Genomic DNA, 72089 nt, shown 5'->3' on the forward strand with positions numbered 1-72089 from the left:
TCATACCCCACAGACCAATTATTTATTTTACTATTTTCTTCATATATTTATCCATTGTTTTTAATTCTTGTTTTTTAATACCTTGATGTTAATTGTTGAATTTTTATTTTAATCACTTTCACCATGCTTAGAAATTAAAAATACATTTAATTGTTAGTTTAATTTTTCATGTTGATTAGATTAGACTTAAAATTTGATTAGATTTAGTCCTTTAGATTTTAACATGATTAAATATTAATTTGTTTTTGCTAATTATCATTAAAATGCCTAGAAAGTAAAATACAATTAAGCATGGGATTCTTGATTGTTTTGATCCATAATTCTACATTTTAATTCAATTAACATGCTAGTTTAGGTCAAAATGATTGTTTTTCTAATTTGAGTCCATATACCATGTTAAGTCCATTCTAATTCCATTAGCCATAAAATCCATTTCATTTCCATTTTTTATTGAGGTTATTGATTTAAATTGAAAATGTCATTTCAATTTAATGTGATATATGCTTGTATGTCCATATTGTTCACCATGATCTTATTATCATCTTGTCATCATTTCATGATCCATGCTTTGACTTAGTATCTTACCATTTAATTCCATTTTAATTCATTCGTTAATCCATACTAACTCCATGTTTGTGTGTTCACATGTCCATTGGGATCTAAGTTATCAATGCTTCTAAACCATTTCATTTGCCTTATATTGTGTGAGGATACCATGTCACTTGATTGTTTTAGGCATGGTACTTAGTTTGTAACTTGTCTAATATCTTTTCATTGTCCATTTGTATTGTATGGTTCCATCCCCCATTGTGGGTCATATGTCCCCCCATCCCATGCAAGTGTAATAACTTATATTTATTTCTTTTATAGCTTATCATGCATGCTAACTAAAAAAGATAAAAACAAACGATAAAATAAAAATTTTCAAAAGACAAAGGCATACTTGATCCAACGTCAAGTGTTTTCCAAATCAAAATCACTTCTTAGCAACACGAGTACTTGATGCAACGTCAAGTATCTCTCATCCATTTCATTCTCCATTCTATTATCCATTCTCTTCTCAATCTATCTCATTATCTCTCTACCTCCATTCTTCACACACACTTTCACAATAAATTAAAACACTTGATCCAACGCCAAGTGCCTTTTTCAAATAATTTCTCAACAAACCGAAATGCAAAAATAGGGTGTACATGCTTGTACACAACATTCAAGTACTTTGGTTGTCGGCCGTACCTAGCTTGAGGACCCGACACTTGACTTCCCCCTTAAAACATCTAATGATTCAAACATGTTCAACCTAGGTGCTAAGAGGGAGAAAAAGGGTAGCTAGGATATCATTTTCCTCTCGACTCCTAAGTATTCTGATTGTTGGCCGTATAGTCAAGGGTCAGATATTTGTCTCCCTTTAAGTTCCAATGATTAGACTTGCCAAACTCTTTCATAATTCAAATTCTTTTTGGATGAAAAAGAGTGGTTAGGATACCATTGTCCTCTCAACTCCCGAGTGTTTGGACTGTTGATTGTATCTAGCCAAGGGCACGATGCTTGTCTATGTACTAAAATCAACCCCGACCAATCAAATCAATTATCTTCCTTAGGGCATCTTTCAAACCTTTTCAGAAAGGACATGTTACTTTCGTTCTACCGTGAATGACGCTTAAGCCTTCATGCGTGAGCAAGTAATGTTTAACTGCTAAAGTATGATCCAAGTGCATCCATTCTATCGCAAACAAACAAACATTTAACGCTCTCATGCCCGAGCATACAAGCAAGTTGATTGTAGAACGCGAACGTCAACACTATTCATAAAAACAACCAAACAAATACTCCATTTGTAAGCAAAACTACAGAGCTCTGACATTGTACATATGAGGATACGTAGGAATAAGGGCCCAAATCCTTGGTGAGCATACTAACTTAAAACTTATTTTCTCTTCCCATCTAATTCTTATTCATCACATTTCCCGATAGCAAACAACTTTCAGATAAACAACACATATATGGATTGATACAAGCAGGTGGTTCCCATCGAGTACGATGGATGTGAGGGGTGTTAATACCTTCCCCTTACATAACCGACTTCCGAATTCACTTTTGGTTACGAAGCCATTATCATTTAAGGTTTTATCGCTATTTTCCCTTTCTTTTGGAATAAACAAAATCTGGTGGAGACTCTGTATTTTTAGCGACGCAACAAGTATTGCAAAAGTATAAGAGTAATTCCTAAGTTACGAAGGCAACATACAACACACACACGCATACGCGCGCACACACACACACACAACACGCATACACACACACGTTCACACATACACAGACACATACAAAACCTTTTTTAATCCTAAAAATGTTTTTAATGCTAAGCTAATGGATTAAGGAAGTATTTTAAGCAATTAGATGCCTCTTTTATAAAGTATAATTGATTAGGCCTATTAGATAATCAATGATTTCAGTTTGTAACTCCTAAAATCGATTAGAACAACTTATAATTGATTAGTAATGGCTAGAAACCAAAACTTTTCATTTTGGGGTGCCATAATCGATTATGCAGTGAAATATTTGATTATTTTATTCAATTTGGCCCATGGATAATTTCTTTTTTTAGTCAAATCTTTTCCTATATATAAGATGCTTCTTCACATTCCAAAACAAACCATAATTCAAAATTCTCTCATTTTTTTATTCTTCTTTACTATCTTCAACTATTTTATATTTTTTCTTTTCGCTAAAAGTCACCTTAATGTCCTATAAGTGAAAACTACTTCTGAGGAAGTTTTTGTACTGGTGTCGTGCCTTGTTTAATTGATTCAAGAGTGTGATTCTCTTAAAGGTTCTTGTGTTTGATTCTTGAAATAAACCTGTGAAAATATATGTTTGGTTATATAGCTTAACCTGGTAAAAGTTCTATTTGGTTCTTGAGATTAACCGGTAAAATCTCTATTCGGTTCGTGAGCTCAGCCTGGTAATAGCTCATGTTTGGTTATGTGAATCTTCCTGTGTAAAATCTCTCATCTCGCTTGTAACAAAGGTTTGTGGAGATAACCTATAAAAGCTTAAGTTATTATTAAAACTCTAAAGGAGCAATTCTTGGAAAGAGGATTAGGCCAAGATTCATTTGAACCTCTATAAATCCTTGTGTCATCTCTCTCAACTCTCTCTATTTACTTTTAGTCATTTACTTTCTTTTATATTTCTTTCCTTCTGTTTTTAGTTGCTTTAATCTTTGTTTTTAACTATACTAACATAATATGTTGTTTAAATAATTGACTCTTTAAATTAATCACAATTTTTGAATTCCACAATTCACTCACCCTTTTTTTTCTTGGAGCCATTTGTCCAACAATAGGTTATTTGTATTGACCACTTATTTTGTATCTCATGTAACAAATATATGTCTTCTATCAGAACCAAAATATGACTTCTCAATAACATTGATAAACCCTAATTTTGAAGCCTCCATGGAGACCCAATGAAGCATATGTTCACATATAGTAAAATATTGTTTATTTGTAAATAATGTTTTGACATCAATTTGTGTAACACTCAGTATATCATCCTTAGATGTATCTCTTTGTTGAGAGCATTAGGGTGCACCATACCTACAACAAATACAAAATATAAGATAATTTCAATCACCATTCAACGAATCCCGATTTCAATATTCGGACAAACTCTTATAAAATTTGAATTTCAATTTTCAGACTCTAAGTTCATGTTGCAAAAAAATGAACCAAATTATCTATATGGTGATCAATGATATAAATCTATATTGTCTATAATTCCAGATGATTTGGTACCTTTTCATGTCAAAATACAACATAGTTTTGTTTACAAGTGAAAATCTTGATTAAGAATGAATGAAGATTTTGAAAGGGTTTAAGGTTTTTTATGTTATGACCATGAAAAGTATTGCCCATGTAAGGTATTCAAAATTTATTTTTCTGTTTGATGTTTCCGGATTCCATAAATTAAAAGGTGTATTAGATTCCAAAATTAAAACTTCTTTTACGTGGATGCGGTTCTATTTGTGATTAAGAGATTTGTTAATTTATTTTATTGTAATGTGTTCGAATTTCAATCTCCGAACGATAAACAAAGACCATTTTCAAAACCTGTTTTTAGTATATATATGAATAAATAACTAAATTACTCTCTAACTCTATTATTTTTAATTATAGACATTTTAAAAAATATCTTCAAAGTGTTAAGTTGGTCAATATATATATCACTATTGACTATAATTAAGTTATTATATTTTAATCACTTATTATTAATTTAATCACTTATTGTTAATTTAGTTTCTAACATTATTATTATAGAAGGATAAATATGAATAGAAACCTTTTTAAAAATATGTACTATATCATAGATGTATTTGAAGACTAATTTCCCACAGTACCCTAAAGTTGAATTTTTTTCCCATAATGCCCCATTCTGAAAAAAAAAATTCCCAGAATGTCCCACTTTCCTTTTGGGCCTCGTCAATGAATGGGCGAGAGGATGAAGCGCTGAAAAGCCTATGTAGGCTCGGCCAACCAATGGGCGAGCTCATGAAGGAGAATTTTTATTTATTTTTTATTTATTTTAAATACAATTATATAATTAAATAACCTTATTAAAATTATTATTAAATAGTTTTCTAATTAATTCTATATTTAAATAATAAAAATGATTTTTTTAAATAATAATAATATTTTTGTAAAATACTAATAATAGTTTTCTAATATTGTTTTTTTAAAATATTAATAATAAAAATGATTATTTTTTAAAATATTAATAATAAAAATGATAATTTTTTTAAATATTAATAATAGAAATGATTTTTTTTAAAATATTAATAATAAAAATGATATGTTTCCCTCCAAAATTTCAATAATTTCTTGGAATGATATGTTTCCCTCCAAAATTTCAATGACCGAGCAATTGCTTTGTGTTTGTACTGTCTCGGCCAATGATTGGCCGAGTATTCAAGTATTAATTTTCTATAAATAACAGGACTTGTAGAAAATTAACTCAGAGCACAAAATCCTTTATTTTGGTAAAAATGTCTGTTTGGGATCTTGTATTTTATGGACATGGTGAAAAAATCAGTGTTTGCCTCGATCCGTAATGGAATTTCAGAATACTAATTTCAGCCATCCACACTGGCTTCCGACAGTTGCGCGGGCGTTGTATGAAGGTGAAAGTAGAGTATCGTTGTCCATACATAACGTTGACTGATGCAAGCCCCGATGGTACGTACATGTATTACCAGGATCGTATAGAAAATGATGAAGATGTTCAATGTATGTTTTCGGCACATACTGGTGAAGTTAATAGAGGCGTTGAAGGTCCACTTGTGTTGGTTGTTGTTGTTGATTAGTTTTTTAATTACCACTTGTGTTGGTTGTTATTGTTGTTTAGTTGATGTGGTCGTACTTTGTAACCAGAAGCCTTTGATTATCAAATGTATTTCATAATTGTTTGTTTCCAAAAGACATTAGAAATACACAACGGTTTATATATAGTACGTGCATAGTAGTTAATAATTAAAAAAATAACACAATCATTTGGACGGATAATTAAAATAACAACATAATCATCTGGATGGTCGATGGGACGGTCCTGCAACATTAGGATATTTCCTACGCATGTGTCCTATTTCACGGAAAATTCCACACCTTCTCTTTTCCTTCTCAACGTCGTCCGTCTCGGTTCTAATCCTGGTGTTGTTTGGGCGCCCTTTCTTCCTCCTTCTCATAGAGTCGTCGTGGCAAAGAGTAAATCCTTCATATTATGGTCAATTCTCCTCATGGGGAAGTCCTAGGAAACTCTCCTTATAGACCTTGAACACGTTAAGAACTTTGAAGACGTCTGGAATGTGAATGGAGTAGTCCTGGCGTATGCTTGAACATGCTGCGATTACATGGGAGCAAGGTAAGTGAAATGCCTGAAATTTCCCACAATCACAGTGTTGTTTCCTCAGATCAACGCTAAATGTTCCGGTTGGTCGACCGTTGATCGCGACTTTATGAGTCTATTGGGGTATTAACTGCAAGTGCACAGTCTAATCGCGTAGTTTTAAAAGATATCGATCCCACAGGGACTTAATGAATCGATATACCGTTTTTCTAAGGTTACTTCGTAAAGCTAAGGCGGATGATACTTTGTTGATTAGGGGGAAAAGTAAAACTAAAATCGGATCTAGATTAAATATCAAATACGCGGATATCGGTATGTAGTTCGTCGTAATTAGGGAATCAAATCTTCGTTGGTTTCTTAGTCTTAAAATAAGTCTTTTCAGTAGACACTATTGATTAAAAATCTTTTCTCAAACTCTCGCTCTGTTAAATCAGACTATGACTTTATATTAACGTACGCTCTCACTATTTAGTTAAGTCTAAAATCACTTTTTGAAAACAATAGAATCTATAGAAACTCTTTTTATTAAAATACTAACCGTTTAAACACCCTCGTCTCAAACTCTCGCTCTGTTGACTTAGATTATATGATTAAACTTAAATGCTTAACTCTCGTCCTCACATTTAACCTTTAAAAATACTTTTTGAAAATGATTAGAATTTAATTAACTCTAAAAATTTATTTCGCCCTGATTTAAAGTTAATGTCCAATTTACACTGTCCAGTTAAAAGCTCAAACCGTCGTTCTATTGATTTTAACTTCTTTATGTTTTTTACTCTCGTACAAAAACTTTGGTATTAACTCTGTAAATTGAGACCATAAAAAGAGTGACTATATTTTTTTTACATAAATTTAAACCAACTTAGTTTTAATTCCTCTATTCCGCTTACTTTACATACCGATATCTAAGTTTATTTAGCCGGACATGCTAAACAAGCCTAAACAATAATTATGCTTAAATACAGCCATATCAGACAAACAGTATAGATAAACAGTAGTACAGAGCATATATAAATTAAAACAATAAATTAGTGAACCTGTAAAATTAATAGAAATCTTGGTTGTTCCCTAGCTTCGATGCTTGAACACTCCACCACAAACCGGTTGGATTTGTTCTTCACAATCTTCGTTCGGACAGGAAAATAAAGGCGAAGGAATAAAATACTATGACCTAACGTAAGGTTAGATCCAGTAAAAACTACACAATAGTTTCCGGTGTAGAAACTAGTGTGAAAGAAAATAAATTCAATGCTTTGGAAATTAACTAGAAAAGAAAAGGAAATAAAAATGCTAAGAAAGTAGAATGCTGTAAAATATATTGCTGTAAAAGCTTGCACGGCGGAAAAAGGGAGAAGAAAAGACAGGGCACCACTTAAGATCTATTTATATTCATCCATCATGTAACCGTTTCCCAAAAGTTCCTTCAGTAGGTTTCCTAGTGTGTCAACGAGTCAAGCGAAGAAAAAGGGCGAACGTGCTTCTGTTACGCGCGTCAAAGCGGAAAAATAGGAGTGGGGGTGTGACGTTCGTCACACCATGTGTTATGCTCGTAACACTGAGCAGAGGGGCGTGACGCTCGTCACGCCTTGTGTGGCGGTCGTCACAGCATCACAACGCTTCTCCTTTGTAGTTGTGGGTTGGGCTTTAGTGGAATGCTTCTTTTTGCACCCCTTTTCTTTCTTTTTCACGTATGCTTCAAATAATGTTACCTGAAATAAATAGAAGGAAAATACCAAGTAATATCAAATAATATAAAATAAATCGGATCAAATAATAATATAATTTAATTAAATCAAGTCCAAAAATGTGATATTATTTCATGTTATCAAACTCCCCCACACTTAGACTTTTGCTTGTCCTCAAGCAAGATACAATGTAGAAATCGGTTTAAAATATTAGCCAGATAAAATTTCCAAACACACATCAATTCGTAGTAGGTTGCAAGTAAATCTCGTTTAAAAATAACTTGAGCTTAATCTTAACATCACAAATTACTGTAACAACACTAGATAACCCCACCTTATGCAAACCAGTTCGAGTCATGCTATTATAGCTAGCCTAGTTCTTTTACTCTTATTTCACCCGTTTTCGTTCTAGCGAAATCACATTAAGCCCTTTATCTTTTCGCGCACATAGTGGAGTAACCGGTTAGCGATTCTGATCCCCTTTTAGCTAGAAGTTCTGGTGCATAAGTTGGATAACTTCGTTATTTAGTCCATTGCAAATTGCGGGGGATCGGATCGTAGTCCGCCCTACCAAGTTCAGCACCAGAAACCGCTGAACCAACTCACAATGGATCGTTCATACAATGTTTTTGTAGGGTCCGCAACCTTTGGATTAAATGATCGGGTAAGGATCACCTAACTTAATTAGTGCATTACCTGATTTTTAATATATTGTTTTTGGGAATCATTCACTTATATTCATCGGCTCTCCACGTAGTTTGCTATTAAGATGGTGCCGACTTCTCGTATAAACTACCCGGGGTTACTATAAAACTAAAAGTTCAAGGAATTGGTATAATAGGTACTTAGCCCGATTTAACATGTTGAGGTTTTTAGAGTGTTGAGGCGGTAATAATTTTTGTCTTAATTTTACTCAAGTTTGATAAAATAAGCAACCTTTATACTTATTGAGTGTGTTGAATTTTTGTTATGGCTCGAGAAAATTGAGGGGAATAGATAATAAAAATTTTCACACTAGGGACTCGACTTGAAATAAATATATTATATATATTTTTTTTAATTTTATAAAAGGGAAATAACAATGAAAGGGAAAATAACATACTTGGAAAAGGAATGTTGAAAGAGAAGTAATCATAACTGAAACAAAGTTTTTCCCCCACACTTAAATGAAACATTGTCCCCAATAGTTCAAAGAAAACAAAAGAAAAGGAAAAGAAAAGGGAACCCAAACTCAATTCTGCCTTCCGCCTCTTGTTCTCGGACCCGGTGATCGTTGACGAACTTCCAAGTCATCAAACCTGTTGAGCAAGTCAGTGAACCGCTGGTCGGTTATTGCATTCCTCGCTTCCTGTTGTTGTTGCATCTGGCGCATCAGTTGCATCACTTCGTTATTCTGCACATGCATAGCATCAATAGCATCCATGATGTCTTCGATTGTTGCTGGCCTTCGTCTTCGACGACGTCGGGAGGATGGACCAGTTGCATTATCGGAAGGGTTAAGCGGGGCTGACTGTTATTCAAGACCTTGATCACCTTGCTCCATTTCCTCAAACTCGTCCGGGGGCGGGTTTGCTTGTGTAGGCTCGGTAGCTTCGGGAGCATTCAGATCGTAGATGAATCGGTCGGGGTTGGTGACATCTGTGAGGGTAATGTTGGGCAAAACAACGCTTGGGACTTCTTGGTTATTCACCATAAGATAACACCTTCCGCCTACCCTATTTTTGATTAAGCGGCTGGAGCGACAATAGCTTATATCCATAAATAGGGGTGGCAGAGATTGTAAATTTTGAAGTCGGTTCCCTAGATTCAAACCAAGTGCTATGGTGGTTATTAATCCTCCAATCATAAAAGGTTGGCGGCCTCTAGCACATAGGATGCAGATATGGTGAAATAAGAAAGAGGCGGCGTTTACCTTTGTATCCATTTCAAAGACGCGGTGGAGGAAGAATAATTCCTTCGCGTTGACTTTGCTGTTGTTGGGTCTACCAAAAATAGTGCTTTGCAGAATGCGGATAAAATACCGGATAGTGGGGTTATGTATGTGCGAAGCAAGTAGTGCATCCCAGTTATTGGTTTCCACACCAGATATTTTTCTAAAGAGGTCGAAGGCGTTTATGTGCCACTGTGAGTTCGGAGGGATTCTTGGGTGGACTTGGCCTCCTACAGGAAAGTGTAGCATGACACTCAACTGGTCCTGGGATAGTGAGTACTCGGTGTTGAACATGCAAAAATTTGCGGTACCGGTTAAGCACTCGTCTTCACCGGTTGGAGTGATGTATGAATAAGAACTTAAAAATTCTAAGGTGAGTGATGGGTAGGTAGGGTGATTTTGTGTGCAAAGAAAGGTTAAATCAGAAAGGTTAAATCAGAAAGCCTAAGTAGCCATTGCACACCTTGAAGTAATCCTAATTCTTGTAAACAATTTAAATCAGGATACCTGGTAGAGACGACACCTCGTTGTTGGAACCGATCGAACTACTCTCGTTGATAGTTATCATCTTCAGATCGGAAGATGATATTTCCGAATTGTTGGTTCTCTGCCATAGTGATAGGTAGGTTGAAAGAAGGAAAGGGGATGAAAATGTATTTGTATAGAGTGGTTTGTTGGAATGATGTGGTGTAGGAAGAAAGGTGTTGTAGGTATTTATAGGGAAAGTTTTGGAATTGGGAAGGTGAGCGGGTGAGAGAAAAATAAATGTGGATGAATGTGAGTGGGATGGAGTAAAGGTGAGTTGAATGGAAAAATGAAAAGATGGGGAGCAACGGTCATGTCCCCAACTGTCACCTATTCTGAAGCTGTCACGCTCATGACAGAAGGTGTTACGGGCGTCATGTGCATTTGCATGACGACCGTGATGGCTTGTGTGACGCTCGTCACACCAGTTAGCTTGCAACGGTCACTGGCGCTCGTGACTGCTGACGTGGGTGCTTCATAAATTATTTTTATTAATAATTTTTTTTTGTTTTGTTTTGTTTATTATATTTGCTATTGTTATATTTTTAAATTGCCATGTATGCTATTCTACTACACACCATAGTGTATATATATATTTTTCTCTAATAGGCTATGTAAGTAGTAGCATATAGTGAATATAATTACTGGTAATTGTAGATATTGCATAAATCAAAATAAAATAAAATAAACCAATAATGCCAATAGCTTCAATAAATATAATGTAACATTTGAAGACAAAAGAAAACATGGAAAAGCAAATACTAAGATTAAAAGCAATGTTAAACGAAACTATAAATTGCCTAAAACTAAAACTAATCAACTAAAAACTTCTAGCCACTTGTAGGATCTCTGGCCGGAGGAGCAAAGGAATTGACACGGTTTAGCAACTCGTGGAATTGATTTGTCATACTACTCATGTATCCCAGAAATTCATGTCCCATATTAGTTAACTCTTCTCTAATGGCATCTTGTTCTGACATCAAGGCTTGAATGATGGTGTTATAATCAGTTCCGGGCATATGATGTCTATGATCAGGTATTGCCGATTCTGCGGGCGGGATAGGATGAGGTGGAGAGGCAACATCATGGTAACCAGTCGGTGTCTGTGGATCAGACTCAGCATAAGGAATCTGGTCGTCACAAATCTCATAGTCTTGGATGGATTCAACAGATCTAACAGGAGAAGGTATTCCATTCAGGTTGTAGAGCCAATTATTTCGGTTATGGACACTAGTCATCGGACTAGGCATGGTGAATAGGTAAAAAGCTTGGTTATTAATTATTAGTTCAAACTCTTCAGGTCGAAGGTTTCCTATAAACATAGTGTTGAAGAGGAAAGGTATATTCATAGGCTCAATGCCACAAAAAGGGTTCAAGTCAAGCATGGGTTGGCGCAATCCAATAGCATTAGCAATCATAGTTATCAATCCTCCTATTAGGATCGGTGCACGATCATCTTGAATAAGGCGGTCAAAACTCGCCAACATATAAGTGGCACCATTCACTGGACGGTTCTGGGAAGCACAAAATATTATGAAGAGTTCATCACGTGATACTGTGGTAATGTTTGATTTCTTCCCAAAAAGAGTGTGTGCTAGGATCTTGTGGAAATAACGAAAAGCCGGGTTATGTATGTTTCCAGAGAGAAACTCATGTTCCTCGGGGTCGTCATTACCCGTCAAACTTCCCCAAAAATGCTCAAGCTCTCTATATTCAAAAAGGTCTTCTTGGCTCATGGTGAATGTATCAAAAGAAGTAGGGAACCCTAAAAGGTTAGTAAATTCTTGAATGTTATATTGATACTCCATGTTGAACATCCTGAACTGAATGAAACCTCGGCTTATTCCTTTTCCATGGTTTGGTAGATACATTAGGGAGCTAAGGAATTCTAGAGTAAGCCTCCGGTAAGTGACAAATTGTCTTCGAATAGGAGTGGTTTCCCATCCTATTTGACTCAGCAGATACATGACACTCTCTCTTAGTCCAAGGGCAGTCATTGCCCAATCATCAGCATATAAACTTGGGTGCATCTCTCTCTCTGCTAGTTCTTCAAATTTTTGTCTCTGAGCTCTCCCTCTGAATTTGATACCCATACGATCAATATGTCCCATCAGGTTAATGTTAACTAAAGAAAAGAAAAACAAGAATTTAGTCAGGATTTGGCCAGATGCCGAAAGAAGAAAAGAAGAAAAGTTTTATAAAATAAAATAAATGAAGAATAGATACTGAATAAAATCAAAAAGACTAATCAAAGAAAAAATAAAAATAGAAAGTAAAATAGAAAGTTGTGGGTTGTCTCCCACGAAGCGCTTTGTTTAATGTCGCAAGCTTGACATAAAAGTATTAAATGTTAATCTATAAATTTTGGAGACAATACGTCTAAGTGCAGGACTTGCGAGTCTTCATTGTTTTCATCATAGTGATAATGTTTCAAACGCTGCCCGTTTACGATAAATGCTTCAATAGATTTTCCTTTAATTTCCACAGCCCCACTAGGAAAGACATTAGTGACTTGGAAAGGGCCTGACCATCTAGAGTGTAGTTTTCCTGGGAATAACTTAAGTCTAGAGTTGAACAAAAGGACTACATCGCCTTGTTTGAAAGTTTTTCTTAATATGCGTTTATCATGCCATTTTTTCGTTCTTTCCTTGTAGATTCTGGCATTTTCGTATGCGTCTTGTCTAAGTTGCTCTAATTCGTTTATATCAAGAATTCGCTTTTCACCGGCGGCCTTATAGTTCAAGTTTAACTTTTTAATAGCCCAATAGGCCTTATGTTCTAACTCTACTAGGAGGTGGCAAGATTTACCATAAATAAGCCTAAATGGGCTTGTTCCTATGGGAGTTTTGTAAGCGGTTCGATATGCCCATAAAGCTTCGGGTAATTTTGATGACCAGTCTTTCCTTGATGTAGCGACTGTTTTTTCCAATATCTGTTTAATTTCTCTGTTAGATACTTCCACTTGTCCACTAGTTTGAGGATGGTAAGGTGTTGCTACTCGATGTTTTACGCCATACTTAAACAATAATTTTTCGAGTATCTTAGATATGAAATGTGATCCACCATCACTGACGACTATTCTTGGGACACTAAATCTTGGAAAGATTATATTCTTAAAGAGTCTAGTTACTACTCGTGTGTCGTTTGTTGGAGAAGCTATAGCCTCAATCCATTTTGATACGTAGTCAACCGCTACGAGTATGTACTTGTTACCGAAAGAAAGTGGAAAAGGTCCCATGAAATCTATTCCCCACATGTCGAAAATTTCTACTTCCAATATGCCCTTTTGTGGCATCTCGTCACGTCTAGATATGTTTCCTGTGCGTTGACACCTATCACATTTCTTGACAGCAGCATGCACATCCTTCCATATGTTTGGCCAATAAAGACCGGCTTGTAGGATTTTAGAGCAGGTCTTGGATGTACTTGCGTGTCCACCATAAGGAGCGGAATGACAATGTTGGATTATACTTTCTACCTCTTCTTCAGGTATACACCGACGGAAAATACCATCGGGGCCTCTTTTGAAAAGTAAAGGGTCGTCCCAGTAATAATATTTTATGTCATGGAAGAATCGTTTCTTTTGTTGGTAGGATAAATCAAGTGGAACCACTCCGGCGGCTAAATAATTGACAAAATCAGCGTACCATGGTGTAACTCATATAGCCAAGGTGGTCTCTACCTGTTCATCAGCTCTATTTTCTTCCAAATTAGCTATAAGTTTATCGTACGAGAAATCATCATTGATCGATGTTCTTTCCGGTTCCAGGTTTTCAAGTCTAGAGAGGTGATCTGCTACTACGTTTTCAGTTCCTTTTTTATCTTTGATTTCCAAATCAAATTCTTGTAACAACAAGATCCACCTTAGGAGTCTAGGTTTAGCGTCCTTTTTTGTTAAGAGGTACCTAATGGCAGCGTGGTCAGTGTAAACGATTATTTTAGCTCCGACCAAGTAAGAACGAAATTTATCTAGTGCAAATACTACTGCTAAAAGTTCTTTCTCAGTCGTGGCGTAATTCATTTGTGCTTCATCTAGAGTTCTACTCGCATAATATATGACGTGAAGTTTTTTATCCTTTCGTTGTCCTAAAACAGCGCCTACGGCGTAGTCACTTGCATCACACATTATTTCAAATGGTTCATTCCAATCCGGAGTCTGCATTATGGGCGTGAAGATCAATGCTTGTTTAAGTGTTTGAAATGCTTCTAAACATTTATTGTCGAAGATGAATTCAACATCTTTCATTAATAATCCGGTTAAAGGTTTAGTTATTTTAGAGAAATCTTTAATGAATCGTCGGTAGAAACCGGCATGTCCTAAGAAGCTTCGTACTTCTCTCACAGTTTTCGGAGGTTGAAGGTTTTCGATTACTTCTATTTTGGCTTTGTCTACTTCAATTCCTTTATTTGATATGATGTGTCCTAAAACAATCCCTTCTTGTACCATAAAGTGACATTTTTCCCAATTAAGTACTAGGTTTACTTTTACACATCGTTCTAGAACTCTTTCTAGGTTTTCAAGACATTCTTCGAAACTTTGCCCGCATATGGAAAAGTCATCCATAAAGACTTCCATGATGTTTTCGAGAAAATCGGCGAATATGGCCATCATGCACCTTTGGAAGGTCGCAGGAGCATTGCATAAGCCAAACGACATTCGTTGATAAGCGAAGGTACCAAAAGGACATGTGAACGTTGTCTTTTCTTGGTCATCAGGATGAATTGGTATTTGAAAGAAGCCTGAGTAACCGTCTAGATAGCAGAAATGAGAATGCTTGGCTAGTCGTTCTAACATCTGGTCTATGAATGGTAAAGGAAAATGATCTTTTCGGGTTGCTTTGTTTAGCTTCCTATAGTCAATGCACATTCTCCATCCCGATTCGATTCGTTTGGTTATAGTTTCTCCTTTTTCATTTTCGATCACGGTTATACCCCCTTTCTTTGGTACTACGTGTACGGGGCTAACCCATTTGCTATCGGATATAGGATATATAATACCTGCCTCTAATAACTTCGTTACTTCCTTCTTCACTACCTCACTCAGGATCGGGTTTAGTCTCCTCTGATGTTCCCTAGAAGTTTTACAGTCTTCTTCTAGCATGATGCGGTGCATACAAATAGAAGGACTTATCCCTTTAAGATCGGTGATGTTGTATCCTAGTGCGGTTGGATATTTTCTTAAGATATGTAGGAGTTTTTCGGTTTCGAGTTTTCCTAGGTATGCATTGACTATCACTGGTCGTTCAAGTTCTGAGTCTAGGAATTCATATCTCAGATTTTTGGGAAGTGTTTTCAGGTCGAGGGTTGGTTTCTTAAGGCATTGCGTAGGATCTGATGTTATTGCTAAACATTGGTTCAGTCTGTCTTCTACACGACAGTCAGACAATTCGTCATTTTCTAATTCTGTTTCTTTTATGCATTCATCGATGATATCCATGAAGTAACATGTGTCTTCTATTGCAGGTGCTTTCAAAAATTTGGAAAGAATGAACTCAATTTTCTCTTCTCCTACTTCGAAAGTGAGTCGTCCTCGTTTTACGTCTATGATGGCACCGGCGGTTACTAAGAATGGTCTTCCCAATATAATGGGGGTAACTTCATCTTCTCTTATGTCCATAATTATAAAATCGGTTGGGATGTAGAATTGACCTATGCGCACAGGAACGTTTTCAAGAATTCCTACGAGATATCTAACGGAACGATCTGCTAATTGCACAGACATTTTAGTTGGTCTTAATTCTCCCATTTCAAGTCTCTTGCATATGGACAAGGGCATAACACTGATACCGGCTCCTAAATCGCATAGAGCTTTGTCTATGACAAATTTTCCGATGTGACAGGGTATAGAGAAACTACCAGGATCTTTAAGTTTAGGAGGCATATTTTGGATTATCGCGCTGCACTCAGCAGTGAGTCTAACGATTTCGCTATCTTCAAGTTTCATTTTATTAGAAAGAATTTCTTTTAAGAACTTAGCATATGAGGGCATCTGTGTAATAGCTTCTGTAAAAGGAATGGTGACGTTTAATTGTTTCAGTAGGTCAACAAATTTTTTAAATTGGGCCGCGTCTTTGGTTTTAATTTGCCTTTGAGGATAAGGGATAGGTGGTTTGTAAGGCGGTGGAGGTACATAAGGTTCTTTCTTTTCTATGGTTTCCTTGTTACACTCTTCCTTTTCCTTAGGTTTACTTTCTTCCTCAGTTGACTTTTTAGAGTTTTGGTTCTCAATCCTTGGGTCAGACGGTCCTTCTACCTCTGTTCCACTTCTTAATATAATTGCATGAGCGTGGCTTTTCGGGTTAGGTTGGGGCTGTCCAGGAAATGTACCAGTTGGGGCAGCAGTAGGCGCTTGTTGTTGAGTTACTTGTGAGATTTGTGTTTCCAGCATTTTGTTATAGGTAGCCAGGGCATCTACTTTACTTGCTAGTTGTTTAATCTGTTCGTTAGTGTGTACATTCTGGTTTAAGAACTCTTTATTGGTTTGCTGTTGAGAAGCTATGTAGTTTTCCATCATGATTTCCAAGTTGGATTTCCTAGGAACGTTATTGTTAGGTGTAGATGGGGTCGGCTTTTGATATCCAGGAGGTATAGCTGGGGCTTGACTGGGAGCTTGACCTGGTGCGTATAAAGCATTATTACTCTTATATGAAAAATTAGGATGGTTCTTCCAGTTCGAGTTATAGGTATGCGAGTAGGGATTTCCTTGAGCATAGTTCACTTGCTCTGCTTAGATTCCTGTTAGGAGTTGACAATCTGTAGGAGTGTGACCTTGAATTCCACAGACTTCGCAATTTTGAGTTACGACAACCACGGTGGCTGGAGGTGATACATTTAAACTTTCAATTTTCTGGGCAAGAGCATCCACTTTTGCATTAACATGATCAAGGCTACTTATCTCGTACATGCCTCCTTTTGTTTGAGGTTTTTCTACCATTGTTCGGTCGCTTCCCCACTGATAATGATTTTGGGCCATGCTCTCGATAAGTTGATTAGCGTCAGCGTAGGGTTTATCCATAAGCGCACCACCTGCGGAGGCGTCTATTGTTAACCTTGTGTTGTATAAGAGACCATTATAGAAGGTATGAATTACTAACCAGACCTCTAAACCATGGTGTGGACAAAGTCTCATCATGTCTTTGTATCTTTCCCAAGCTTCGAAAAGAGACTCGTTATCTTTCTGTTTAAATCCATTTATCCGGGCTCTTAACATAGTTGTTTTGCTTGGAGGAAAATATCGGGCAAGAAAGACTTTCTTCAACTCATTCCATGTGGTGACTGAGTTGGAAGGAAGAGACTGAAGCCATCTTCTAGCTTTATCTCTTAACAAGAAAGGAAAGAGACGAAGTCGAATTGCCTCTGAAGTGACACCATTAGCTTTAACAGTATCAGCGTATTGGACGAATACGGATAAATGAAGGTTTGGATCCTCGGTAGGATTTCCAGAAAATTGGTTCTGTTGCACTGCCTGCAACAGCGAAGGTTTAAGTTCGAAGTTGTTTGCTTCGATTGCGGGTGTAACATCTCAAAATTTGCCCTCCTTTTCTTTAAAAAAAAAAAATTGCAGGCTATGAGCCGACCTATGGTCGACCATAAGGGTCAGCGCATGGACCACGGGTAAGCGCATAGCATGTTTGAGTCGACCACAGGTCAGCGCATAGCACACTTGAGCCGACCTATGGTCGACCATAAGGGTCAGCACATGGACCACGGGTCAGCGCATAGCAGGCTATGAGCCGACCTATGGTCGACCGCTCGCGCGAAAACTCAGTTTTCTGAGTATTTTCCACTGTGTGAAGCTGTTTTTTTGTTGTTAAGTTAGTTATTTTCCAAATTTTGTTCACACACCTTATTTTCACTTAATCACAATAAACCAATTGCTAATTGCACTTTCAGTATGATTAGTACAACATATAAATACCATAATCATAACTGTTTCTCCTAATCACACTTCACATTTTCAGATCTAACAAACTTTCCCTCCAAAAACCTCCAAATTCTCTCAAAACTTTCACACACTTTTTCATCATTTTCATCAAGATTCATCGTCCATAGTGTGAATTCGTGCTTGATCTATCATCTACCAGTGATTGTGTGCATCTGTTTCACAAATTCGTGGCAAAAGAGTGAAGAATTTGGACTGTCATAACCTCACACTTCCATGGCAAATTGATGAATCTTGGACCTGTTGCTGTTTTGAGCTGAGCTAATCGTTTCAATCAACTTCTACATCAAGAATCTTCATCTGTTTTGGAGTTTTGGACATTGAAAAGCACGATTCAACATCTGCCATCTCCATAAGGTCAGATTTTGATTTCTTTAATTGCATGAATTGAGATATGGATTAGATAGATCTTTCAATGTAGATCATCATGCAACTTGTGGTTTTGGATTTGGTTGAGTGTAGAGAGAGATATCTTGATTTGAACATTTGATGTAGAAACTTCTTTCGCTCGATCCGGTTGATAGGTTTAGAATTAGGAGAAACTGAATCCATATCCATGATGTACATGCTTAGACGGTCACAGTGATGTATGATTTGTTGCGTTTGGTTGAAATTAGTTCATCACGATTTTCTGGAAAATTGTTTGTGTTCTTGATGAGGAACAAGGTTCAGCAAGCGTTTGATCTGAATTTTTACATTTCCATTTCAAATTCGTGTTTCCCTCCGGATCTGGCCAATGAGAGAGCGCCACCAAATTAAATGAAACGACCGTGTTTTGGTCGCGTGCTTAAGAATTACAGAATTGCCATTTTCAGAATATTCATTTCATTATTTCTTTTGTCTTTTTCATTTTATTTCATTTTGATTCACATGAACTTAGAAAATCCATAACTAGTTCATGTTTTGTCCAAAATTAGTGAGACTTTTTGCATTGTTCTCCTTGTAATGTGTAGAATTTTATCATGATTTTTATTATTTTTGTGCATGTGTGGAAAATTAATTGGCTTAGGGATTGTTTGATGTGTCACATTTGTACATGCCATGCCAAATCCTTCATGAAATGATGATACTTTCAAATAAATGGATGGAATTTTTTGTGCTTGTTCTGGACATGTTGATGGTGATTTTCATGTGGAGTTTGTGATTTTTGGATACATGGTTGATGAGTTATGAATTTTTGATTAGAGGTGTGACAATTTGTGTCACACCAAGCTAGGTCAATTTCATGATTTTATTTAAAATGCTTAGGGATATTGAATTGAGTTTAAATTTTGCAAGAATGAACATATATATGTTGAGATCGCATGAGATTTGTTCTGGAATTTTTGATGACATTTTCTAATTGATTGGAATTTTTCCCTCTGTTTGGTCATTTTGGTGACATTGTGTGACACATGATTGTATTTTGCTTGTGAAATTCTCATGATTAATTGGATGGATGTGAAATTTGACATGTGGATTCTAGACACATTATAGGTCATTGTGGTTTTGATCCCATTCATTTATCTTGTTGTGTCACTGTTTTATGATTTTTGGAAGTTGATGCTTGTTTGGATACCATGTGTTGGCTTGTTTGAACTTGTCTGAAATTTTTGATTTTCATTGACCTACTTCCTTTTGTCCAATTGAGCTGAAATTTGATGTGCTATTCATTGGATAGGTTATGTTTAGACGTGAATTTTTGTGGAATTAATTGAATTATTTTGGTATGCTTTTGCTTGAGATCTTTCGTTTGGTCATTTGGAGTTGCAAATTGCATGTTTGATACTATTTTGTGCATGAAATGATAATGGTGATTGATATGAGCATGGGACCAATTGAATTTGTTTCTAAATTGTTTGAATGTGATTTTGGATAATTTTCGCTTGCTGTTTTGATTTTTTCATCCCCTTTGGACCCTAGGCTTGGCCTAGTGGTCTAGTTTCTCACATTTGGTTTGGATTTTCAGGTTGAAATGCAAAAGCCTTAAGGAGAAAATTGCAAGTTGATTAAACTGAGTTTTGTTTGATGTTGTAAACTAACATTGGTTTTGTGTTGTAGGGTTTGATGCTTGAGTTTGAGCTCATGGCTTGCACTTATGTGCATTAACTTGTGTTTGACTGTACAGATTAACATTTGCTGTTTACTGTTGGTTTGTCTGAGTACTGATGATACTTGATTGATTTCAGGTACATTAAGTCGCTTACAGTTCTTTAAGAACTTGCTTGCTGCTGCTTGGTTGTATAAACCAGTTGAGGTAGACTCTCTTGTCTCCATGTAGTCTGGAAGACCTGGCTTGTTATTTAGCCAGGCAACTGTCTGAAGTCCTCCTTAAGAGGCGATGTTTGTGATTGTTTACTTTTGTGCCAAGCAGGTAAAGACCTCTATGAGGCAATGGGCGGAACCCAAGGGATATGTAATCTATCCCCCGCTATTCTGTTGAGTCGTCCCTCTGCTCACACCACTGTGTTGATGCATTGGGACACAAACCCAAGATCTTGTACTTTGTACAGTTGTGTCAGAGTCTTGAGCGTAGAAGGGTCCCTCCATTCTGGACCCACGCTCCTTTGTCTGAAGCTCTCCCTGGACAAGGATAAGAGCTGTGAAGTCTAATCTTCACTCACCTTTCATCTGCTTCACCCTGACTCTCAATGTCAGGGTTAAGAGCGAACACTACCTTGTACAGATGACTTGCCTCGGCAATCCACCCTTGTTTGAGCCTCACTTGACTGGATATAGTGTGTGCTATATGAAATGTTTGTTTTGTTTTGTTGATGCTTGCATGCTTGCTTTCTTCCTGGATAGGATTAGCTTGCTGTTGTGCAAGTAGGTAGAAACCACAACATAGGGCAATGATGCATGATAACACTAGGCTCGAGTACAGCTCCCTGGTAGTGTGTCTCCCCTTGGTTTCTGGCTAGAATTTCTTTCCCGTTCAGGGGAACTACATCGCCCTAATCCTCGTTCCAGACGAGGTATGTAGGCAGGAGACCGTGCGAGGTCTCTCCGGGCACTTTTTTTCTTTTTGTGTGCGTTTGCTTGTTAATCTTCTTGTGTGTCAGGATATGGATGTAAGCCCAGCGATTGGCTGTCCGTATCCTGATTGTGTTTGTTTGGTTCGGAAGCCGATGTAAGTCCAGCGATTGGCATTCGGGTTCCATGTTTGCCTGTTTTTGTGTTTGTGTTGTTTGGCGTGCGTGAGCTGAATTACGGCAGCTCTGATTCTCGTTCCAGACGAGATACGTAGGCATAGGATGCGATGTCTTATCGAGCTCTCTTCCTCTTAACCCCACCTGTGTTGTCTTCGGTGCGCGTGTGTGTGTGTGGTGTTTTAGCAACCTTTTCTTTTCTTAGAGCGTGGATCCCGTCGAGTACGACGGACGTGAGGGGTGCTAATACCTTTCCCTTGCGTAACCGACTCCCTTACCCTTTCTCTTTGGTCACGAGACCATGCTTTTTCCAGGTTTCTCTGAGCGTTTCCTTTCCCTATCTTGGGATAAATAACGCGCAGTGGCGGCTCTGTGTTGTTTTTGTTTCAGCCCGCCGGTTGTTTTTCGCGGATGCGACAGCGGGTGGAGCAATACTCGAATGCGGCTCATCTTGTGATGGAGCAGCGTAATCTCGAAGAGCACGGTCTGGTTCTGCCATCTCGGGTATCGGCGAAGGAAGAAGATTTTTGAGATCAGGAATTTCGATTGGAGGAAGATTGTTTGCAGCACGATACTCCCGAATTCATCGTAAGACTCGGAGATATCGTTCAACGTCGTTGATTCGTAAGTAGTACGGTTCGCCTTGTGAGCGAGTGTGTGGCATACAAAGCAACGAAAAAGAAGGAAAAATAAAAAATGCCTTAGTCTCTACAGCGTAACAGAAGAGTTACGATATCGACTAAATAAAAGTCCCCGGCAACGACGCCAAAAACTTGATCGCGACTTTATGAGTCTATTGGGGTATTAACTGCAAGTACACAGTCTAATCGCGTAGTTTTAAAAGATATCGATCCCATAGGGACTTAATGAATCGATATACCATTTTTCTAAGGTTACTTCGTAAAGCTAAGGTGGATGATACTTTGTTGATTAGGGGGAAAAGTAAAACTAAAATCGGATCTAGATTAAATATCAAATACGCGGATATCGGTATGTAGTTCGTCGTAATTAGGGAATCAAATCTTCGTTGGTTTCTTAGTCTTAAAATAAGTCTTTTCAGTAGACACTATTGATTAAAAATCTTTTCTCAAACTCTCGCTCTGTTGAATCAGACTATGACTTTATATTAACGTACGCTCTCACTATTTAGTTAAGTCTAAAATCACTTTTTGAAAACAATAGAATCTATAGAAACTCTTTTTATTAAAATACTAACCGTTTAAACACCCCCGTCTCAAACTCTCGCTCTGTTGACTTAGATTATATGATTAAACTTAAATGCTTAACTCTCGTCCTCACATTTAACCTTTAAAAATACTTTTTGAAAATGATTAGAATTTAATTAATTCTAAAAATTGCTTTCGCCCTGATTTAAAGATAATGTCCAATTTACACTGTCCAGTTAAAAGCTCAAACTGTCGTTCTATTGATTTTAACTTCTTTATGTTTTTTACTCTCGTACAAAAACTTTGGTATTAACTCTGTAAATTGAGACCATAAAAAGAGTGACTATATTTTTTTTACATAAATTTAAACCAACTTAGTTTTGATTCCTCTATTCCGCTTACTTTACATACCGATATCTAAGTTTATTTAGCCGGACATGCTAAACAAGCCTAAACAATAATTATGCTTAAATACAGCCATATCAGACAGACAGTATAAATAAATAGCAGTGCAGAGCATATATAAATTTAAAGAACCTGTAAAATTAATAGAAGTCTTGATTATTCCTAACTTCGATGCTTGAACTCTCCACCACAAACCGGTTGGATTTGTTCTTCACAATCTTCGATCGGACAAGAAAATAAAAACGAAGGAATAAAATACTATGACCTAACGTAAGGTTAGATCTAGTAAAAACTACACAATAGTTTCCGGTGTAGAAACTAGTGTGAAAGAAAATAAATTCAATGCTTTGGAAATTAACTAGAAAAGAAAAGGAAATAAAAATGCTAAGAAAGTAGAATGCTGTAAAATATATTGCTGTAAAAGCTTGCACGGCGGAAAAAGGGAGAAGAAAAGACAAGGCACCACTTAAGATCTATTTATATTCATCCATCATGTAACCGTTTCCCAAAAGTTCCTTCAGTAGATTTCCTAGTGTGTCAACAAGTCAAGCGAAGAAAAAGGGCGAACGTGCTTCTGTTACGCGCGTCAAAGCAGAAAAATAGGAGTGGGGGTGTGACGTTCGTCACACCATGTGTTACGCTCGTAACACTGAGCAGAGGGGCGTGACGCTCGTCACGCCTTGTGTGGCGGTCGTCACAGCATCACAGCGCTTCTCCTTTGTAGTTGTGGGTTGGGCTTTAGTGGAATGCTTCTTTTTGCACCCCTTTTCTTTCTTTTTCACGTATGCTTCAAATAATGTTACCTGAAATAAATAGAAGGAAAATACCAAGTAATATCGAATAATATAAAATAAGTCGGATCAAATAATAATATACTTTAATTAAATCAAGTCCAAAAATGTGATATTATTTCATGTTATCAACCGTCATTATGATTAATCTTCTCTTGGACCATGAAATAGAATCTCTCGCGATCAAACTGCATGACGTTATGCGTGTTAGCTTTCATGACTTCCTCAGCCATCCCCTTGTTGCAGTTATTAGTGAAAACCTGCCCAGAGGCTAACATTTTTGTCCATTGATGACTTCCTCTACCAAATAGTGATCCCAATCGATAGTACGTAGATTTGACCAATGCAATGATTGGAAGGTTTCGGGGGATGTTGTCCATCCATGATAAAGCGTCGTTGTTTGTTCTTCGGATTTCCCCCCGATAGTAGTTAAATTTTGCCTTTGTTAACGCATAACCCATGTTAACAACTATTTTACGCAGATCCTTGTCTTTAATCTCGCGCATGAAGTTTTGCGCGATGTGTCTAATGCAATAGACGTGTGATGATGGAGGATACTGCCATCCATTTTTGGATTGTTATATGCACTCTTTATCGATTCATGCCTGTCTGATATTAGACACAAATTTGCTTGGGGAGTAACGTGTATTCTTAAATTCTTAAGAAAGAAACTCCAAGCTTCCTTTGTCTCACTTTCAACCAATGCGAACGCTATCGGAAAAATGTTCTCGTTCCCATCCTGTGCCACAACCATCAACAAAGTACCTCTGTAATTTCCATACAACCATGTTCCATCAACCGACACAATAGGTTTACAATACACGAAACCACGTATACATGGTCGAAACGCCCAAAAAAGACGATGAAATATCCTTTGGTCACCCAAGTGTGAACCATCATTTGAAATCACAGGTAAGGATTGTAATTCTATAATGGTACCTGGTAGATATGTTTTCATTACCAGTATCCACTACGGTAGATCGTTGTAAGATGTCTCCCAATTTCCATACAACGACTCAATTGCGTTACACTTTGCAATCCATGCCTTTTTGTAGGATATGATATACCTATATTTCTCAGCAACATGAGCGATGATCACCTTCACCTTAAGAGAAGCGTCCTGATTTACAAGCTCCATTATGCTCTTACTAATCATTTCTGAACTGAGTTTTGTATGGTCTTGTGACATGGAAGTGATTGTGCACGTATGAGGCCCACCAGACTTACCAACTCTCCACCTTGAGTTTCCCTTACGCAAAGAAACCCTGCATTTGAAATTGCATGTTGAATTTCTAAATTTGATGACATAACGTACATTGTCAGATTTAGTCACAGAAAAATCTAGACTACGTTTTATATGCCATTGTTGCAATGCCAAAACACACTCTTCCTTATTTTCATACTCGACGCCCTCCTCTATTTCGTCAGCATTGTGAGTTGGTATGAAACTTCCGAAAATGGAGATTGGTTCAACATCATCCAAACTTATATTTTTCATGTGGACATGTGGGTTGTACAAACTAATTGGTTGAGCTCTTAGTGCAACGGTCGGTGTGTCGAAGATGTCTTCATTGCCATCGTCATCGCTAACACCAAATAGATCTTCAAATCGAGCCTCTTCTTGATCATCCTCATTATTCTCGCCTACCTCTTCATTTGGTATGAAAGGTTCATTATTTTGAGTCGGTTCTTCGTCAATGGCTTGACTCATTCCGTACTCGTGTGACTGTATAGATTGCGTTGGATAACTGAGATTTTCATTGTGAGTCGGTTGTTCTTCAAGATTTTCGACTAGACGAACATATATCTCAATGGTGGGTAATTGAGAAAATGTTATATGACATCGAAACATCGACTTGACATCTTCGCCAGTCTCAATGGGTGTCATTATGTAAAAGACGTTATTATCGTCTCCATTAATTAATGGATGGCGATAAATGATGCCTTCAACACAACTTTGTAACTTTTTTCAATACAGTCTTTTAGATGATGGAAGTCGGAGTTGATGTGGATTTTGAACAAATGCAAATTCGTATTGCAAAATGAGTATCACTCATTTACATCTGTGAAAAGGGACCCATTGGAATGGATAAACACGATTAAATTTCTTTGAGCCATGAATGTAGGATATTTGGTTTGATGAAGGAGATATGAATGCATAATATTTGGTTTGATGAAAATAAGTAAAGATATTAATATAGTAGATTTGGTTTGATGAAGGAAATATGAATGCAGAATATTTGGTTTGATGAAAATAAGTAAAGATATTAATGTAGTAGATTTGGTTTGATGAAGGAGATATGAATGTAGAATATTTGGTTTGATGAAAATAAGTAAAAATATTAATATAGTAGATTTGGTTTGATGAGAATGAATGAAGATATGAATGCAATTTATAGTCAATAAAACAAATTCCTAGTAAACCAAACCCTAGAGAATCACATGCAGCTCATCCTTCAATTGGAAGAGAAAGAAAACGTGAAAACCCTAGATGACTAAGCTCGCTCATTCATTGGACGAGTCATAACCCAAGAAGAATAAGCTCTCCCATTCATTGGACGAGGCAACACGTTGCATGGCTAAGCTCGTCATTTCATTAGACGAGGCAACACTTTACAAGGCATAGCTCGACCATCAAAGGGGCGAGTCTGCACACATGCAATTTTGCAGTGAAATTTCCAATCAACATGGGAATCGTTCTTGCAGGGATTCCTTGTACATTCAACACATAATTTTTTTGCATGCATTCCCTAACTAGTCCAATCAACCTATACAATTTTCACCTATATATTTAATATTTTTTACCACTATAAATAAACTTTTCCTCTACAATTCTTTCTCATCATCTTCCTTCAATTTCTATTTCACAACTATTTAGTCTCTTCAAATATTCACTCTCTTCTATTCTAAAATGTCTTTGTCGTGGATGGGCGAATCACACCGTGGGACGGCGGCGGACATTGCCGAATATGTAAGTCTCTTTCAAATCTATTTCACAAATTCAATAGGTAAATATCACATCAAATATTTATTACCATTTTTATTTGAATTTCAGGAAGACAGTAGGTTCCGGGTCCATTCACATACATACATTCAACCAAGTGCGGTTATAATACCGTATTTGGAACTGGCAGGTTTTGCAAATGTAGCCAAGATAGCAAGTTTGAAAGTAGATTCTAAATTAATTGTTGCAATGTTAGAGAGATGGAAACCCGAGACACATACATTTCATTTACCAACGGGTGAATGTACTATCACACTAGAGGATGTGAGTATGTTACTCGGTCTCCAAATTAATGGTAAAGCTGTTAATGGCCCAACAAACGTAACCAATGATGTTTACATGGAGAATTTGGGCGTCAAACCAACATCTTCAGATAAAAATGGGGCTTCTGTCAAAATTGTTTGGTTAGAAGTCCTATTAACACAATTGAAAAATAACCCTAACCCGACCGAGGCGGAAAATATTCTTCATTCAAAAGTTTATACTTTACTGTTAATTGCTACTTTTTTAATGTCAGATAAGAGTCACAATTTATTGCATTCTTCTTGGTTACCTTTAGTAGGAGACCTAGAAAAATGTAACACATACAGTTGGGGTTCTGCTTGTCTGGAGACACTATATAGACATATGTGCAAGGCAGCCCATAAAGGAGTCAAAAGCATAAGAGACTGTGTTGTATTATTAAGTGTATGGGCATTCACACGCATACCCTTGTTAGCCCCGGTTAGTAACGAGGTTCCATCACATCCTTATGCATTAAGGTACTGATTTTTAATTAAATGCAATTTATATTTCTAAAAGTTAATTATATATCACTTTAAGGTATTCTTTTTAATATGCAAGATGGCGCAAACGATGTATGAATTATGGAAATAATCATCGTCATCATCTACGAGGGTACCGTGTTGCAATTGAACACATGGAAGAAAATGATGTAAGAATGATTAATTATAATATTCAACTTATCTAAATTTATTTTATACATTCTAATAGTTATATTTCTTTTAACAGTTTATATGGAGGCCGTACATACAATATTCAGTGCCTGATTATAGTGGCAGCTGAGTTTGGAGTGCAACGACATATATAGTATGTTTCTTTACCATTGAGATGCATCAGACGGATCGGGTCAAACTACAATTTGGATTTGAACAACAAATACAGTCTCAGCCAAGATGTCTAAGTGAACACCATACTATGACTATGGTCCAATCTTGGGACAAACATTGGCAAGAATTAAACAAAGAAGAGCTAAAAGAATGGAAAAGGAGAAGGCATTTGGTGTTACAAGGTAACTCGGTAATTGGTGAGTCTAAACCGGGTAGAGAATAAATGAATTGGTTTTTATCATTCCTTTTATGCACGTTGCTCCAACACAATTTTTGACTGATCCCCGTCAACGTGTAGCTTTTTCAACCCAACAAACAACATCACCCCCACATCAAGACATTCCCCCCACATACACATCCACATTTGGGGCCCAACCATCATCATCAGCTCAACAAACTTACCAACACACCCAGACCACCCAACAACACACCATTTATTCCACCTTAACCCAACACCATAATCCCCAAACTCCATTCCCTCAAACAAACTACTTTTACAACCAATAATATCAACAACAAACCAACCTACGCCCACCCATACAATACACTCAAATTCCCCAACCCAACTTTGAACACTCAAACCCTCATTCTCAACCCCAAACATTTAACACCACATTCGCACAACCCACTCCTACATACAATCCTGATGATGTCTACTATCCTCCTATCCAACACACCCAACCCATCACTTACACACAACTCACACATTCACTACCCAACTTTGACCTCACTGATGACCATCTAATGAATATGTCTTCTTTTTGCATTCAAGAACTCGACGGTATGGATATGCCTCCAAACACATCATTTTTATTATTAATATTTATAGTTTTTGCATTCAAGAACTCGACGGTAATGAATATGCCTTCTTCCATTATATCAATAAAATAATTATTAATCATTACAATTCATTATATGCCTCATTATAATATCTATAGTTGTATTATTAATATTTAAAAAAAATAATCATTTTTATTATTAATATTTTAAAAAAAATATATTAGAAAACTATTATTAGTATTTTACAAAAATATTATTATTATTTAAAAAAAATCATTTTTATTATTTAAAAATAAAATTAATTAAAAAACTATTTAATAATAATTTTAATAAGGTTATTTAATTATATAATTGTATTTAAAATAAATAAAAATTAAAAGAAAATCTTGGGAGTTCGCCCATTGGTTGGCCGAGCCTACATAGGCTTTTCAGCGCTTCATCCTCTCACCCATTCATTGGACGAGGCCCAAAAAAAAAGTGGGGCATTCTAGATTTTTTTTTTCAAAATGAAGCAATGTGGAAATAAGTTTTCAACTTTGGGGTACCGTGGAAAATTAGTCGTATTTGAAAGCATCCTAGAGAATTTGGTGGTAAATTCAATTACAAATGTCATTCCCATAACTAAAGAATTTGGTGGTAAATTGAATTACAAATGTCATTCCCATAACTAAAGAATTTGGTGGTAAATTGAATTACAAATGTCATTCCCATAACTTAAAGTGTAGGACATGGGGCCAAAGTGAATTTAATCCATTCACCTTTATTTTGTTATGGAATGGAATGTATCCAACTGCTACCGACACCATTTAAGACAAAAGTAAAACCACAGCACAGCACAGTTTTACTCTTTTATGCCTATAAATTCTCACATCCTCAGAGAGTCACAGACTGCATTAAGTGTGTTTGTGAACCTTTTTAGAATTTTTAGCTTTGGCACATAATTGGCACATGATATCTATATAGTAGCACACAGAACCCTAGTTATAAATATGAAAGTGACAAGTAACTGCCATTACTCGATATTTGGGAGCTGACATTAACAATATGGACAATTCATGGACCTCTCCATCCATTTTGCAGAAAGTGACTTTTCTAATAACAAATCCCTCTCAATCTTTCTATATACCTTTTTTACTCTCCATATCTACTAAGCCTATCTATCCCTTTAACTATGTTTTCGTTACGTTTCTTTCACCCTATTGTTTTGTCTTTGCATCTAGTACATAATGTTTTACTAACTTTCACTTGATATCTATACTCTGTACTGTTTTGTTCAATTTCAAATTTGGTTTCCATAGTCTCAATACATAGTTTTTAGTATATTATTTTAATTTATGAAGTATATATTAACTTAGTGGTAAAAGTAAAAGAGTTTGACATTTAGCTTTACCTAACCATGTTATAGTTTTTGTGCTTGATTCTCCCGAGAAGAAAATTAATTGAGGAAATTGATTAGATATAATTGATTCGGGTAAATTATAAAATAATTTATGTTTATGAAAAATTAATTAAATATTATATTTTATTTAGTTTAAATTCAAAAAATAGAATCAATAATGCATCCGTTTGTTTTAATTTCGAAAAATGATTTTTCTTTATGTATTTTTAAAAATAATTTTTATGAAAAAAATTATAAAATATTATAAAAATTTTAAATTTGTTTTTTAAAAATTGAAAGATTAATTTTGAAATTCTATAATATAAATATAAAATAATGAATTTCAAAACATAGTCAAAATCACAATTTTTTTCAAAAATGATATATTTCAAAAATGATTTTTATAAAAAAACTATTTGAAATAACTTTGAGTTTTTAAAATTTTAATATAAAAAAATTTATACCAAAATAATATAATATCTAAAATAAGATTTTAAGAATAACTATTTAAACCAATTTTTTATTTGAAGTTTTTTTTTATTCTTTACAAAAAAAAGATTCAAAAAAATATATTATACTGTACAAGTTATTATTTTTTAAATAGAATCAATAATGGATCCGTTTGTTCTAGTTTTAAAAAATGTTTTTCCTTTTCTTTTTATTTTTAAAAATAATTTTTATGTAAATGTTTTTTAAAATATTATAGGTTTTTTTGAATTTGTTTTTTATAAATTAAAAGATTAGTTTTGAAATTCTATAACATAAACATACATTAATATGTAATTTTTTGTGTCAAGCATAATTGCATGTTCGACATAGTCGAAGTAGTGTGTGTTCAACAGAGTCGAACATAGTTTGTATCAACTGTATTCGACAAAAAGTCGAATACAACTTGTTGAAATTTATGTTAGTTAGTTACTTTGAGAATTACTTGGTGTGCAAGTAATCTCATCTATAAATAGGGACCTACATTATCATTGTAAGTTGTTGTATAAGGGAAATTCAGTTAGAATAAACGCAGAGAGAAACTCTGTAATATTTAATTCATCTTCTTCCCCTTTCTCCCCAAAACCTTAATTTTCATATTTCTCTTTTTTCTCTCTCAAATTATTTCCTCTCATCAAATCTTTGTGCGGCCGAATCATCTTGCAACCAAGGTATGGTTGAATCACTCAAGTGACGAGTGAGGAACGAGAGGCGTGATCAATCAGAAATGTTAATTTTCATTCAATCAAGATTGATTCGGATTATCTCCAAGATTGGGGTTTAATTCCAATATCTAATATCTAGAACTCTGGTTGCGATTCTTGAGAAGCATATAATAATGACTTCTCACCCAAACGACTATTTTCCAGCAAATTTATCAATCTTGAATGGTAAGAATTATGAAAATGGTGTAAGCAAATTATGTTGTCAAGATATTTGGGATCTTGTGAAGAATGGAGTGACACCAATTGGAGAAGATGATACGAATGAACAAAATGTTGCACATAAAGAGTTGAAGAAGAAAGATTTTAAAGTTGTCTTTATAATCCATCAATGGGTTGATCCAAACAACTTTGAGAAAGTTGGTGATATAAACTTAGTAAAGGAAGCATGAGACACCCTGGAGAAATCATATGGAGGTGTTGCGAATGTGAAAGAGGCGGGGTTACTAACTCACAAAAGAACGTATGAATTGCTTCAGATGGAAGAAAGTGAAAGCATCATTGATTTCTTTACTAGGGTAACAAGACTGGTGAATTAAACCAAAATGTATGGAGAAGTGTTGACATCAAGGTCAGTAGTTACAAAGATCTCGAGGTCATTGACTCCAAAATTCGATCATGTGGTAGTATCCATAGAAGAATAGAAGGATTTTTCTATCATGACAAAAGAAGAGCTTCAAGGGACGCTTGAATCTCATGAACAAAGAATGATTGAAATATCTATAAGAAAAACAAAGAGTAATGTAGCTCTACAGACACATTCAACAAAATAAATACAAAGAAAGATGGAATGGTAGCAAAGGTAGAGGAAGTTACAACAATTTGACTGGTAGAGGAAACCAACAAGATGCTAGTTCATCAAATTAGATAAAATCTTCAAACCAAAGAAATCGCAGAGGTGGTGCTACAGGTAGAGGAAGAGGTGACGGAAGAATACTTGACAAAAGTCATATTTAGTGTTATAATTATCAGAAGTATGGAAATTATGCAAGTCAATGTCGAGGAGGTAAGAAAGAAAATCAAGAAAGTGATGCAAGACTTGTAAAACACGAAGAAGAAGAGATGTTGTTGATGGTCATAATGGAATATGAAGAAAGATTCAGGGACCAATGGTACTTAAACTCAGGTTGATCATCACATGTGATTGGAAGGAAAATTGGTTTATCAACATAAGTCCCTAGATGAAGAACAAGGTGGATTCACAAATGAGAATACCCTGGCTGCTGAAGGTATTGGTGATGTTTTGATCATGAGGAAAGATGGAAAAAGGTAAGTAATTTCCAATGTACTGTACATACCAGGCATGAAAAACAATTTGCTCAGCATAGGGCAACTGATTTAGAAAAATTAGAAAGTGTTAATCAAAGATAAGATGATGAGAGTTCTCGACTCTGGTGGTAGGTTAATCTTGAAGGCACCCATGTCTCATAACAGAACATTGAAGATTGAACTAAATATAATGGAGCACAAGTGTTTGACAACTACAGCTAGCAGAGATGAATGGATATGACACTACATACTTGGCCATATCAACTTCAAAGACATCAAAAATATGAAGAGAAGAAACATCGTTTCCTGATTACTAGAAATCAACATTCCAAATGAAGTGTGTGAAGAATGTGAGGAAAATCAACAATAGAATAACTTCAGCAAAGATACAGGAGCGAAGTCGATGGAAATTCTTGAAGTAATATACTTTGATGTATGTGGTCATATCCATGTAAATTTGATTGGAGGTAATAAATACTTTGTCACATTCATAAATGATTTTAGTTGAAAGTTATGGACATACCTAATCAAGAAGAAAAGTGATGTGCTTGAGGTGTTCACAAAGTTTAAATATATGGTGGAAAGACAAAGTGGTAGAAATATCAATGGTGAATGATGGTGGTGGAGATTATGTGTCAAAATATTTAGATGCATTATGTGAGAAAGAGGGGATTGTGCATAAGGTGGTCCCACCCTACACTCCGCATAAAAATGGAATTATAAAGAGGAAAAATAGAACCATCATGAATATTATGAGGAGCATGCTAAGAGGCAAGCACTTACCCAATGAACTACGTGGCGAGGATGTGTCAGCTACAACATACATCCTGAACAGATATCCGACTAAGAAGCTAGAAAAATCACACCAGAAGAATGTTGGTCTGGTGTCAAACCTAGCTTAAGTCATCTGAAGATGTTTCGATCCATAATATATAGACATGGGCCTAACTAGCTGAGAAGGAAACTTGATAAGAATTCAAGCCAGATGATCCTGATAAGATATCACTCAACTGGTGCATACAAACTGTTTGACCCAATCAACAAGAAAGTTGTAACCAACAGGGATGCGTTCATAGATGAGCTGAAGGAGTGGGATTGTAGAGACAATGTCAAGAAGGATTCAGTGAGAATCCTATGTGATGAACCAACTAGTGAGGATGATAGAGAAGTTTGACAAGAAGAATTCAAAGGTCAAGTATGCACAAGCAGACCTCAAAGAACAGTCATGCACAACCATACCTAAAAGAACAAGAAACATGAGATGATATGGTCAATGATGAATGTGAACTTATTTATTATGCTTTCTATGCAGTTATTGAGCCATTCAATGTAACTGGGTAATTAAAGGAATTGAAATGGATGTAGGTGATGAATGACGAATTGAAGTCCGTTGAAGTTAACAATACTTGCTCACTAGTTAAATTTCCATAAATCAAGAAGGAAATTGATGTGAAGTGGGTTTATAAAGTGAAGCTGAATCTAAAAGGAGAAGTAAACAGACATAAATCAAGACTTGTATCCAAAGGATTTCTTCAAAGAGAAGGAATTGAATTTGATGAAGTCTTTGCACCAGTTGCTAGGATTAAAACAATCAGGTCGGTTGTTGGTCTAGCAAACATGAATAACTGGTATATGTGTCAGATGAATGTGAAATGTACATTTCTGAATGGCCTTCTAAATGAGGTTTATGTAGCACAACCAATCGGTTTTGTGAAGAAACGCCAAGAAGGAAAGGTATACATGCTACATAAACCCCTGTATGGACTTAAGCAAGCTCCAAGAGATTGGAATAAGAAGATATATAGTTTCCTAAGATTTAATGATTTTTTAAAGTGCAGAACTGAGCATGGAGTATATGTCAGAAGAAGTAGGAATGAACTACTTATATTATGTCTTTATATCAATGACCTGTTGATAATAGGTAGTTGCAAGAAGGAGATCGAAGACTTCAAAGGTGATATGAGCAAGGATCGAAGACTTCAAAGGTGTTATGAGCAAGGAGTTAGAAATGTATGACCTTAGCAATATTTCATACTTCATTGGCATAAAATTATATAAGAGTAGTAGATGCCTTATGATAAATAAAATATGATATGCAAGTGAGATATCAAAAGATTTGAGATGGATGATTATTATGCAACTTCGACACTTATTGAACTAAGACTGTAACTGATGAAGGACTCAGATGAAGATAATGTCGATCTAAGTCAGTATAGAAGACTCATTGGATCATTAAGATGAATTTATCATACAAGGTCTAATCTAGCATATAGTGTATGTATAATGAGTATGTTTATGTAGAAGCTAAAGGTATCACAACTTGCAACCATAAAGAGGATACTAAGGTATGTCAAAAGAAAACTCGACTATAACATTAGTTTCCTGCAAAAGATGAAGGAAAAGAATACAAACTAGTGAGATACACCGATTCCAGTTGGTGTGGTGATGCTTAGGATAAAAAATACACAATTGGATATGTGTTTATGCTAGGTGGTGCACTAGTTGCTTGGAGCTCAAGAAAATAACCAGTAGTAGTGCTACCATCATGTGAGGCTTAGTACGTGGTTGCCTCCCTTTATGCATGTCAATCAACATGGATGGTGAACATGATCAAGGAGATTTCAGGAGAAGACCGTGGAGAAATGACCATGAAGATCGACAACATGCCTGCTATCAATCTGGAGAAGAATTTGATAGCATGTGGAAGAATAAAACACATTGAAATGAGGTTTCATTATCTTCGAGAGCAAGTAGCTAATAGGAAGATAAACTTGGAACACTACAGAATTGAGGTTCAGACTGCAGACGTCATTGTCGCATCTCGAAAAATACGATTCCTCGCGATGGTCGCGGAAAAATTTACGTTCGAACAGAGTCGCCACCGAACTTTATTCATCCCAACAAAGGAATAGGAAAATATCGATAAAACCTTTAGGAAATAGAATAATGGTCATCACAACCATATTCGGGTTCGAGAGTGGATTACGTAAGGGGAAGGTATTAACACCCCTTACGTCCGTTGTACTCAACGGGAACCTTTTAGTTCTAATTTGTGTTTCGAGTGTTAATTCATGTTTGTTTGTTATCTTTGGGTTATAAAATATTGAAAATAGAAATGAATGAGAACCTCAGAAAGGAGAAATGAGAGGTTTTTTATTAGTGTGCTCGCGAAGATACAACAATCTCCTGCCTACGTATCCTTATGGTGTAATAAGGAAGTCAGAGCATTCGTAGTTCAGAAGAACTACGACTGGTTGGTGTCTTTTAATGAACAATTGTTTAGATCATATCCTAAAGGCTAAACGTTGTCTTGTTTACTCTCGGCGGAGGCTTAAGCATTGATTTGTTATACGCATTAGAAAAGATTAAATGGTGTTCTTTTTGAAAAGAGTTTAGGTCACACGAAGGTGAAAAGTTGGATTAATATGTTGGGCGTTTTGATTGGTTGAGATGTTTTCGGTTGGATGACGATTACTCAGATAGTTGAGTAAGACAACTCGTATCCTAACAGTCGGGAAAGGGAATAGAAGACTCTAGACCACTTTCTTTTTCATCCTTAATTATAGGAAATATTTGATAATAGTTAAGGTGTTTTGGACGGATGACGAATACTCGCATAATCGAGTAAGACAACTCGTATCCTAATAATCGGAAAAGGAATAGAAGACTCTAGACCACTTTCTGTTTCATCTGAATATTTATGAAAATAAGATTGTATATGGTTGACGTATTTTAGAATGAACGACAAGTACTTGAGCGACTGAGTAAAACAACTCATATCCAAGCATTTGAGAAGAGGAGTTGAAAGCTCAAAACCATCTCCTTTTTCGTATAGTTTGTTAAGGAAATGATTTGATTAAGTTGTATGTTTGCGGAAAAATAACAATTGTTCGACTGACCGAGTAAGAGAACTCGTGTTCGACCAACTGAGGAGTGAAGTTGAAAACTCAAAGTCAACTCCCTTTTCATTTACCTTACTGTGAAAATATTTTGATTTAATCGGGGTTTAGAGATTTGTAGAGGAACGACAATAATTTGAATAACCAAGTAAGAGAACTTGTATCCAAATACTCGAGGAGAAAAATTGAAGACTCAAAGTCATCTCCCTTTTTATTTCTTGTTGTAAAAGAATTTGATGTATTTGCCCTTAAGTGGATTAGAAATGATGATTATTCGATTAGTCGAGTAAAAGAGTTCGTGTTTAAATAATCGAGGAGAGGAGTTGAAAACTCAAAACCATTTCCTCTTTTATTCTTAAGTGAAATAACGTTTAATTGTGATCAGGTATTTTAATTCTTAATAAAGAATACTCGATGTTGGATCGAGATTTTAAATTTGTATTTGTGAATGAATTGAATTCATTTAGTGAATAGTTCATCTAATCGATTAATTAAAACCGAATAGGTCTCATTGTAAGAAAGCCCAAGAGTAAGCCATGTGAGGTTGATGGCGATACTTTTACAAGTAATCGACTTACAAAGCTGTTTGAAAATGGGCTCGACTTTGAATCGAGAAATATGTGATTTATTTTTGAAATTGGTTCGAATGATTTTAAATCGGTGAAAATGACGTAATCTTCTCACAATTACAACACGCCATACGTATGTATTCAAGACTTGGTATAAATAAATACAAAATAATCATGCACATACACTCCACAAAAGTAAACAATTATCTAAATATATGTGGTATTAATAATAATATAATTAATTAAATAAGTAATTAATAGATTATTTGATTAAATGATATAAGTAATTAAATAATAATAATATAAATAATCAATTAGGTATTAATAATAATATTAATAATATATATATAATTTTTAAAGATAAAAAAATGAAAGAGAAACAATTATAAGTGATAATAATAATAATATAATTAATTAAATAATTAATGGATTAATTGATTAAATGATATAAGTAATTAAATAATAATAATATAAACAAATAATTAATTAGGTATTAATAATAATATTAACAATATATCTATAATGTTTAAAGATAGAAAATGAAAGGAAAACCAAAAAAATAGAATAAATGGGCTTGAAATGAAAAGCCCATAATATGGGCGCTAATGAACAACCAAGGGGGTTTGTTTAGCAAAAAAGAGTCTTTGGGCCCAACCTGGGTTGGCCCAAAATGAGTCCAGCAAGGCCCTTAAGGCCTGGTCAACTGTTGACCTTGTGAGGAGGCTCTGGACTACTGGATCAGAGGACTTTGACCCAGTCAACAAATCAGATGGAAAGCTTGAGCGGGTGCATTAGCATATGGTGGGGGGATCCACACAGGATTCCCTAGTTGACTCAGAAGTCAACCAAATGTGGCGCCTCTTGGAGAGGCCACTTGGCGCCCATGCAGCAACCCTCATCATCACATAAAAACAAATATTTGAGAGAGAGAGAGAGATCCATTTTCTCGTTTCATTCTCTCTCTTCATCTAAAGAACATAGTTGCTCTGCAACTCTTGTTAGACTATGGCACGGATCTAGAAGGGGGGGTTGAATAGATCCCAATTAAAAACTTGAGTCGGCGCTACCAATTTTAAAATTGGTTTTGAAAAATTGTTTTAAGTGCGGAAGCGGCTGAGGAAAATTTTAGTCTAAAACGAACCGTTATTGGAAAACCGGATATGCGTTAAGCTAATGGATTAGAGATAAAGTGAAATACAAATCACTACACTAATTGCACAATCAATGATATGTTTCACTTACTAGGATTCCTAGTTCCAATGATCCAAATACCAAATCAAACTAGATACAAACTTAAGACAACTTTGGTTTAGTCAAATTTTCAAACACTTGGTGTGCATAAACACTCCAAGTGATATTTGTGTTGAGTAAGTAATTCAAATTGATCTAGTACAATATACTATTGTACTTTGGATTCAAAAACAAAGTTTTAATCTCTTACTCAATTTATATCAATGTTTGGTAAAATTGCTTAAACTAAAATCACTTAATTTTTAAGCTGAAAAACAATTATGCAGAAAATTAAAGAAGACAGAGATTTGATGAGGCAGTTCCCCCGCCGTCTTCGCTTCGGGGTACGTCTGCCCTCAATTCTAAAATTAGAATTGAGATGATTTAATTAGATATCACCTGTAGAATTTAACCGTTTATACAAGGATTGCAAAGCAAGTAAACAACAGAACTCTCAAGGTGTTGAATGCTGCTTCCTATCCTTGTTCCTTGATTCAAGACGAATCAAGACCTTCGATCGTTGTTGCCAGACCTCCGATTCCAGCCCCTTTGTTGAAGAACCTTCCGTTCTTCAAACCCTCGGCCCGGCTGATCTCAACCACAACGAATCGAACCCGAATCCTTCTCTTCAATATCACCGAATCCTCTACTAGACTGATGAAGACTTCCTCTTCTCAATCACCTTCGCTCAGCTGAATATTGATGAAGCAATTCGTCTAAAAACCCCCAAACACAAACCAGTCTTGGAGGACAAAACCCTAACGGTTTTATTCAAGAAAGAACCTGCCACAAGCTTCAACCCGAACCGGATTCTCCAATCTCAGCTTCGAACCTTATCACCTTTAACCGAACACGAAGCACATCAAAAATGGTTGTGTGTAATTGATGTGTTGTGAGATGTGGAAGATGAAGATGATGAATCTTGGACACCTATTTCACTCTTTCTTGTTTCCTTGAACACTTGAAATCAATTTGACAAAATGTTAGTTGATAAAATTGATTTGACTTCTATTTATAGTAACTAGCTAACCAACAAAAAAAAACAGCTTTTCAAATAGTGGAAAATACTCAGAAAACTGAGTTTACGCACGAGCGGTCGACCATAGGTCGGCGTGCGCTGACCCGTGGGAAATGCGCCGACCCCTATGGTTGACTCAGGCATTCCATGAGCTGACCCATGGCCAACTGAACTGTGCCATGCGCCGACCTGTGGTCGACTCAAGCATTCCATGAGCTGACCCGTGGCCAACTGAACTGTGCCATGCGCCGACCTGTGGTCGACTCAAGCAATCATGAGCTGACCAGTCACCAACTGGTCTGTGTTATGCGCCGACCCGTGGTTCATGTGCTGACCCGTATGGTCGACTCAAAACCTGCACATATGAGTATAGAAAATGATATGTTGCATTTGTTTTGTGGAAGAGGAATCGACAATGCCGATTCATCCATGGTGGTCATTTGTCATCATCGAAACCTGTGATTGTATGTTTTATGACACTTTTGCCTTCACAACTCTCTCTTCCCTCTTCCGTCAACTCCCGACCAAACTTGTCGGAGAAGACGGTGGCGGTCGACCAACCGTGGCGGCGCCGCCTTCTTCTCTGGCGACTCTCAACCCAAAACCCAAACTTTTAAACACAAACCCTACTTGTTTTTGGCCGGTGATTTCAAATCCAACCTTGTTTCTCCCAAAATCCGCTTCAATCAACCGGATCGGCGGTAAGAAAATAAAAACCCTAACCCTAATTTTGCGATTTAACCTTCAATAGTCATGATTTGAAGAAATTAATATAAGGGTTTTGATTGTTTTGCAGTGACGAACAAAAAGCAAATGGGTTTCAAGCAAGGAAAAAAGAGAAAAGAACTACTTGGTTTGCGCCGCCGGCGATGATGATTTCCTCCACTGTGCTTCAGATAAGTTTCTTTCTCTTTCTTAATGCTCTTCGTCTCCCTCTGTCTCTTTGTTTTGGATGTTGTTGTTGCTTTTGTTTCCTTCGAATGCTTAGGTTTTGATGTTTACCAGATTATTTTTGATTGCTACCTTGGATTCTCCTGTTGGACGTTTGTTTTGTTGTTTAGGGTTTGATGTTAACAGAAAAATATTTTTGATAACTTCTCCTTGGATTCTAAAAAAAACCCTCCCCTTTTCTACTGTTAATCTCTGTTTTATATCTATGATGATTTTTTAGGTTTTGAGATAACTTGTTAGGTTATCTCTTTTTCCATATTTTGTGGGATGATTATTCTATGGATTTAGAGCTGTTTGATTTGGATAATGGAACACATTCTTGGGTGTTCACTTTGGTTCACTTTGCAAAAAATTAATCTGTTCCTCTTATCAATTATTTTTCAGTTTTCTATAAGTGCTTATTTGATAAGCCCTTTTAACCTCTAAGTTGATTTTGCAGGTTTTACAAAAGTGAAGTGATGTTGATTGAAAGGAGGTTCTGCGCCAGTTTTTGGAAAAAGCTTGGGGGCGCTGTGAGTTCAACAGAGTTTTTTGGCAATGTCTTTGAAGTTTGCTGCTTGACCTGCTGGGTTTACAGCTTATTTCAATTTTTCTTCAAATTCATTCTGATGTAACAGAACTTTTTGGATAATGTATTATGTAACTTTGGGATTAATTATGTAACTTTTGGATTATTATGTGAACCTTTGGATTATTTGTAACATTTTTAGACTTTTAAAATTTAATTGTGCAATTAATCTCTTTTTTTTTAAAACACTTAAACTTTGTCTCAATTATTTTACTTGTGTTAAACCAAAATGCTTAAACTTTAACTCAAACTAAAAATGGATTGGGCCATATTAATCAAATTGGACTTTCAACTTGGCCACCTTTAGCACATTACTATTAACCAAAATAAAATGTGACAAAAGGTATAAAATAAAACATGCCACAAATATTGCAATATCAACCTTAATCATAAACCCAACACATACACATACATATGGTGACTTGATCTAAACCAACACACGCATATTTTAAAAAAAAATTCAAATTTAGTTTAAGGTTTTTATGAATGGTTTAGAGATTTTGCACATATATTTGAGATGTGCAAATGAGCTTAATGATAAGTGATCATAAAAATAATCATGTCTCTTAATACTTACTGATAATCAAATGGACTTTGGATCAGTGATGTAAAAAGATTTGAACCACACTTTGCAATATTAATTATGGACATGTCTATGTGAATGGGCCTTTTGAAACAAAGAGATCTCATGGATAAACCAAAATGAGCCTTGTTAACCAAAAATGCACATACCATCCCATGCTTCAGTAATAGCAGTAAGAGACAAATGCAGCAAATGTCTTCTTAAGAATCTCAACAAATGAAAATGTCATTGAAGACTTGATGTCACCAAGGGCTGAGAAACCCTAAAATAGAACCTATGTCTTAAGATAAAATTCATGTCTTATAACATTGGATAGTGAATGTTGGTTGAAGATTTTTCCTTACCCAGACAAAATTGGGGTATGACAGTCATCACGAAGGGTGTGCATGTCGAATTATTCAAGAGATTGAGAACTATGATGAATGTACATTACTTAGACACAATGAATTATTTGGTATGTTAAATATGTAATTCTTTGTGTCAAGTATAATTGTAAGTTCGATAGAGTCGAAGTAGTGTGTGTTTGATAGAGTCGAACAAAGTCTGTATTAACTGTATTCGAAAGAAACTTGAATACAACTTATTGAAGTTTATGTTACTTAGTTACTTTGAGAATTACTTGGTGTGCAAGTAATCTCATATATAAATATGGATCTACCTTACCATTGTAAGTAATTGTATAAGAGAAATTCAACTAGAATAAACACAAAGAGGAACTCTGCGGGATTTAATCCATCTTCTTTCCCTTTCTCCCCAAAACCCTAATTTTCATCTTTCTCTCTTTTATCTATCAAATCATCTTCTCTCATCAAATCTTTGTGCAGCGGAATCATCTTGCAACCAAGGTGTGTTTGAATCACTTAAGTGACGAATGAAGAATGAGAGGCGTGTTCAATCAGAAAGATTGATTCTCAATTAATCAAGATTGATTCAGATTATATTCAAGATTGGGGTTTAATTTCAACATTATTGAATATCAAAACATAGTCAAAACTATAATTTTTTCAAAAAGATGTATCTCAAAAATGATTTTTATGAAAAACTCTTTGAAATTGCTTCAAATTTAAGTGATTTTTTGAAATTTTGATATCCAAAAAAATTTATATCAGAAGAATGAAATATCTAAAATAGTCTTAAGAATAACTATTTAAATCAATTTTTCATTTGAAGTTTTCTTTTTTAATTCTTTGTAGAAAAATTAAAAAGAATATATTATACTATAAAATTCATTTTAAAAAACTAAAACAAACGGGTCCAGTATCTCGTTAAGTCAAATCAATTGGTAGTTATGCACGGATAATCCTTTGTAAGGTGTAGATTAGAACCATCGACATCTCAGTTATTCACCTTTAGTGTATGAAATTGAATATTAAAATTACGTGTAAATTCAAAAAATACCAATTATACTTTTAAGTATAATTAATTTAAAAGATAAAATCAATTTTATTTTAAAAGAATGATACATACATTAAATGCATCTGTATTTCTTTTGTATTTTTTTAAAATGTAAAAACAAACATACATTAAATTTTCTTGTCATTAATGTTACATTAGAAATAATTTCTTCAACTAAGGATATTTTGGCTCAATTGAAATAAAATTAGCTCACACACCCCAAAAAAACATTTATTCAATTTTTGCTGTCGATTTGAATACATCTATTAGAAAACACTTAGTTAAATACAATTAATTTTATTCGACATATATTTAGGATAATTAGTTCGTTTATTGATTGTATAAATATACACTGTATTATTCATTTTTCATAAGGGAAAATAATATGTATTTTTCACTTTTACTGTACTACGGTATCAGATGACATTTACTCTATAACCCTCTTTACACGTGTCATCTCCTTTCTCCTTCTTTTCTCTCTTTTTGCACATCCATGTGTAATGTCCAGCTTATCACATTATTTATTGGTTGCTTGAGATTCTTATTCCTCCCCTTATCCTCTCATTCACACGTGTCTTTCATTACCTTCGCCACCAAATTTGCATGGTAATCTTCATAATTGGTAATACCGCTTTTCCTTTATCATTCCTCCATCCTCTCTCTCTTTCTTTGTTTCCTCTCTCTCTTTTTATTCTCTCAAACATATTCTCCCCAAACCCCAAATTCCTATGAGAGCACCTTCAATTTCTCCCCAGAAACACCATCAACATCGATTTCTTTCTCCAAAACCACCAAAAACTCCTTCAATTTATCCCCAGAAACACCACCCACATCGTTCTCTTGATAAACTTTAGCCCTCAAATCAAGAACACCACATATTTTCTCGAACAATTTATAAACGATTCCAACCCATAACCTCTTTCTTTTTTCTCCCAAATCCAACTCTCTACAACCTTTATCCCTAACATCATCAAACCCTAATCCTTTTTTGATCCATCCATGGCTGCTTCTCCTTATCCTGATTTTATCACTAATGCTTCAAACCCCTATTACCTTCACCTTAACGAGAACCCATCACCCATCCTTGTAATGCCTCCACTTGATTATAACAATTATAATGCTTGATCTCGCGCTATGAAGGTTGCGCTTATCTCCAAAAACAAACTTCAGTTTGTTGATGGATCCTTCCTCAACCCAATCTTGGTCATACTTTTTGAACAATGGCTCCACTACAACAATATGGTGCTCTCGTGCATCCAACACTCTCTCTATGATAATATTATCCAGTCCATCTTATGGATCGATAACGCTCACACGATTTGGAAGAGTCTCGAAAACCGTTTCTCTCAGGGTGATATCTTCAAAGTTTTTGATCTCCATGATGATATTTTTCACCTCCATCAAGGATCCTTGGATGTTTCCACATATTTCACCAAGTTAACCTCTCTCTGGGAGAAAATTGATTCTCTCATACCCACTTGTGATTGCACCTGTTTTATTCCTTGCACTTGTGGTCTTGCTACAAATCTCCGCAAGTACAAGAATGAATATCATGTTCTCAAGTTTCCGAAAGGCCTTAATGATCCTTTTTGCACTATTCGCCCACAAATTCTCCTTCTGGATCCTCTCCCTTCCCTTGACAAAACCTTCTCGATGGTTCTTGGCCAAGAGAGTCGCATTGCTATTTCCACTCCCTTCGATAATCCTTCTATGGATATGGCTATTCAACACACCAAAAATGGGGGAGATCTTGGTTCCAACTCTTTTTGTGGTTGAGGGCGCTCTCAAATGGGTCGTGGATCTTCTTAATGCATACGCACTCACTGTGACCATAATAATCACACAGTGGAAACCTGTTTTATGAAGCATGGATATCCTACCAACTACCGTTACAAAAACTCTAAAGCCACCATCAATAATGTTGTTTCCTCTACTCCAATTGACACTCATGTTGCATCTTCAGAAGATCCCACGCGCTTTCTCGCTACCACCCAAGATTAATACAATCAAATCATTCAACTTCTCTAGCATGTGTCTTCTGTTTCCCCAACCACAACTGAAGCCAATCTTCCTCACATCAATTATGCATTTACCCCTACTGATGGTAAGCCAAATGTATATTGGGTAGTCGATAGAGGTGTTACTCATCATATTACTCCTAATATCACAAACTTTGTTTCTTACTCTCATGTTTCTCCCATTAATATGAAATCACCTAATGGCTTTACCGTTATGACTGATGTTGCAGGAAATGTTCATTTATCTACCTCCCTTACCCTTACTAACGTTTACTACATTCCCACTTTTAATATTAACTTGATTTCTGCAACCAAGTTTATAGATTCCTCTCATTATTATCTTACCTTCACTAACTCCCGATGTCTTATCTTGTAGAGCCACACCAAGAGAGTGATTGATTAAGCTAATAGGCATGTAGACCTGTTCATTATTCATGCTTAGGCCATTTCCCCCTCCCCTCCATCTCCCTTTACTTGTAATTCTGTTGATTTTACTTCTTCTGTTTGTGGCATATACGACTCAAACACCCTTCTCACTTGGTGCACAAAACTCTGTCATCTACTTTTCCTATTATTTCTTATCATGGTAATAAAACTTTACCTTGTCACTTTTGTCACTTAGCTAAGCAAAAACTTTTACCATACTCTAATAGTGTTAGTTCTACATCTCATGCCTTTTCTCTCTTACATGCTGACATTTGGGGCCCTTACTCGACCCCCTCTTTCATAAATAAATGGTATTTTATTACCCTTGTAGATGACTACACTCATTTCACTTGGGTTATGTTCATGATCCATAAAAGTGAGACTCACACTCACTTAGTTAATTTTGTTTCCTTTATTCAAACCCAATTTTCCACACGATTGGAATGTATTCATACTGATAATGGATTGGAAATTTTAACGAATGACTTTATAAAACTCATGGTATCTTGCATCATCGATCATGTGTTGAATGTCCTCAACAAAATGACATTATTGAGAGGAAACATCGACACATCTTCAATGTTGCAAGATCTTTATTTTTTCAAGCTAATATTCCCAAAATATTTTGGCACTTATCCATTGCCCATGTTGTACACATAATTAATCGTTTACCTTCTCCTCTTATTCATAATCATACTCCTTATTTCTGATTGTTTAACGAATTTCCTTATTATGATAGTTTGAAATGTTTTGGTTGCCTTGCTTACGCCTATACTATTCAACAAAACCGCACCAAATTTGATCCTAGATCAAACAAGTGTGTTTTCTTAGGCTATCAAGAAGGAACAAAAGGTTATCTCCTGTATAATTTATCTACTAACAAATTTCTTATTTCCAGGAATGTTTCTTTTTATGAATCATGCTACCCTTTTTCTCTCACTCATTATCACCTTCCTATTCCTCGACCTCATACCCCTAACCATGATACTAATGACCTTGACCTTATCCTTCCTCATGTCATTGCTCCCACTATTCCTACCCAACACCCAATCCTCCTACATCATACGTCATACCTTATTCCACCACCCTTTCCTCATAACTAGACCCTTAGACGCTCTACTAGGCCAACAAAGAAACCTTCCTACCTCACAAACTATCATTGTAACCTACTCAAAACTGAACATATTCCTCCCACTAATACATCTACCCATCCTTTTCCCCTATCCTCAGTCATAACTTACCATAATTGTAACACATCCTATAAAAATTTATGCCTCTCCCCCTCCTTCGCACCTGAACCTTAAACCTTTGCCCAAGTTAGCAAACATGCTTGTTGGCTTAACGCCATGAAATATGAGTTGCAGGCCCTTGCACAAACTCAAACTTGGAACATTGTTGAGCTTCCTCTCAATAAAACACCAATAAGCTGTAAATTGGTATATAAAGTTAAATATCTTGTTGATGGTTCAATTAACAGGTACAAAGCCCATTTAGTGGAAAAAGCCTACACACAACTTGAAGGTGTCGACTATTTCGACACCTTTTCACTGGTGGCTAAATTAACCACTATTCGAACTCTTCTCGCTTTGGCTCCTATCCATCATTGGAATCTAGAACAACTACATGTCAACAATACCTTCCTTTATGGAGACTTGAATGAAGAGGTATACATGACTATCCACAAGGGTGTAATCTCTTTCACTCTTCCTCTCTCACACATGTTTATAAACTAAACAAGAGCCTCTATGGGCTTAAACAGGCCAGCAGGCAGTGGTACTCCAAGTTATATGAATCTCTTATCTCCCTTGGTTATGTTCATTATAACGTGAACTACTCATTGTTTACTAAAAGTTGTGTTAATCAATTTACTACTTTACTAGTTTATGTAGATGACATAGTTTTAACAGGTAATGATATCAAGGAAATCCAATATGTTAAAGTCATTCTTCATCGCAAGTTCTGTATCAAAGACTTGGGATAACTTCGATACTTTCTTGGCCTTGAAGTTGCTTGATCTCCTTACAATATCTTTATTAATCAACGTCAATATACTGTTGATTTACTAAACAAAACAGGTATGCTTGCATCTAAACCTTGCACTGGTCCTTACAATCCCTCTCTTCAACTTCATTTTACCACTTCTCCGCCATACTCTGATTCCACTTAATACCATAGACTTATAGGACAATTAATTTATTTTACAACAAATCGCCCCGACATCTCCTTTGCGATCCAGCAACTCAGCCAATTCGTTTCTAATCCCACTGTTACGCATTATCAGGCAGCCTTGCGCATTTTGCAGTATTTAAAATCCATCCTTGCTCTGGGCCTTATATATCCTGCTACTTATGGTTTATCACTTTCTAGTTTTACAGATAGCGATTGGGATACTTTCCCCACGACAAGACGCTCAGTGATCGACTTTGTGGTCTTTTTAAGCAACTCATTGATATCATGGAAGTCAAAGAAACAATCAACCATTTCTCGCTCCAGATCCGAAGCTTAATATCGCGCTCTTGCAACCCTTACTTGGGAAGTTCATTGGTTGCACTATATGTTTAAGGACCTTTGCACAACATTCTCCAAACCAACATCACTTTACCGTGATAACAAATGTGTTGTCTACTTAGCACACAACCCGACATTCCACGAACGTTCCAAACACATCAAAATCGATTGTCATCTCATCAGAGAAAAACTTAAATAGGTTGTTGTTAAACTCTTCCCAATTCCATCTTCTGCTCAAATCGTTGACGTCTTAACCAAACCTTTATCCAATCTTTCTTTCTCTTCATTTTCGCTAAAGCTTGGCCTTGTCACACTTCCCAATCCAGCTTGTTGGGAAGTATTAAAAAATACTTAATCAAATACAATTTGTTTTATTTGGCACATATTTAGGAATGTTAGTTGCTTTATTGGTTGTATAAATACACATTGTATTATTCATTTTTCATAAGGAAAAATAAGATGTATTTTTCACTTTTATTTTTTCATAAGAGAAAATAAAATGTATTTTTCACTTTTATCGTAAAGTTAATAACATTCTTAATAGATAGTACTAATTTATAAACAATTTTATAAGTGTTTTTTAAATTTTAAGATATGCTTTGATTTTGGTGAGTCTCCGAATTCCAAGTCACAACTAAAAAAAATCTTTTTTATTTAAAAAAACTATAAACAATTTTTAATAGTAGTGTTTATCTTTTAAAAATTGATATCTCTTCATGAAATTTTAAATAAAATTATTATTTTCATCAAAGAAAAATTGTTGATTTATTAGGTCGAAAATTCAATCAAATTAATTTTTGTATTGATAATCTTTTTACATATGTGTGTTCTTTTGAAAAAACATTAATGATTAGATAAATATATCCATTTTAAACTTTGAAGAAGAACAAATTTAGATGAATATACGAATTTCCTCGCATGTAAGAGATTGTTGGTTATATATCACTAAAAGTCTCACATCAAATAAAAATATATAAAATTTTGAATAAAATATAATAATATTATCTATATATTTAATATCTTAAAATTTTAGTTAAAATGTTGCTGTATACAAAATATTTTATTATTAAATGAGTGTTGGGAAGCCAAGCATCAAATATTTTTGGTTAAACTCACTCTATTGATAGTATCATCTCAATTCATCCAGAAAAAATAAAAAATACAATCATCTCATTGAAACATTCATAAGTACTGCAATATTAATGTTCCTACAAATTATATGTCATATAAAAATCGTGGAAGATTTTTGTCGGGAATCAAAGATATTTTATTCGTATGAGATTCAAATTCATAGGCTGTTGGCATTTTACGTAAAACTATAATGTAGTGGCGTCAGTTATTATTCTTGAAGCATCATGAAATGATAATTGGCCATGTTTTATTTTCAACTCTTGTAGTTATTTTCACTATTTATACTGTTAGCATCTGAATGGAAATATGGTAAATTGGTAATACCAAATGAAGACAAAAAGAGTATTTTACTTATGTTGAAACAATTTGTTTTATTTTTTGTTAAAAATTAATGATGTTTTCATGTGAGAGTGGACCTGGTTGGTTTCATTTTCACATTCTTTGGGACAGAGTGATAAAAGTGACGTTACATAGGATCTTTGCTAGCTAAAACTAATGATGCTTTTCATATCACATCTTAAAAAACAAAGGTCAAATTCCGTTTTCATTATTGTCTTATCATGCTATGCATTGAAATTAACGATGATTCTGGAGTAACTTGGTAGGTTTATCAGTTCACATTAAACGATGATTCTGCTAGTATTGCTAGTTGGTGGCTCTTGAAAAAGAATTCAAACTATGTATTTGAAAATTGGTTCAATATTTGGTTGGTAGTTTATTTCTTAAAAATATTGGTATGTCAAAATAATTACTTTTTCCATCCAACAATGAAAGATCAATTTAGAATAAAACAACATCTCAAAATGAATGATTCATTTTAATTTTTAATACAAAATTTTTAATTCTACCCTTTAATTAATATCACTTTCATCATTTTCAATACTTGTCAAAGACACTTTAGTAAAAACATTATTATCTTTCTTTCATTTATTCGTTTTTTTAATCAATGTAAAATTGTCAACTAAATAACTCATTATGGGACGAAGGGATTATATTATAGTGACTGTGGCTTTTTTTATGGACTAGTAAACTAGTAATCTTGCAATGACTAAAATTTTATATTTTAAAAATAAATAAGTTAGATGTCTTAGATTTCTACATAGTAATGTTTTTGTATAGTGTCATTTAAATTGACTTAATAGAAAGCTTAAATATTTTTTGAGAATTAAAATATCATAAAAAACATAGGCAGATTTTAAAAGCAAAAGAAGAAAAATAGATAAAAATGAATAAAAGGATTGTTTGATTTGATTGTCTCACAAATGCAACTTTCAAATAGTATATATAGACAAAAATGTAAAACTTAACTCATTAACATATAGTGGCGAATAAAATTGTGTCATAAATGTCTATCGAACACCATGAGTATGACTCATACCAATAAAGGTGTTTAGATCCAAATCGATTTAAATAAAATTTGTTAACTGTTCTGTGGTGAAACAAGGATTAGATAGTAAGAAAATAGTGAGTTCTTTTGGTGCGATGAAACGGATTCAACCTGCAAGATTAACACTGCAACAATCAAGTTAGTGAAGTTAGATAGACGTAGTTTGTGAGAGTGAGAGTGAGATCATCTCTGTCAAAACATGTGGCAGTGCTTATATATGACAAATGGTTAAAACTGTCTTTGTCTAACCCAACATATGATGGGGGAATTATTCAATCAGATCTAATGGTAATTGACGCATACGTAACTGGGATCATGTGTTTGTCTCTTTGACGAGGTTCTACCTGTGAGTGACTTTACGAGATAACACTTCAGGTTGGACCCCTTATCATTAGTCTCACTCTATTGGACATTTGGTTGACTCAGAACAGTTTCCCTAACTTTATCCTTAGTGAAGCAATAATTGTATCATTTGGGCCACTATTCATTGTCGTCTTGAGTTTCTTAGGTAGATCTTCGGGTAACGGAAAAATAAGTAAAAAAGTAGGGTGAGAAGGAGTAAGTGGCATCGGGATCATGCACATCAAATTCTTATCATGTCACTAAAATGTTTTGCACCGCGAACCTTACATGTGGCTCCAGGTTCATAGGCTATGGAGTGGTGACGTCGCTTAGGGCAGTTAAGTCTACTCGAGTGCCATCGTGACCTCGAGGTTGATCTCAATCGTTGATTTTATCTAAGCTTCTCATTATTTTGGATTGTGGATTTTCCCTATTCGCTTTCTATATAAAGGTATCCTCTTATTATAATTAAAATTTTCGTCTTTTTATCAAAATGCTCTTCTTTTCATACTTTTTCTATTGTTCTACCTTGAGTTCAGGTGACACATTGATCTATTCATCGGTTTATTCTTTCTTTATCTCATATTTCATCATTGTTCTTAAGTTTTTGGTGATTTCCTTTGTGTCTCGTACGCCTCCACCTTTTCCATTTCTTTGAGGTAATATTTTTATCTTTACTTTGTTATTGATGTTCCCATTCTTTTCTTTACCCATGGCCAACTTAGGAAACTCAAACACGAATTTTATGGACTTGTGTAGTGGGGATGATATAATGGATGTTTCTTCACGGATTGGGGTGATTGTCCCTAAGGTATTGGAAGTGGTTCATCTAGCAGTGATACCTTATTCTATGAATATTATAGATAGCTATGATTCCAAGAGGAGTTATGATGATGGTTGTGACACATCTTAGAAGCCCATGGAGGAAGATTGTGGCATAAACCATTCAGGCTAGACATTAGGGAGGTTAGTAATGACTTCACCTTCCCTAAAGTAACCCTAGTAAACTCGGAGGCGATTTAGGAGTACCGAGATTACTTGAGGTTTCGTGCCTATATTAAAGATTTTAGGACTCTTAACGACCGAGAACCAATCGATGACGAGGTTAGGGGGTATCTCAAATCTTTGGCACACTCTACAACACATGATCATGATTTTTTGTTTCTTGACAATAAGAAAGAGATAGTTCCGAGGGGATAACAAGATCTCGAGATTTGTACCGATGCATATCAGTATCCTTGGATGGAAATGAATGTTTCAGGGATGGCCTATGTCTTTACTGAGGTGCGTAGGCTTGAAAATTATCACTAGGATGTTGGCTCATGCTATGATTGGTTGATATCTCAAAAGGAGCAGATTGTACAGCTCCTTCGGAGGATGTTTTCTGCCTTTTCATGAGTTCTTATTCTCTAGGATGGGATTTAGACTCCATTTTAACGACTTCAAAGTGGGGGTCTTGAGCCACATAAAAAATCTCTTTCGCAATTACACTCAGTGAGTTGGACATATGTAAAGGTGTTCCAATAATGGTGTGAGTACAAGAACGGGGTATCGAATCTGTTGGAACAAAATTGGTTTGTACGATATCTCTAGATTTTGATGATAACAAAGTATTTAAAGAACAATATGGTATACTAAAAAATGTTCAAGTTCGTAGGACCATAGACTAAAATTTATGAAGAAAACCTAGTACTGATACTGAGAATGGACATTTAATGAGAAGATAAAGATCCACATTTTGGAATATCATAAGTTGAAAACCATACTATGAATGACACCAGCCTCTAAATGACATTAACCTCTAAAAATCAAGACTCTGAAGCGCCATCCTCTGGAGATTCAAACTCTGAAGATCAAGTCAACGCAAGGATAAAGGAGATTCTGATAGGTCACTATCAAAATATGGGGACATTTTTGTCTTTTTCTAATCATGTGAAGACTTAAGCTTAAATTTACAGAAGACAATTGAGATGCAACATACAATTCCTTTTGTAGCAAAGGGATTTCAAATGAGCTTTGGACGGTATTAACCATATCAAGAAATATCTCAACGTCTCTTAATCAAATTTCACAAAGACTCTCTTGTGCAAACTTTTTAATGAATATTTTATTTATCTATATATAAGAAGTTGAAGACTTGAAGGAAAACACTGAGCTATTAACATTCAAAGAGTTGTTACTCTATCAAACAAAAAACATTATTTTAACTTAGAATTTCTTAACACTTGTATATTCTAGAAATTATTAAGTCTCTAAGAGTCTTTTTGTGTTGTATTTTGTCTACACCTCTAATTTTATATCAAGTGTAGTTTTTCACAATCTTTTGACTGTAAGTTAGAGTTTAAGAAGTCTCTTGCTAAATGCTTGAGAATTTGAAGTCTCTTGCCTATATGTTTGAGTAATGGAAGTCTCTTACTTTGGTGTTTAAGCATTTGAAGTCTCTTGCATGTGTGCTTGGGAATTGTAGGTATCTTGCTTGTGTGCTTGAGCATATAAGTCTCTTTCTTGTGTGCTTGAGCATTGGAAATCTCTTTCTTTGTGTTTGAGAAATTATAATAAAGTTTGGTTATAGTAAAAATCTCTAGGAAGTGCAAGAGGACTGAACTACTCTCGATTTATGGGAGGAACCAGGATAACTACTTGTGCCTCTCTTGCTTTCCTTTCTACTCCTGAACTACTTTAATCTGCTGCTAAACACTCAACTCTGATTTAGATACTAGATCTTGTGTTCAGAATCTGATAAGAGATTTTTCAAAAAAGAAAAGAAAGCTAACACAACTCAACCCCCATTCTTGTGTTTTCTCACCTTCAGACTCTGAATTTGTTCTTCCATTTTTTCAACACGCAACCTACTTCTACCAAGGCGGAGCGGGAGCAAACATTTCTTAGAAAATGTTTGACGTTTTTATTGATAGCTTCAAGAACTTTAAGGATCAATATTTTGTAGTTGTTCCACAAAGTTGCGAGGATCATTAAATTTGTGTGTTCTTATGGAGTGTTCTCCATACTACCCCTAGTTAAGAGCAAGCAAAGTGTATGGATAGATTACCCAAGTATTGGAATCAAAATCGTCTCATAGAGACTCCAAACAAGTAAGTGTTACAGTTGGAGAAATTATTTCCATAAGAAGAGGACTTGAAGGTTGATCTCGTTGCTTTCTAGTAGACCTTGGATTTCATGAAAGGATTTGATACTCCAAACAGGCTTGTGTCTCAACATAAAAAGGGGATAAATTGAAACATGTTTGCTGGTAAAGTCAGTAGATAGAGAATAAATTAGGGGTATATTTGGTGGTGAGGGGGATTTAACCTTAAACATGTCTTCAATGTTGTCTTATTATTTGTTTTAAATGTTATTTCCCTTTTGTTTTGCAGATAACAAGGATATTATTCATGAAATTATCAATAGGAATAAAGCACTAAGTAAATAATACCTCCCCACCCATTTCACCCTAGATACTAAGGTAAAGCATATGGACAAGTCATTGGGAGAAAAATAAGAAGTCTTTAAGGGAAGTTCGGGCTTCCTTGGAAAATGTTAAGAAAACTTAGGCTGATGTGCAAGAATCACTTAATACCACAACAAAAATGATGAAGGACATGGAAACCACCCTTTCTAGTGAAGATGAGGCTCATTCTTAGGAGGCAAAGGCCTATGAGAAACGAATGAAGGTCTTGCAAAAGGAACTTGAGGACATTGTTAACCTGGGTGTTAAAGTAATGTGGGTCTCTTTTGATTAGGGGTGTACGCGGGTTGGGTTAGACCGGGTTTGGCCTAACCCGTTAACTAACTCGTTCAAACTTCAATGGGTTAGGTTCGTCATCCAACCTGTAATTTCATTTTCAAAACCGACCCGAACCGATCTGTTTATTAATGGGTTGATTTTGCGGGTTGTGTTTCAAATAAATTTTTTTATGATTCTTTTTGCTGGTTTAAAAAAAATGTAACACAACTCAATACAATCATACTCATTTATAACACTCAATTTCGATGAAACACATCATATAATATCTAATAAAATTCATCTACACGACATAACACTTTATAATAGTATAAAATTCAACAAGGCACGTTATTTCAATAAAATACATAAGTTAAAAATGATACAAAAGAAAATAAGAAACAACATTTAATCTTAGAATTACATAAACTCATTGATCTAGTAGTAATATTGGTGGAGAATAATTTTTTTGGAAAAATTATGGTTATTAGTGAGATATTAATTTTATATTTTTATTTAAAATAATAATAAATTACTAAAGCCACATCAATGGATTGGGTCAACGGGTCTGTGGGTTGCAAAACTCAAACCCGATACCCAAACCAAAATTATACGGGTTATTATGGGTTAGGTTGGATATACCCATAAATGGATGAGTTTGAGTAATTTATGGGTTGGGTTGGGTTGGGTCAGCGGGTTCATGGATCGACCCGCACCCATGAACACCCCTACTTTTGATAATGTTACGAGTCAAGTTGAGTTATTGTTTCCAGATATGAATATTCCTTATAAGAAACTTGAATAAGATAAGGAAGTTGTGGAAGGGAAGTTGGTGGCCTCCAAAGGTTGAGTGTACTTTTGTTGTTTAATTCACTTTACTCATTTTTGTTATCGATAGTGGCATTGGCCTCTGGATCTCTTGTAATTATCATTTCGTACTATAATCATTTTTACTGATGGAATTATAGTTTTCTTGCCACCCTTTATAGGTATATTCAGTTCTACTCTAACTTTATGATTTGTTGTACTTCCTTATTTTCGTACGCGTGATTTTGTTTCATCATGATCTCATTGAATGACTTTTTTCATCATCCTACTTTGTAAATGAACTTATTCCATCAATGTGCTTCACTAATGATTTTATTCATCATTACTTTTAGCGTAATCGATTTTGCCCCAGGATCATAATGGTGAGGTAGGAGACCGACACTTGGCCAAGGTTCTGTTCTCCTTCCCTACCCCCACGTTAAAATATGGTTCGAGGTCGTCGTGTTTAGGGTTCCACCACATGCTCTCTAGAGAGTCTAGCTATCAAAAAGGGGTATGCCCTGTGTGGTGTTGTTTGTATTGCTTTTGAATTTTCGAGTCTGGTTGTGTTAGCATTTTTATCTGGTCGTTTTTTTTAAATAAAGAAAAAAAGACAAAAGAAAACTCATACAATTCGGTGAGAAGTTACTTAATTGTTCAGATCATCAGCGTTACATTTTTAAATCCCTGGCTACTAAACAGATCTTCATAAGAGGAACGACTTAACTTAAGTATCATTTTAGCTCAGTGGTGTTCGTGTCCTTGAGATAAGCTTTTTGGGTAGAGTCTTGAGAGTGTAAGCTTTTTTTCCTTTGCTAATCCGGATTCGTTATGGCCCTTCCCAATTATTAGTGAGTTTAGTCTCACTGGCATTCTTCTCTTCATTATCAACCATGTGCAATATGAGATTGTCGGGTTGGTAATTATAGGGTCTTACTTTCTTGTTGTATTTGGCAGCTGCAACTTGCTTCAAGATGACACTTGTGATGGTTGTGAAAAATATATTTTCTTCTATGAGATCTAACTCTTTCCTAATTGTTTGCATGTTGTATTCCTTTGGTAGGGGTGACTCGTCCTTCATATGAGTTCTCCTATTTCAACCGAGATGACAACCTTGGTCTCGTAAGTAATCTTGAATGGAGTTTCACCGATCATTGAATATGGAGTAGTTTGATACTCCTAGAGAACGTGTGGGAATTCTTTTACTCAATTTTCCTTAGATCCTTTGAGTCTCCTTTTAAAATATTTCTATAGAACCCGATTGGCAACCTTTACTTGTCTATTAGTCTGAGTGTGTTTTACCAATGTGAAGTGATGTCTGATACTTAAATCTATGAAGAGTTTTGTTATATTTTTATTTGTGAATTACATTTAATTATCATTAATAACAGACTGTGGGATCACATACCTTTCCATGATGCTCCATTTAAAAAACTTATGTATGTTGGTTGTTGTGATCTTTACGAAGGCTTCTACTTTTATCTAGTTTGAAAAATAATATGTTGCGATGATTAGGAACTTCAACTACTCAGGGATTGGGGAAAATGATTAAGGAAGTCCATGCCTTATTACGAGAAAGGCTAGTGTGTTGTCGACAAACTAAGCTCCATTAGAGGGGAGACATGGATATCTTCGTGCTTTTGGAACTTCTCACATTTCTCTACACATGCTCTAGCCTTATACCATGGAATAATAGCAGTACTAAGCTTTGATAACTTTCTTTGCTAGGGATCTAGCCCTGGGGTGTTGTCCAAAGATACCATCATGTACCTCTGCGAGTGTATATTTGGATTCTTCTCCCTCAAGGCATTTCACCAGAGGGGTACACAAGCCTTTTATGTACAATGTCCCTCATAAGATGGAGTACCATATTTCCCTTCTCTTCAAGAGACTAGCATCAACGGAATTTTCAGATAATACACTAAGTTTGATATACGCCATAATTAACAATGTCCAGGAAGATTGTGAGATGCCATCTTGTGATCACCACTACCACTTTGAGAGTCTTGGTGTGACCCGGTGTTATGTTCTCTCAGGATATGCATGATCTCGTGTGAGTTGTACTTGGTTGGCCTTTCTCTTGTTATAATGACATACTTTTGTAGTGGTATATTTTTGGTTTGTGCTTCTTTCTTGAATTCCGATACTAGAAGTTGCGATTCTGTTTGTAACTTGATCTCATATACTCTCATCTCAAATTCCAGTGTGAGATCGACAATGAAGGCCTCACACTCTACTTGGTTATTATTGGCGTAGAGTTCAAAGGGTAAGGATGCTTCGACCGTTAATATAGTTGACTCTTTAGAATGAGGTCGGTGCCACTTTCCCTACTATTGGACGATCCATTTGCGAACACGATCTATATCCCTCTTGGATCTAAGGTGTTCAACATCATTTGTGATAGGAAATCTACAAAGAATTGATCCTTTAGTGCCTTCCTCGATTCAAAGGATCTATTCAACTCATAGATTTCAATCGAACACTTTGTGATCCGCTCTACAAAATTTGGCCTATGACTGACCTGCTTGAGGAGTAGGTCGATCCAAACAACGATGGTGTATGATAGGAAATAACTTTGTAACTTTCTTGAGGCCATAACTAATGCCAATATGGTCTCCCCTTTTATGGTAGCATATTTTCGACCCTGCCAATGTTTTACACACAAAGTAAATAGAATTCTTAGAGGAGCCCGTTTCTCAGATGATGACAATGTTAACTACTTTGGCATATACTACAAGGTAGAGATGAATAAGGTCTCTCCAATTGTTGGTCTAGACAAAACTGGTGGGGTGTACATGGTTGTTTTTAGTGACTTGAATGCATGTTCGTATTTTGAAGTCCACTCGAAGCATATTTCTTTCTTCTGTAGCCTTTAGAATGCAAGATAAGTCGGGATAATCTCAAAATAAATCTATTCAGGGTCATGAGCATCATGTTCAATTTCATGATCTCTTTCTTCCTAGTTGGAGTCTCCATTTTAATATCTGATTCGCACTTCTGTGAGTTTTCTTCTATTCCCCTATTTGTTAAGTATACACCTAGGAACTTTTCGACACTAGCCCCGAAGGTGCATTTCTCGGGATTAAGCCTCATATTATATTGTTGGACTAATATGAACAAGCTGGTGAGATGCTTTTCTAATTGTTCCTTTTTACTGGATTTTAATCATATCATCTATGTACATCTCTAGTGTTTCACCAATCGCATCTTTAAAAAAATTATTTATCATTCTCTGATATGTTTCACTTGCATTCTTTAAGTCGAAAGATGTGACATTGTACTGGTAGTTGACGTGCTCCGTCATGAAAGTGGTCTTGTCTTTGTCTACTTGGTGCATGCGAATTTGATTATACTCATAATACACATATGTGAATAATAACAATTTGTATCCAGCATAACTATTTACGCACCCTTCAACCTGAAACCACTATGAATCCTAGATGTGGAGTCAAATATTTTTTTGTCATTTAAATGTTGTCCGTAATAGTATGACCATAAAGATGATTTATAGGTATTCCATAAAGCATGTTAAGGGATATGTGTGACCTATATGAAATTAACTCATCCTGCATAACATGATAAATGTCTAAGGGTCCAATATTGAATTGGACAAGAGTAACAAGGTTTATGCCTTATCTTCAATATACATATGATAGAAAAAGGATAATTGTACACATACATTATCACGGAAAAGTTTCATCATATCACATGACATTTTTGTGACTTAGATAGAAGTTATATGTTGCTAGATATTGCTCACTACTTATTATATTAAATGTGTGATTTAATAAAATTGACAATGCTACAAGAATCTACAAAGTCACACACATAAAAATAGATTGATAAGAGATAAAATAAATGAGTGAAGCTTATATGTATCTTGCAATGCACTAGCATTCATTTGAGAAAAGCGGTACAACATAAGATACAATGTACTTAAGTGCAATACAGAACACCGAAAGGTACGATATAATTAAGTGAAGTACGAATCACCGTATGGTACAACGTACTTTTGGGCTTGTTCAAGTTGCATCCCACACAAACGGTTCTATAAATAGAACCCTCGTATTTAAGTACTTAACGCTTTGTAAAATTCGGTTTGAGAAACCTTAACACTTTACAAACCTAGAGTCTCTCTCTCTCTCCAAGCCTTCATTTGTATCAGCTAGCACTTTAAGTAAAAAAAAATATTTATGTGAATTGAGTATATGTTTTTTCGTTCGTGTAATAGTCATGATTGCTCTCTAAATTCGGCTTCAAGGGTTCATCACTACAAGTGACAATCATTCTATTATTGATCATGATCATTTGTAAGGATTCATCAAATGAAAAAAATTGTTTTTTGCGTATTGCTTGTAATTTTCCTTCACTTAATTGTTGCTTCATCTAAATTATTTGTGCACAACAACTTCCTACAACGACGTATTTTGCTTTGATTGTGGATAATGCAACACTTGCTTGATTTTTACTATGCCAAGAAACAAAAGAGTTACTAAGCAAGTGGCAAGTTCCACTAGTATTTTCCAATCCATTTTACATCCTACAGAGTCCGAATTGAAATACTCAACCAAAGTGCAATATGTCTCTTTAGTGTACCATAAATCCATATGTTATGTGTCAATGAGGTACTTCATTATACGTTTGACTATAGATAGGTGTGATTCTTTTGGAATTTGGTTGAAAACATACATAAATACAAACACTAAATATGATATTAAGATAAATAACAGTAAGATAAAGGAGAGAAAAAGGATAATAAGGCAAATGGCAAAGAAAAAATATAGGTAAAGCAACAATGCTATAACAGAAATTGATGGAAACCACAAGAGTAAAGTTATGAGGTTTTCCTAACTCTAAGAGAGCCTCTTGAAATTCAACCAAGAAAATGTCAAAAAATGTGATATTACAAGAACTGAAGCCACATCAATCAACCTCCCGTGAACAAATATTGACCATCAAACTCGTTTTACAACAATGATCTAATCAACATAACACCCTCATTGATCAGGACGGTGATGATAGCGAACTATGACGTAAGGTCCTAATTATAAAAAATAAACTCAAGTGACATAAAGTACAACAACCTAGTTCACTTTTTAAAATGTTTATAAATTTTTGTTGAAATTTTTCCAACATCTAACACTAACCAAGGAGAAAGCATTGAACTTTTGCAAAAGATAAATGATTAAACAATAATTTTCTTGTAAAAGATAAAGGAGAGAAAAATATTGTCTAAATTACAAGAGTAACAAAGTCATGTAAATGAAGTGAATTAAGTAACTAGTAGTTATATCCATGGTTAAAGAGGTCACCATTTGTACATGAGACATTGTTGACCGTATATTCATAGAATAAGACACACATCACGTGCCATCAAATTACGCTTACATAAAAACCACAATGTCTGTCTCCACGACACCATGTCATATGCGCTTGTTCTCCCTTCTCTTCACTCTTCACTCCACTGAGATCCACAAACTTCAAAGATTCATTCATTCATTCATCTCAAGTTAATCACATTGCCGACATTTTATTAACCTCAAATCAAACATTATGTCAGGTATATATACATATATATACTAATACTATACTCTACTTACTTACTCAACACATTCTAATTCTAATGGTTGAAATGTGATTTTATAAGAAGAGATTCAAGAAGGTGTTTTTGTTGTTGAAATGGAGAACTCAGAAGAAGAAGAGAGATTAAGAAGGTCGAGAATTAGAACACTAAAGAAGAAAGCAATAAATGCTTCATGTAGATTCACTCATTCGATTAAGAAAACAAGAGGGAAGAGAAGAATTGATTACAGGTTTCCGATTGAAGATGTTCGAGACGAACAAGAGGAATCAGCTGTGTTTCAATTGCGTGGTAGATTGATTCATATGCCTCCTAACCATGACCATTATCACACATTGCTAAGGTCTGAATCTTTCTTTACATTTTTTTTCGTTTGATTAATTACTGTTTCTGAAGATGCATTTTGGTTTGTTTGTTTGTTATTAGGTTTTTGAAAGCTAGGGATTTTGATACTGAGAAGACGATTCAGATGTGGGAAGATATGGTTCTTTGGAGGAAACAGTATGGAACTGATACAATCCTTCAGGTGAGTTACAATGGAAATCAAGTGTTAATATTGTTACTTATTGTAGTCATGATAATTGAGAAAATTGAGATAATAGTATTAAAATTTGTTAATAAATGCTACTACTATTTTGGTAATTTTTTTTCTGTTTTAGTTTCTAGTATGTGTTGGTTAGATATTTATTGATTACTGATTGGATTTCAGGCATTTAGTGTGAGATTTAACGACCTAATAAATGTTCTACCATTAATCAGTGATATGCTAGTACTGCACAGAAGTAGCAGCTACCTGTTATATAAAAAAAAAACTAAGAAAATGTCTATGGTTTTATTTTTTATTTTTTGAATTTCTAATACTATGGTGATATTTGAAGGATTTTGAATTTGAAGAGGTGGAAGAAGTACTGCAATATTATCCTCAAGGTTATCATGGAGTGGATAAGGAAGGTCGGCCGGTTTACATCGAGAGGCTTGGGAAAGCTTATCCTAGCCGCTTGATGCGGATAACCACGATGGATCGATATTTAAAATACCATGTTCAGGAGTTCGAGAGAGCTTTACATGAGAAATTCCCGGCGTGTTCCATTGCATCGAAGAGATGGATTTCTTCAACCACGACAATATTAGATGTAAACGGCTTGGTATGTAGTTTGTAATTGTCTGTGATTGTTGGTTGTTTATGCTTCATGCTTTAAGCATTGTGTTAATCAGTGTAGCTTGTGTGCATGTCGATCTCGTGTAATGCAGGGAATGAAGAATTTCTCGCCTACTGCTGCGAATCTGTTGGCAGCTATCACAAAAATAGATAACAGTTACTACCCTGAGGTTTTTATCTTGTCCTTTTCTTAATTGTCATGAAGTAACTTTGCTTTCAGTTCTCTTCTTATATAAGCAAACCTCGTCAACGTTTATTTGCAGACGTTAAATCGAATGTATATCGTCAATGCTGGTCCCGGATTTAGAAAGATGGTTTGGCCTGCTGCTCAGAAGTTTCTTGATGCCAAAACTATTGCAAAGATACAGGTGAGTTAGGATAGTATAACTCTTGGCTAGCAGTATTTCACGCTCCCTGTGTAGCAAAATATCAGCAAAAAGGTATATGCATCTGATTCAAATTTAAACCAAATACATTATCTGATAAAACATTACTTTCATGAAATTTCAGGTTCTTGAACCAAAGTCCTTATCTAAATTACATGATATCATTGATTCTAGGTATGCATCTATGCCTTCATCGTACTGCATTATAGTATTTCGCTATTTCTATTGATATGGATGTTTACTTTGTAATTTGTAAATGCATCTAAACAGTCAGTTACCGGATTTTTTGGGTGGCTCGTGTAAATGTCCTGGAGAAGGTGGATGTCTCAGGTCTGGCAAGGGGCCATGGAATGATCCTCATATAATGAAGGTAATGGAAATATCTGCAAGTTAGAATTCATTACTCTGTTGAACTAGAGTATTATTGTGACACTAATCTACGGGTTATTATCTTAGTTGGTTCATAATGTGGAGGCCACGTTTGTGAGACAAATCCCCAAAGTTTCCGATGAACAGCATAAAATTGAGCATTTTCCTACCCATCTAGAGAAGGTAAGTTTGACTCGGAAATCCATTAACCAAAACTTTCAGGTTTCAGCACCTTGTATGCAAAAGCTGTCCAGTTTTTGTTGTTCAAATAAAACAATTAACTTGCTTCTCTCATGTCTCAGGGAAGAAGTAGTGATATATCAACGGCGGAATCTTGCTTAGAAATTAATGATTCTTACTCACCAACTAGGCAAAGGAAACTTACATGTCCTCGTTTATCTTCAGTTCATGAAGTGAGTTTAGAAACCTTTGAACCTGATTCTTTTTAGAAGCCCTTCAATTACATACTTCTTTCATATTATGTATTGTGTCTTGATCCTTCAACCATTTAAAAGTCTGCTTTTTCTACAGGTTAGCATATCAGATAGCAACGATAGTGGTAATGATAGTGCTCCTGCAGCAGAAAAATTTCTCAAAAGTGATAAATTTCAATTTTCCCGGGAACACTCATTGCGAAATGATGATATGGAGAACATCACTTGTACAGAAAGTTTCAGAGGTACTGTTAGGGTGTGTTCCGAAGTTTAGCATAATCTTAGTTTAGGAGTTTTAGACTGTTATGCTTGGTAAGAGTGTTTTAGGTGTGTATATCAGTGTTTTCCTTATCTACGAGGTTGAACAAACTATCATTTTTTTTACAGGAGCTTCGGTCAGAAATTGGTTCGGCTTTGCTAAGGAAAGAGTGGAGAGAACAACATTCATATATCTGTCAAGTTTGCTGATATATCTTTTTGAAAGACTAGATATATTCTTCCATAGTTTAAGATTAGAATTTCGGAGAACACAGAACAATATTATTGTGGAACATACCGTCAGTAACCTTACAGAAGATGTCGAAAGCGAAACACTCTCTAAAGTGGATCATATTCTTCCATGTATACAACGTTTAGAGAAATTAGAAAAAGCAATTGAGGAACTTCGACATAAACCTGCTGATATACCTGTAGAAAAAGGGAAGATGCTTATGAGCTCTTTGGATAGGATTAAATCGGTCGAGTTTGACCTTGAAAATACTAAGAAGGTTTTTCTCTAAACATTCGTTAGTTGTCTATTATAAGTTGTTCCGATGACATGACATTGAATTGTTTATAATTTGATTTGATGCAGGTGCTACATGATACAGTGATGAAACAAGTTGAGATTACAGAGCTAATGGAGAATTTGAAGGCATCAAAACATCAAGTAAGTTTCTTTTAGAATACTAATATTTTATTATGGTACAAATTTTAAGAATTTCAACTGAAGACAGTGACAAAACACAGGTTCCATCCGCAATCTACTTATTTTAAAATTTTAATCTTGACTTCATAGCAATTATCTTGTTGCAGAAAAGAAGGCTATTTTGTTTAAGATGAGGAGGTATTATCAGTCCCTCTGAAGATTACACAATTCAATTATGAAGAGTTACTGTCGGTAGAGAGAAACAGACATGGGAATGAGACAGTCCTGTTTGTTTTATGATACATAGTATAGTGTAGTGTTTTTTTCCCTTCAAATAGTTTACTTCATTTTCAGGCATAGTTAGATAGATGACTTAAACTCTAAACTATAATGTTTTATCTAAACAAAAGTGTAACAGACACTCAATTATGAAAATGTGTTCATAATATATTTAAGTAAAACATATTTCCTTAATTCACTCACCTCCTCTTCATTTTGACAATAACTGGTCGGAAGGAAACAAAACTTTTCATTTATCTTCTTCTCCATTTAAAAAGATAATAATAATCAATTTTGGCAGTGATATATATGGCGTAAAGTAGGTTTTGGGGTTCGGAATTTCAACCATTTTTAAATGCTTCAATGAACCACACAGTTCAGTTTTTTCTTTATAGCTAAATGTCATTTTTCCTTTCGTTTCATTGTTCAGTAACAGATAAATGAATCAGGCACTTTGGTCTTAAATTATAACTCAAAACCAAATTTGATAAAGGGATTGGGTTTTCCTTCATCGCCCAAGGAGAAACGAACTTGGTTGGAAATGAACCATATTGAATGTTATATGTGCAGGTAACATTACATATGGTTTTATGATGATAAATGTCAAATAATTGCGTTGATGACAACGGTCAAATGAGTTTAATCATAACAACTCTTTCTTTCAAAGGTTTTTGATGATGACATTTAGACAAGAAAAGGATATATTAAGTCTCAACCGCTAAATATTTCAAGTTCCAATTGAAAGTTTCAGACAATGTTAAATTAAGCAAAGAAACTTGAAGTTTTGGAGTTGTGATATTAAAGTTCCGAATTCACCTAGTCATGCACTTAGCGTTCAATCTATTTTATATCTCTTTAACTTATAAAAGGAACAAAAGTAAGTCTTGAGGTACTAAGGCAGCGCGCACACACCCACACACACACTCATATAAAAAGTGTTTTCAAATCTCTTCTCTCTTGATAAAACTCTTAAAACCAACTCATGCAACTACTTAATTAATTAGAAGCTTGTTTAATCATTTATGAAGTTATATTATAATGTCTAATCGATTAAGAGATCATTCTAGTCTATTAAATCAAAGAGTAATCTCTCATCATCGATCAAGGAAGCTAGTAGACGATTAAGTGACGTCTAAATTCAAACTTTCCTATTTTATCTTAGTTAATTGATTAGTACACAGTGTTAATCGAATAAGTCATTAAAAATACCCATGGATTGTTTCCTTTTTGAGCCAATTTTTTTTCCTATACAAGGATGTTCCTCCTCTTTTCAAAATACACCAATTTTATGAATAGAAACTTTCTTCAGTTTTTATAAATTTCTTTTCACTAGAGTGCCTTAATGCTCTAAGAGTTGTATTGTATTGGTGTTGTGTTGTAATTGTGTATTCAAGAGTGTGGTTATCTTGTGATCTCTTTGTAATTGACTTGAAGCTTGCAAGCTAAATAAAAATAAATTAAATGAAGGTTATTGAGTTGAGTCTGTGGAACTGTGTGTTTGCAGATTCAATTAAGAAATGATCAAAGTTTAGCAATTCATGCCTATCATAATTTTGGTGATGACAAATCATCTTTGATGACTACTTATGAAGTAGCAACTTGACTCAAATATAAGCAAGTATGTCAAACAACCAAAGATGCACAAGATAGTTTTTCAAGCTCTTCTTCTGGATAAAGTCGAAGAGTTGTGATTTTATGATCATTGTGATATCATCTAATGATGGCATCCGACTTGAATATATCTCAAGCCCCATATCCAAAAAGTCTCAAACAAAATGCTTATATGATTTGTAACACCCACATATAATACATGTCTAGAATGCATATTATACATAGTGTAAGTTTGGTACTGAAATACATAAAAGCCTATCGACAACAATGTACATATATACATGCCCAAAACTAATATACAACTAAGATATAATATATGCAAAGGTGCCTACAATAAAACTAGGAACTAGACCATCCTCTGAATAATCTCAAAATAGATATCTACACAGCGGAACACCATCAAAAATATCAAGTCGTCTGCACAGAACTTCCTGAAAAATAACAAAAATAATGAGATGAGGTAATAATCTTAGTGGGTTCTCTATAATATGCGCTCATTCGGCTCTACAGGGTTTCAAATCAATTCCTAACTTAAGTCATAAAAGAGGAATGGAGACTTAAGTATTGGGGGAAATCTCACATTGTAAGGAAACACGTCACTTGAGTTCACATACCTCAATAAACCACTATTCAGATTCACGAAACATCGATTCCTGGCCAAACATACGTCTAGGGAAAGGCTCGGTTCACACATGCTCATATGATTCGAATTTCATGTGGATATCGGGTTCTCCATGGAACTCGAACTCACTTCAAGAATTGTCACTCGAACCCACTTTGAGTATCTTTCACTGTATGGGACTCGAACTCGCTTAGGTGTCCACCTATCCCCTATGGTTCAACCATAGTTGGGACTTAAACTCAATTGAGGAACAAATCATTGGTGCTACATCCCATTTTCTACTTTACATAAGCATCTCAAAAAGTGGTGGTGCACGATCAAGGGAAAATACTTAAATACGTGATTGGATTTCACATAAAACGTGATTGAATTCGTCAACCACTAGGTGATCTCATTCACCAATGTGCACAACATCACCACATGTTCCATACAAGGCCTAATATTCATAAATTAAGCGATTACGCGTCTACGACACACACTGAAGTACCATTACGTACAAGCATCACTGTCTAAGTTACTCGTCATAACCTAGTTATCTTTCTAATTCATTTTATCTCAATCTTAACCCTAGGTTAAATCACATTCCTTTTTATTAAATTTGACCAATCATTGTTAATTAAATTCACACACAACATAACATAAGTTATAAGGCTTCCATAATAGCTTAGAAACATGAAACATGTGGTATTAGGCAAAACAAGGAGGGACCAGTCGATTGTTGTTGGGAGCCAGTCGATTGACATGAACTTCCTGTCCACATTTTCATATAACAAGAATGCACCAATCGATTGCTACTACCAACCAATCGATTGTCATGATTTTTCTGTCTCAATTTTCACAAAATGTGAATGGACCAATCGATTGTTACTAGCAGCTAATCGACTTTCATAGTGTTTAATCAGTTTTCTTCACTAAAACAAGTCTAACCAATCAATTGCCATGACATAGGACCCAGAACCAACCAATTGGTTCATGTCCTTTTTCCACAAACACCATTTCTAAGCAGTTTTTTTCTTTAAAATGAACCATTCTAAATTAGTACAAAACACAAACCCACACTAATCAAGTGATTGTATGTTATAGTTCAACAATAAAACACATATGCAACATGGTTCCTCCTCATTCGTGAAATATGTATTCATAATGACAACAATAATAACATGAAGTTATCACAATGTTTAACAACATGAAGAAATCAAAACAAATATGGAAAATCATAAGTAGAACATGTATTCATATCAATTTCCATGATTAAAGTAGAAACACACAAACATATTATCATGAACCATTACCAATCATCACATAACATCAACACCAAAACCCTAGTTTCTATCTAAATAAAGAGTCTAACTAGAATCCACCTTAAGAGTTGATTGATGAAGAGAGGGAAATGGTTTGGTTGATGCTTCTACTTATTCTTCTTCAAGCTTCCTCTTCTTTCCTTCCAAGCTTCTTTCTCTTCTCTATGCTTCTAAGCTCTCTCTTTGCTTTCCTTGGTTTTTCTTACTGATAGATTCCAAATGGAAAGTGTGGTTGGTAACAAAATAAGAAGGAAAAAAATGAGTGGATGAGAAGTATGGTAAGGAATAAGTGGTTGGAAATAAAAGAGTTAGTCATAAAATATCTCAAGTGGTATTTCTTTATAATATTTTCTCTACTAGAGTAATTGACTCATTATTAATGTTATAAAAAAAACCTTCTTAAACCAATTAATAAAAGGCCAGTCTCAAAGAATAATAGTTAAGTCAATTTGGGTTCACTAATTACTTGATTTGTCCCAAGTGATAACTTTTAGAGCATATAGGAACTCAGTTGATCTCAACTGACAAAGATTTGAGTATCTATGGGAACACGGGGTATTACATGATTGGTGTATTCAGAAAAGTCTAGAAGCTTCAAAATATGAAAGAGAGGAAGTGTGAAAGCTCGTCTAATCATGTCTTAGTGATCAATGTTTTGTAAAAACACAAGGGATTTTTCCTAAAGTAATACGACTACATCACACATTCATAAAAACCTTTTTTAAAGGCTCTACTTCTCAAAGAAAATAACCTAAACATGTTTTGGAGCCTAGCCAGATGGATTGGAAACTGTCAGAATGATTATGACATGTATTTTGATTTGTCCAATCGATTGGAGTATATACCCAATCATACGGGTAAGAGAAAATGGAGCCCATAATCAATTGTGACAGTGCCTTAATATGGTAACGACTCTCTATCAAATTTGACTTTTTCAATTAAAATTGTGAAGAAGAGCAAGTGTATACCATTATATCATTTTATTAAACAATAATTATCATGATGTATATTTACCACATGGATTGATTTTTGTTCATACTTGTGATAAGTAATGCCAAACGTAGAAAATCTGTGAGAAAGAGGCAGTTCTTGAAAAATCAAGAAAACAATTCAATTCACGAGAGAGAAGAAACAAAGTTGGTTATATCAATTTTCTATTCACTTTCTCAATTAGGGTTAACATATTACAAGTGAATAACAACCAACTTCCCACTCGATAACCTGAGAGAGCGACCTATTTATAGAATACTAGCATATGCATGTTATGTGTGATGATAACTTCTCATACATGACATACATAGCTGTCGCATCTCAAAAAATACGATTCCTCGCGATGGTCGCGGAAAAAATTACGTTCGAACAGAGTCGCCACCGAACTTTATTTATCCTAATGAAGGAATAGGAAAATATTGATAAAACCTTTAAGAAATGGAATAATGGTCGTCGCAACCATATTCGGGTTCGGGAGTGGATTACGTAAGGGAAAGGTATTAGCACCCCTTACGTTCGTTGTATTCAACGGGAACCTTTTAGTTCTAATGTGCGTTTCGAGTGTTAATTTATGTTTGTTTGTTATCTTTGGGTTATAAAATGTTAAAAAATATAAATGGATGAGAACCTCAGAAAGGGAAAGGGGAGGTTTTTTATTAGAGTGCTCGCGAAGATACAGTAATCTCCTGCCTACGTATCCTGATGGTATAATAAGGAAATCAGAGCATTCGTAGTTTGGGGAACTACAATTGATTGGTGTCTTTTAGTGAACATCTATTTAATCTCGTTCTAAAGGATAAAAGCTGGCTTGTCTACTCTCGGCGGAGGCTTAAGCATGAGTTTATTGTGTGCATTAGAAAGGATTAACAGTGTTCTTTTTGAAAGAAGGGTTTTGGTCACACGAGGGTGACAAGTTGGATTAATATGTTGGATATTTTGTTTGACTGGTTGTATTGAGATATTTTGGTTGGATGACGATTACTCGGATATTCGAGTAAGACAACTCGTATCCTGATAATCGGAAAATGGAATAGAAAACTCTAGAGCACTTTCTTTTTCCTCCTTAATTATAAAAGGTTTTGATAATAGTTAATGTGTTGTTGAATAGATGACGAATACTCGGATAGCCGAGTAAGACAACTCGTATCCTAATAATCGGGAAAGGGAATAGAAGACTCTAGACCACTTTCTGTTTCATCTGGATGATTACGAAAATAAGTTTGCGTATGGTTGATGTATTTTAGCATGAACGACAAATATTTGAATGACTGAGTAAGACAACTCATATCCAAGCATTTGAGAAGAGGAATTGAAAACTCAAGACCATCTCCCTTTTCGTACAATTTGTTATGAAAATGATTTGATTAAGTTGTATGTTTGTAAAAAATGACAATTGTTCGACTGACCGAGTAAGAGAACTCGTATTCAAACAATTGAGGAGAGAATTTGAAAACTCAAAGTCATCTCCCTTTTCATTTAGCTTATTATGAAAATAATTTGATTTAATCGGGTTTGGAAGTTTGTAGAGGAACGGCAATAATTTGACTAACCAAGTAAGAGAACTTGTATTCAAATAGTCGTGGAAAAAAATTGAAGACTCAAAGTTATCTCCCTTTTGGTTTCTTGTTATAAAAGGGTTTGACTTGCTTATGTTTAAATGGATTAGAAATGACGACCATTTGACTAACCGAGTAAGAAAACTCGTATTCAAATAATCGAGGAGATGAGTTGAAAACTCAAAACCAACCCCCTTTTTCATTTTCAAATGAAGTGTCGTTTAGATGTGATTAAGTATTTTAATTTAACTTTCGATGTCGGATCGAGGTTTTAAAAATTGCATTCTTGTGAATGAATTGAATTTGTTTAGTGAATAATTCATCTAATCGATTAATTAAAATCGAATAGGTCTCATTGTAAGAAGGCCCAAGAGTAAGCCATGTGAGGTTGATGGCGATGCTTTTACAAGCGATCGACTTACAGAGGTATTTAAAATGGGCTCGACTTTGAATCGAGAAGTTCTATTTGTTTTAAAAATTGGTTTGAATTGATGGCATGAGAATTATTATCTTTTTTTTTTGTATTTTTTTAAGTCTTTACCATTTTTAGGTTCATTTTAAGATGAGATGAAGAATGTACAATGATATAGCATAAAGCAAAGTAAAGTAAATATACAAAAAAAAATGTTAGAAGCGGAATTTAAAAGAGTTAGATGTTAATTGCGGAAATTAAAAACAAATAGAGTTAATCGTTAAATGTTAGGTGTTAATTGAAATCAACATGAAACAACAAGAGAATTGCAATAAAATATTAAATCTAAAAACAAATAACTAAAGTTTAAGCAATTAACAAAAGTATCATTAAATTAAAACTCAAAACAATATTAAACAATCGAAAATCTCAATTCTAAACTATTATCCAAAATATTAATTCTAAAATATTAACAAAGATTAAATTCTAAAAATCAGTCTAAATTAAATTAAAATTCTAAAACAATTCTAAATCACCTTATAATTCTAATTAATCTACAATCATTTCTAAAAAAAGAAATCTAATTAAATTCTAAAATATTAACAAAGATTACATTCTAAAATCATTCTAAATTAAATTAAAATTCTAAAACAATTCTAAATCACATTAGAATTCTAATTAATCTACAATCATTTCTAAAAAAAAAAGAAATCTAATTAAATTCTAAAATATTAACAAAGATTAAATTCTAAATTAAATTAAAATTCTAAAACAATTCTAAATCACATTAGAATTCTAATTAATCTACAATCATTTCTAAAAAAAAGAACTCTAATTAAATTCTAAAATGTTTCTAATTAACATTCTAAAACAATCAGCATGGGCCTAAAAGGGACAACCCAATCGTATGGGGGGTGTGGATAATGAAGTGGGGTGTATGGTCCAAATAATGAATGAATAAGGGAGATTGGGCTTAAGGCCCAAGCTATCCCTTAAGCCACATCAACGGGAATGAAAATCCCAAATCAACGTCCCAGCAAAACGACATCATCGTCGCTCTCTCCCTCTCCCATGGCCGATCGAAACCCCTAAAGCCTCCGCCGCATCGGGGCTTATTGCTGGCGGCGACAAAGTCCTCACCCTACTCGCGCTCACCCTACTATCACCGTCTCGACCTCTTAATTCCTAATCCCTGGCCAGATTCCTAATTCCTCCCTAAACAAGACAAACCTAAACAACTTTCTATGCAAACGTAATAAAATCAGAGCGAAAACGATGAAGATGTGCTTACCTACGGATACGCCGCTCTACCGGAATCGATGGGTGAGAAGTACCAAATTTTAGATCGGAGGCTTCGAATCCGGTAACGAGAGGATTCACGCTTGCATCGTCCGCTCCTCTTCTTTACCTTCGGTAATGTATGGTTGCTTTGTGTTTTTCGATGTGTGTGTTCTTTGAAACGTTGCTCTGTGTTTTTGTTTAGGGTTTTTAGAAGAATTGATGTGTTGTTCTTGATGTTGTCGTTCGCTATTGTTGTTGTTGTTGTTGTGTTTTTTAGGTTTTTTTAGAAAAATCTCTTTACTGTGTATCCTGTTAACTTCTCATGAATGTTTATGAAGAACTTTTAAGTCTTAAAAAACTCCTCCCTTTTTCGATTTGTCTCATCCCAGATTATGTGGGATTTGATTTGTTCTTGTTTTAGACC

General features: G+C 35.1%; 3 protein-coding genes and 1 non-coding gene across 5 annotated transcripts; 3 read left to right on the top strand and 1 right to left on the bottom strand.

The window, feature by feature from the left end:
- Positions 1–17147: 17147 nt before the first annotated feature.
- LOC127077364 (small nucleolar RNA R71) lies at positions 17148–17254 on the top strand. The gene has a single exon (XR_007787191.1). It is a non-coding gene; the product is annotated as a small nucleolar RNA R71 (small nucleolar RNA).
- A 7192-nt stretch (positions 17255–24446) lies between these two features.
- Positions 24447–25364, bottom strand: LOC127136885 (uncharacterized). Its single transcript, XM_051063395.1, has one exon. It carries the CDS (start codon positions 25362–25364, stop codon positions 24447–24449), a length of 918 nt encoding a protein of 305 aa, XP_050919352.1.
- Positions 25365–26387: 1023 nt separating this feature from the next.
- Positions 26388–27545, top strand: LOC127136886 (protein MAIN-LIKE 2-like). The gene is made up of 4 exons (XM_051063396.1): positions 26388–26447; positions 26532–27241; positions 27324–27414; positions 27492–27545. The coding sequence occupies exons 1-4, from the start codon at positions 26388–26390 to the stop codon at positions 27543–27545; spliced, it is 915 nt and encodes a 304-aa protein (XP_050919353.1).
- Positions 27546–60168: 32623 nt separating this feature from the next.
- Positions 60169–64091, top strand: LOC127074855 (phosphatidylinositol/phosphatidylcholine transfer protein SFH13). Of its 2 annotated transcripts, none has more exons than XM_051016253.1 (14): positions 60169–60337; positions 60428–60701; positions 60785–60884; positions 61237–61503; positions 61610–61687; positions 61781–61885; positions 62028–62077; positions 62174–62273; positions 62360–62455; positions 62575–62685; positions 62804–62951; positions 63094–63473; positions 63560–63634; positions 63781–64091. In XM_051016253.1, exons 1-14 carry the CDS (start codon positions 60331–60333, stop codon positions 63805–63807), a joined length of 1818 nt encoding a protein of 605 aa, XP_050872210.1. In that variant the 5' UTR covers positions 60169–60330; the 3' UTR covers positions 63808–64091. The 2 variants fall into 2 exon arrangements, with proteins under 2 accessions (XP_050872210.1, XP_050872209.1); XM_051016252.1 differs by having other exon boundaries at positions 60177–60337; positions 60425–60701.
- The last annotated feature ends 7998 nt before the right edge of the window (positions 64092–72089 follow it).

The sequence above is a fragment of the Lathyrus oleraceus genome, chromosome 4, assembly GCF_024323335.1.
Source record: "Lathyrus oleraceus cultivar Zhongwan6 chromosome 4, CAAS_Psat_ZW6_1.0, whole genome shotgun sequence".
In the NCBI taxonomy this organism is placed as follows: domain Eukaryota; kingdom Viridiplantae; phylum Streptophyta; class Magnoliopsida; order Fabales; family Fabaceae; genus Lathyrus; species Lathyrus oleraceus.

Bases quoted from the DNA above. Each gene is read 5' to 3' on its own strand.
- LOC127136885 (XM_051063395.1), bottom strand. From the start codon at position 25,364: ATGACACCCATTGAGACTGGCGAAGATGTCAAGTCGATGTTTCGATGT.
- LOC127136886 (XM_051063396.1), top strand. From the start codon at position 26,388: ATGTCTTTGTCGTGGATGGGCGAATCACACCGTGGGACGGCGGCGGAC. The intron at 26,448-26,531 runs GTAAGTCTCTTT...TTTGAATTTCAG, and splicing joins CGGCGGACATTGCCGAATAT to GAAGACAGTAGGTTCCGGGT. The intron at 27,415-27,491 runs GTAAGAATGATT...TTCTTTTAACAG, and splicing joins AACACATGGAAGAAAATGAT to TTTATATGGAGGCCGTACAT.
- LOC127074855 (XM_051016252.1), top strand. The intron at 62,078-62,173 runs GTATGCATCTAT...GCATCTAAACAG, and splicing joins CATGATATCATTGATTCTAG to TCAGTTACCGGATTTTTTGG. The intron at 63,635-63,780 runs GTAAGTTTCTTT...ATCTTGTTGCAG, and splicing joins TGAAGGCATCAAAACATCAA to AAAAGAAGGCTATTTTGTTT.